This window comes from Triticum urartu, chromosome 6, assembly GCF_003073215.2.
Source record: "Triticum urartu cultivar G1812 chromosome 6, Tu2.1, whole genome shotgun sequence".
Lineage (NCBI taxonomy): Eukaryota > Viridiplantae > Streptophyta > Magnoliopsida > Poales > Poaceae > Triticum > Triticum urartu.
Window position 1 is genome coordinate 30,354,437 of NC_053027.1, and position 69,756 is coordinate 30,424,192.

At 46.3% G+C, this 69,756-nt stretch overlaps 7 protein-coding genes and 1 pseudogene across 8 annotated transcripts; 5 read left to right on the forward strand and 3 right to left on the reverse strand.

The window, feature by feature from the left end:
• Positions 1-1,782: 1,782 nt before the first annotated feature.
• Positions 1,783-3,740, reverse strand: LOC125512374 (DIMBOA UDP-glucosyltransferase BX8-like). The gene has a single exon (XM_048677464.1). The coding sequence runs from the start codon at positions 3,367-3,369 to the stop codon at positions 1,966-1,968; it is 1,404 nt and encodes a 467-aa protein (XP_048533421.1). The 5' UTR covers positions 3,370-3,740; the 3' UTR covers positions 1,783-1,965.
• Positions 3,741-13,438: 9,698 nt separating this feature from the next.
• On the forward strand, positions 13,439-13,586 carry LOC125517817 (annotated as a pseudogene).
• A 1,921-nt stretch (positions 13,587-15,507) lies between these two features.
• On the reverse strand, positions 15,508-17,649 carry LOC125512375 (glutathionyl-hydroquinone reductase YqjG-like). The gene is made up of 5 exons (XM_048677466.1): positions 17,460-17,649; positions 17,158-17,370; positions 16,893-17,069; positions 16,440-16,793; positions 15,508-15,842 (listed from the first exon to the last, which is right to left on the reverse strand). The coding sequence occupies exons 1-5, from the start codon at positions 17,571-17,573 to the stop codon at positions 15,609-15,611; spliced, it is 1,092 nt and encodes a 363-aa protein (XP_048533423.1). The 5' UTR covers positions 17,574-17,649; the 3' UTR covers positions 15,508-15,608.
• A 5,787-nt stretch (positions 17,650-23,436) lies between these two features.
• On the forward strand, positions 23,437-27,527 carry LOC125512377 (AUGMIN subunit 4). The gene is made up of 13 exons (XM_048677468.1): positions 23,437-23,666; positions 23,735-23,782; positions 23,860-23,958; positions 24,222-24,575; positions 24,801-24,900; positions 25,003-25,048; positions 25,345-25,438; positions 25,559-25,630; positions 25,726-25,784; positions 26,024-26,092; positions 26,230-26,281; positions 27,073-27,150; positions 27,266-27,527. Exons 1-13 carry the CDS (start codon positions 23,517-23,519, stop codon positions 27,329-27,331), a joined length of 1,287 nt encoding a protein of 428 aa, XP_048533425.1. The 5' UTR covers positions 23,437-23,516; the 3' UTR covers positions 27,332-27,527.
• Positions 27,528-27,628: 101 nt separating this feature from the next.
• On the forward strand, positions 27,629-30,377 carry LOC125512376 (butanoate--CoA ligase AAE1-like). Its single transcript, XM_048677467.1, has 2 exons — positions 27,629-28,435; positions 28,699-30,377. The coding sequence occupies exons 1-2, from the start codon at positions 27,875-27,877 to the stop codon at positions 30,184-30,186; spliced, it is 2,049 nt and encodes a 682-aa protein (XP_048533424.1). The 5' UTR covers positions 27,629-27,874; the 3' UTR covers positions 30,187-30,377.
• Positions 30,378-36,788: 6,411 nt separating this feature from the next.
• LOC125516317 (DIMBOA UDP-glucosyltransferase BX8-like) lies at positions 36,789-38,622 on the forward strand. The gene has a single exon (XM_048681797.1). It carries the CDS (start codon positions 37,039-37,041, stop codon positions 38,428-38,430), a length of 1,392 nt encoding a protein of 463 aa, XP_048537754.1. The 5' UTR covers positions 36,789-37,038; the 3' UTR covers positions 38,431-38,622.
• A 2,504-nt stretch (positions 38,623-41,126) lies between these two features.
• On the forward strand, positions 41,127-47,902 carry LOC125517484 (zinc carboxypeptidase). 2 transcript variants are annotated; one of them, XM_048682686.1, is made up of 12 exons: positions 41,128-41,426; positions 42,055-42,112; positions 42,207-42,317; positions 44,673-44,810; positions 45,441-45,510; positions 45,590-45,645; positions 46,249-46,374; positions 46,577-46,716; positions 46,826-46,898; positions 46,980-47,054; positions 47,139-47,433; positions 47,525-47,902. In XM_048682686.1, the coding sequence occupies exons 1-12, from the start codon at positions 41,272-41,274 to the stop codon at positions 47,542-47,544; spliced, it is 1,317 nt and encodes a 438-aa protein (XP_048538643.1). In that variant the 5' UTR covers positions 41,128-41,271; the 3' UTR covers positions 47,545-47,902. The 2 variants fall into 2 exon arrangements, with proteins under 2 accessions (XP_048538644.1, XP_048538643.1); XM_048682687.1 differs by lacking the exons at positions 42,055-42,112; positions 42,207-42,317 and having other exon boundaries at positions 41,127-41,426; positions 44,654-44,810.
• A 418-nt stretch (positions 47,903-48,320) lies between these two features.
• On the reverse strand, positions 48,321-51,076 carry LOC125517485 (syntaxin-51-like). The gene is made up of 6 exons (XM_048682689.1): positions 50,635-51,076; positions 49,814-49,915; positions 49,559-49,662; positions 48,865-48,965; positions 48,742-48,786; positions 48,321-48,603 (listed from the first exon to the last, which is right to left on the reverse strand). Exons 1-6 carry the CDS (start codon positions 50,847-50,849, stop codon positions 48,472-48,474), a joined length of 699 nt encoding a protein of 232 aa, XP_048538646.1. The 5' UTR covers positions 50,850-51,076; the 3' UTR covers positions 48,321-48,471.
• Positions 51,077-69,756: the final 18,680 nt, after the last annotated feature.

Consider the following 69,756-nt stretch of genomic DNA (forward strand, 5'->3'; position numbering starts at 1 on the left):
GCATCCTCGTCGCTCTTCTCCCTACCCATACACCGCTCGCCCCACCACCACCACCTCCTTCCTTCGCCTCCACTTCCCCAGCCAGCCCAGTTCGCCGTCGCCGCAGGCAACCTCGAGCTCGTCTCCGGCCCCCGTCCGGCCTCTCGTGCGCCTCTGTGTCTCGCCGCGTCCGGGCTCCCTCCCTTTCCTCGGTGCCTCGCCTGGCCTCGCCGCGCCCGACCCCGGCAGCACCCGGCGACGCGCCGGCAGCGCCTGGCCTCGCCGTGTCCGCCCCGGCAGCGCTCGGCCTCGCCGCGCCCGACCACGCGCCGGCAGCGCCTGGCCTCGCCGCGGCCGACCCCGACAGCGCTCGGCCTCGCCGCGCCCGGCCACGCGCCGGCAGCACCTGGCCTCGCCGCGCCCGGCCACGCGCCACGCTCGGCCTCGCCCCAACCCGCCAGGCCTCGCCGCGCCATGCTTGTGGCGCTCGCCGTGCCGCCCCTGCCGTGGGGTTCGAGCTTGCCCAGCGGCCTCCTCGCGCGCTGTGAGCTCCCTTGCCCTGCCTGCAATGTGTTTGAGGAAATGTCAGGACGGACATGTCAAATGGGTCTAGCTACCGTTGGGCGCACTCGCAGACCCAAATGAAAAAACGGGCACGGATGCGCGGACGGGCAACCCAAACGGACAAAAAGCAGACAAAACCGGTGTCCGTTTGGGTCGCCCCGTTGGAGTTGCCCTAAATTCATTATATTTTTGGCATATTTCAACTAATAAGCAGATGGCATTTTTTAACCCGGTCCAGATCTAAATATTCGCACGCCGTCTGCGTTTCACGTGATTCATCCGGGAGCTGATCGCGCAATTGTGTACACTTTATATGAAATTTGAATAAACAGGACAACTCTTGCAAACCAGATGATTTTTATTTAAATCGGATCAAATTTATTATATTCGACATATTTCAATTTTGAGAAAAGCAGATGACATATTTATATCTAGTCTAAATCTTCGTCGACCATGTAGGCGTCGTGTATGTGCAGCTGTGCACAGTGATACTGATCATGCAACTGCATACCTCAAACGTGCGCATACATTTCAAATGAAATTACCTCATCTCTAATTACCTCAAATCTCTCAAATAAAATTACAAACAGAACAAGCGTGAACGTCCTCATATATTTCAAATGAAATTACAAACAGAACAACTTTTATGCAAATCTAATGATTTTTATTTAAACAAGATGAAATTCATTACATTTTTAACATATTTAACTAAACAAAAAGCATATCACATTTTTTATCTAGTCTAAATCTTCGTCCGTGGTGTAGGTGTCAGTGTTTTACGTCCTTTCTTCGCCCGCCAAAAGTTGGAGATTGTGGCGTTGGTCCTTCTACGTTTGCCAGAACATCGGCACTAGCGGCGTCTTCCTCCATGACCTACATGAATGTGCGGCAACCACTTCAACAAAAGAGGGTATCTTCACCACTGGCCCAGGGTGCAGTCGAGCGCACACAAGCATGGCGCGTCTCCCGCCTATAGTGGATTCACTCTGCCCGGGGAAAAAAGGCGGAACAGGGAGAGACCAACAAGCCAAGGCTTAGCTTGAAATAAAAAAGACAAGGCTTACTATGTATGACACGTGGGGCAGACTAATGCCACGTCAGTTTTAACATGGCAAACATGATTCGGCCGTCTCCAGTCAACTGCCACATCAGCACTGACAACGGCCCCACCGGTCAGGTTTTGCGTCAAACACGCTTAACTGAGCATGTTTTCGGCAAAAAAAATCCCAGAAAACGGTGTTTTTCATGAACTTTCATGAAGACGATGGTTTTTGGCATTGTCGGAGGCAATTGTGATGATCTTTGACAACTTATTGTAGACTACATAGACGCAGATCCGGACAAACAAAACACGTGTGGGCTCGTGGCCCAGAAACAGACTACAGAGTACGGACTACTACCTACGGGGTCTGACACGGGACTTCACAGCGACAGGATGTGGTTCACCAGCTTGTCGACGCTGAGCCGGGACGACCCGCCATCGGCGACGGCCGCGGCCGCCCTGCTCCGGAGCTCCCGGGCACGGCCCCTCATCCCCTCCCCCTCCTCGCCCCGCATCAGCCGCCGGACGGCCGCCTCCACCGCGCCCCGCTCGAGCACGCCGCCGCCGTCCAGCGCGATGCCCGCGCGCCACACGTGCTCCACGTGCCTCGCGTTGCCCATCTGGTCGCCGAAGCAGGGCCGGCAGAGCATCGGCACGCCCCCGCACGCGCCCTCCAGCGCCGAGTTCCACCCGCCGTGCGTCCAGAACCCGCCCACGGCGCGGTGCGCCAGCACCTCCTCCTGCGGCGCCCAGCCCACCACCAGTCCACGGTCTCCGGTCGCCGCGGCGAACCCGTCGGGCAGGGCGGCGCCGCGGGCGAGGCCCGGCCGGAGCGCCCACAGGAACGGCTGGCCGCTGTCGGCCACGCCCCACGCCGCCTCGGCCAGGTCCTCGCCGCTCATGCTCGCCAGGCTGCCGAAGCTGATGTAGAGCACGGACGCCGGGGCCTGCGCGTCCAGCCAGTCGAGGCAGGAGAGGTCCTGCTGCAGGAGGCTGCTGGACGACGCCGGGGAGAGCTTGTGGAGCGGGCCGACGTCGAACACCGGCACGCCGGCGAGGTCTCGCCGGATCGTCGCCAGGTCGGCGGCCTCCAGCGCGTCGAAGGTGTTGAGGATGAACCCGGCGGAGCTCCGCACCGCCTCGACCGCCCGGGACAGTAGCTTGCACATCAGATCATGCCCATGACTGCTTCTGCTGTCGGCGCCCATCAGGTCCCGGACGCGGTACGGCGGCAGCTCCTTCACCGGCGCGTCCAGCTGCGACTCCGCGCTCACCGGGAGGTAGCCCCTGTCGCAGAGCATGGGGTTGGCCACGAAGTTGCGGAAGCAGGCGGCGCTGCCGGTGCGCAGCACCAGCCCCGGCACGGCCAGCCGCCGCGCCACGTCCACGAGGGTCAGCAGGTGCGCGTCGGCGACCAGGCACGCGACCTCGTCCCGGGCGCCGGGAGGCTCCAGCAGGGCGGCCAGGCGCTCCCGGAACGGCGCCTCGAGGGAGCCGTTGAGGGCGAGGATGTGTTCGAGGGTCTCCACGATCGTGCCGGGGCCGGCCGCCGGCAGGCCCTCGGGGACGGGGACGAAGTCGTAGGCCGGGTGGCGGACCGGGTCGGGCGCGTTGAAGCGGGCGTGGAAGACGGTGACCGCGAAGCCCCGCGCGTGGAGGAGGCCCGCGAGCTGGAACATGGGGTTGATGTGGCCCTGGTACGGGAGCGGGAAGAGCAGCACGCGGCGGCGGCGGCGGCGGGACGGGCCGCCGGCGGTGGCCGCGTTTGCTTCTCCCGGCGCCATGGTGGAGTCGATGGGTGTCGTGGCGTCCCGGGTTCCACTTCCACGGCACTGGCACTTCACACGGTGAGTGAGCGGGCGGGAGGTGCGTGCTGCGTGCGTATATGACGATCGTACGTGCTACGATGGGGTTGGAGGAGAAGCACAAGTTGGATTCCAAGACAGATGCTCGTTTTGAACGAGAGAGTGAGAATCTGGGGAACGGGACAAACGAGATGCGGCATGCCAACTGCAGTTATTTTGGAGTATTTGCTCAGGCTGACCGGCACGCTGGACCAGAGATCGAAGACAAGTTCCCGTTTCCATCCTTGTTCGATTCAAAGGCACCGATCTAGAGGGTACAGGTCTATGTGTATCGGAAAACCAATGTAAAGAAAAATGAAGAAAGAAGTAAAACATATCTGTTCATTGTTAAAGAAAACATTTGACCTGTGTAAAAATAATATTGAATGCCAAATGGTGTACTTATTAACGAAGAAGCACTGCTATTCTGTTTCGCATGAAAATTGCCAATCATTATTGTTACACTAATAAGAAAATATACAATAAGAGCAACTTCAACGGGCCGATCCAAACGAACGTTGTTTTTGTTCGTTTGGGTCGGCCGCCCGCCCGCCGTCCGCCCTTTTTTAGTTTTGGGTCGGCAATGCGCCTAACAGGCCGGTCCATTTCATGACCGCGCGCGTTTAAGATCATGACGTCGTCCTGGTTTTGGTGCTCCAGCGCGCGGGGGGAAAGCGGCCTAGCGCACGCTGGTTTTGGCGCTCCAGCGCGCGGGAAAGGTTCGCGCGCGTCGCGACCGGCGCTCGTTATAAAGAAGACGCTTCCTCCACACTCTGTCCGCCACCCACTCTCGCCGTCTCTGCGCCACCATGTCGATCCGCCGCCTGGGCGCTTCGGATTTTCGCGGAGTCCGCGAGCGCCGCTCCGGCACCTTCTCCTCCGAGATCTGGTTTCACGAGAAACATCTCATCCTCGGCACCTTCGGCACCGCAGAGGAGGCGTCCCGCGCGCACACCGCGGCGGCGTGGCGCCTCCTGAGGCCTCGTCGGGATATGAATTTTCCCAACGTGTCGAGCCAGCGGGCGCAGAATCTGGCGCCTCTCCCGCGGCTTTTCACCGACGAGGATCGTCGTGTCCACCGGAGGCGGCAACGTCGCCTCGCCATCAAAGAGAAGGACGTGGAAGCTTTGGTGGTGTGGCGCAGAGGCTTCCCGCAGGACATCGTCGACGAGCGCCAGTTCTACAAGTAATTGAGGTTGGAGAGGGACGCGAGGAGGAGGGAGCGAGCCGCCTATTGGGAGGACAAGCGTTCGCGGAAGCAGGCAGCTCAATTGAAACTGAAGTTACGAGAAACGTCGGGTTGGGACTTTGAAGACAAGCAGCTTGCTGACGCCTACACTCAGACGTCGAAGGAGGACATTACCGAGTCGGAGTCGAAAAGCGACGAGTGGTGTTCTTTTTCTTTTATCTGTGTACGCTAAAACTATCTATGTATCCATTTTAATCTGAAAATATGGCCGGCGGCGTCGGCGACGTAGCAGGCGGGCGAGGGTGTGAATCCAATGTGCCACCAACCAATGGGCCCGGTGAGGAAAGAGGGCGAGCGCGCGCGCATCCGTCTTGTATCCGCACCGACGCAAATCAGGCTCAAAAATGGGCCGGAAATAGGTCGACGGACGAACGAAAGCGGACGCACGTCCGTTTGGGTCGGCGCGTTGGGCTGGCTTTTTTGTCCGCGCCGATACAAACGGACGGCCGCGGACGAAATGGGTCGCCCCATTAAAGTTGCTCTAAAAATCCAAATTTTTAAAATTTATTTATTATTTATTTTGAATTAGTATTCATCAGGGAACATATGCACCCCGAGAACCACAACGGCCATCTCTCTGTATAGGTACTTCTGTTACGGGCATGAGGGCATGAGTAGATCCACACACAACACAACCTACTTGGCCTCTTGGGTCACCCCAAGCGACTCCGAAGGCATCTGCGCCCCCACACCCCAACCCCCCCCCCCCCCCCCCCCCCCCCCCCCCCCCCCCCCCCCCCCCAACCCCTCACCACCGTCGAAGAAAGCCATTGATCCTTTCGTCCCTCTGCCACTCCATCCTCATGGGACCCCTACGTCCCGATTTGCAGCATCTGGGAGCTCGCCAAATTCTTCACACCGGAGTGGGAATGGATGTGCAGGGCGCTCTCCGCCATGGCTAGGGGCGCGTCCTTAATTGCGGTGGCAGCTCTGTGTGCGGGCTAGTCTTGCTGGAATTTGGTCTATTTTGAGCCAGCCTAATAACCATTTTCAGAACTCCTAATAAATTCTAGAGGCCCACTTAGCCCATTCATGCAAGGCAAGAGGTGGGACTAAATTGGAGAGCTCCTGCTCGGCACTTCAAGCGCCAAGGAGATTCCCTGGCGTTCACACGCCGGCGCTGGTGGGCCGGCCCATGTACACGTTCACATTTGAGAAAAAAACAAAAAACAGGAAAAAAATCGCAAAAAAAGTAAATTAAAAAAGTTCATGGATTTTAAAAACAATCATGAACTTGAAAAAGTTTATCAAATTGAAAAAAAGTTCATCAAATTCAAAAAGTGCATCTATTTTGAAAAAAATCATCATTTTTTAAAAAGATCATTGAATTTGAAAAAAAGTTCAACAAGTTTGAAAAAAGTTCTCCAATTTTGAAAAAGAGTTCATCATTTTGCATAACATTAAAATCATTGACTTTGAAAAAATTTCACCAGTTCTGAAAAAGTTCACAAAATTGAAAATTTTCATCTTTTTTTAAAACTTCACTAATTTTGTACAAAAATCACGAAATTAAGTAAAGAAAAAATAGCCAAACGGGCCAGCCCAGCTTGGAGGGCTACACGCGCCCTTTTGCGAAATCCACAATAACGGACGCCTGAAGCGCTAAACAGGATCTGCCCTAAAGTTAGTCTTATACTACTAGTTTAGTAGGAGTCAGACCTCCTTATAAGGGAGGTTAATTTTCCACATGTATGAACATGAGAAAAAGAGAGACGTATACACGCGCTCCTCCTTCGTCGCCCGCCTCGTCATGCCTCATCACGACGCGCGCGTGCCGCAGGTTGCGGGAATGAGTTGAGTCGTTATCTAAACTTTTGCGATGCATGAATGGTATATGAAAGGTCACACGGGAGCTGAAACATTTTTGCTTTAGTGGAGATTGAATACAGACATTGCACCCTTCGACTGTTGCCTGTTCGTTTCATCTCCCATCTCTTTGGTTCATCTCCTGTCACTGCCAGTTCGTCTCTTCCTCACGTGCCTATAAAAGAGAGGTCGCTCCTCTCCATAAAGACACACTAGAACATCATCTGCCTCAAGCCACTGAGTTCCAACCACTGAGCTACCGCCATATTCTTTCCCAGCCCGGCTTGCAACATGCACCGCAGGTCAAGACAATAGGCCTCTGAAACCCCACCACGAGTCTTGTATGGGAGAAGGGTGATAAGATTTTTAGGAAGCACTTTGCGCGACTACTGAACTCTTCATCACAGACATCACGGACGCCGACGATCACTTCCCCAACATCGACAACCTCTTCGACGACATGGGTGACAACAACGTCAATGCTACCGCCACTGCTCAATATCTGTTCATGTCTTTTCTCTTCGAGTTCATGCTAGAGTTTCTTGTGCTAGCATCTGTTCCAGATATGTTCTGATCAAGTTCACAAATTTAGATGTTGTTGTCCTACTCTTTGTTAGATTGCATGACTTGTCTCGTCTCCGTTATTGTGGTCATGTTTTATCCTCTGTTGGAAAAGGCAGTGCCTAGGAGGCGCTTAGGCACGCCTAGGCGCTAGGCAATGGCCAAACGCCTCGCCTAGGGCATAAATGGAGGTCTAGGCAGGGCAAGCAAGGAATTGCCTACCCAAGCAAGAAATTATGCCACATACTGCACTGATATGCCAAATGGGTTATATTCCAATGACAGTAGATGGTAATTAACTTATTTATATGCCCTAAACTAATATCAACATTCATATAATAATCACAAATACACTATGAGTAAAAACTATATTACCGCCTAGGCCGCGCCTAGGGCGCTTAAGCACCGCCTAGGCACTAGGCGAAGGCCAACCGCCTCGCTTACGCCTACTGCCTTTTCCAACCTTGGTTTTATCTGCTGTTCATTTCATTTAAATCATATGGTAAATTGCTCATATCTTCAACAGGTCTTCGGTCAGATCTTATCGGATTTAGCACCAGGGGCCCGGTGGACCGCAGTGGCGAGGTGCTGGCCTTTGGTACGTGCAGTGGCTGAACGACGGCGCTATGGTCCACAGCTTGGTGGTGGCGATCCAGATCTGATTAGACGGATGGTGGTGACTGCAAATTGTACTGCGGTGATTTCCTACTGCTCAACGACAATGGTAGTCATTGAAAGGTCTTTGGGAGTGGTCATCTTTCCTGATCTGGTGACCGACTTAGGTGGTGCGTTACAAATTATGGACGACGGCTTCACACATAGGTACGGTTGTGCAGTGGCGGCGGTTGTATCGCATGTAGCTGTTCGGGTCGCGAAAAATTAATGGTGATAATACATGGGTAAGATGCCGGTGCTACTCGAGCACTCTGTCTCGAGCTCCGAGCAAAAATCTAGGTTAGACCTGAATGGTTATACCTGGCAATGACGATGTTTTTCTTATGTCATTACTTTGTTGAAGACATTGCTCAGATGTGCTCGAACTGTTTTTTCATGGTGAAAACCTAGATTTTGGCCTTGTGGTTGTATTCCGTAACAGTGACGCTTGAGTGTCGCTCCTTTATTAAAGGCATTATTGTTGAAGAATCTTGTTGTCCATATGGTGTCATGAGATGGTTGATGCGGATAAGATCATTGTTGTAGTTTCGGATCGCAGATCTGACCGCTTTAAGACTTTTTTCTTTTTTCTCCGCTCCTATTCATGATTTTTTTGAAGCTATGATGATTTTTATAGCGAATTTGGAAATATACATCCTAATGGAGAAAAATCAAAAGTATCACCCCGTCGGCCTCTTTTTCGGCCAACAGTTGGCCAAAAAAGACTTTTCGGCCAACGGTTGGCAAAAAAGTACTTTTCAGCCAACAGTTGGCCAAAGAGTCCCTCTTCGGCCAACACCTGCTCTACTTTTTAGAAAATTCATATCAAATAGGATTTTTAGTATTTTAATTTGATTCTTTTTGCATTAGATTAGAAATTTAACGAAGTTTCTGTAGATATCAAGTTTGACTAGATTTGGAAGTTTGAATTTGAATTTTCATAAATTTTCTCAAAACACTAGATTGCCTATAATTTGAGTTAGGAGTATTCTTTTTAGATGATTCTTTTTGCTACTGGTTCTTTGTGACTTTGTTTATCAGTAGTAATTAATTGGTGAATTTTAGGATTATTTAAAATTAGGTTTTTACGTCATTCCCTCCCTCCATTTTCTCCCGCCATTTTATTTCTCGCCACACTCTCCCTCCATTTTCTTTCCCGCCATTCTCTCCCGCCATCTTCTTTCCCACCATCTTCTTTCTCGCCATCTTCACTTCTCAACTTATAAAACGAGCCTCATGGTGTCCACGATCGTAGATAACATCGTCTGACACGGTCTATGTCTCCTGCGTCGGTGCTGCTGGTGGAGTGTGAAACACTGTCTGAGAGAAGTCATAAGTGTTTGCAGCTTCGTCATCATCATCGGAGAGTGTTTCACACTTATGACTTCTCTCACACAGTGTTTCACAGTCCACATGAAGGCATCATCGTCATCCTCCGTCGATGCAGCACTCCTTAGTGTGACGGGAGAGAATGGCGGGAAATAAAATGGCGGCAAAGAAAATGGAGGGAAAAAAGATTGCGGGAAAGTATTTTTTTTGTCATGTATAAAACGGCAATGGTTGTACAGGATTTACAAGGCACTTTTAAATATAAACTCCTATGAAGCTCAAAACAAGTTTTCTAGTAGGATAAAAGAAATAAAATACAAAAAAATACTACAAATAAAATAGCTACTGATAACTAAACAGAAACAAAAAGAATAAGTTAAAAAACTAAAGAAAAAAATTTAAAGCAATTAAAATTAAAAGAAATAGCATAAAACCTAACAAACACTAAAACAGAACTGTCTTCATAAAAACCTAATTTTAAATAATTATAAAATTCGCCAATTAATTACTATTGATAAACAAATTCACAAAGAACCAGTAGCAAAAAGAATCATCTTAAAAATACTCCTAACTCAAATTATAGGCAATCTAGTTATTTGAGCAAATTCATGAAAAAATTAAATTCAAACTTTCAAATCTAGTCAAACATGATATCTACAGAAACTTCATAAAATTTCTAATCTAATGCAAAAAGAATCAAATTAAAATACTAAAAATCCTATTTGATATGAATTTTTTTAAACAGTAGAGCAGGTGTTGGCCGAAGAGGGACTCTTTGGCCAACTGTTGGCCGAAAAGTCCTTTTTGGCCAACGGTTGGCTGAAAAGTCCCTCTTCGGCCAACAGAAGGCCGAAAAGTCCCTTTTCGGCCAACAGGAGGCCGACGGGGTGATACTTTTGATTTTTCTCCATTAGGATGTATAGTTTCCGAATTTGCTATAAAAATCATCATAGTTTCAAAAACAATCCCTATTCATAACCTTTGTCTTATATGATTTTGCTAGTTGCCTTGCTGGCGTATTTTTACGTGTGTGCGAGTTAGTATTGAACGTGTGTATGATTATCATTGTATTATATATATCTTCTTGATGCTTCATTTTAAACAAATGGAATCCATCCTTTATCAGAAAAATGAGCATGGGCGTGAAGCTATTTTTTACGACCTCATGAAAAAGATGAACATCTTTCTCTTTGCCGACCACTATGTAAGTTCCACAACGTCCCGGGTCTACGCACTTGTTTTGTTTTGAAACGTCAAACTGCATGAGTGATAGAGATCTAAAAATAAATGAAAATTATTTTCTGTTACAAATGTTTTGTTTCGATAAAACATTTGAACCTCGTCCATCAAAGAAACGGCCTCGACACGAAAATAAAACACAAAAAATGAAACCGGCCGTCTCCAGGAACTCGCCTCTACGATATCGCGCGGATCAAAAGAAAAGAAGAAAATAGGGCATACGAAAAGCACGAAAAAAACAGAGGATGAAAGAAAGCCACCACCATCTCTGTGGACAAAATATCATGAGCACACCAAACAGAAGGCAGCAGATCGAATACAATCAAGTCTCACATGCGACTATCAGGTCATTGACAATAACCAAAATTGTCAACAAAATAGTCAGGTCATCGAGAAATCTTTTTTTAACGGAGGTCATTGAGAAATTTTAGCTAAGTAGTACTACTAAACATGCTCAAATAGATTATACGATCAGACGGTGCGCAGAGGACATCCACCTCCAAGGGTAGATATCACCACCATCTTCTCGCCGCCCTGCTATGTTTCAAAAAAAAAAAGAAACTTCTCGCCGCCCTGCTTTCTGAGTAATAGAATAAGGCCTCATGGCATGTATTGTCCAGGCGGATGATGCACACGCTGTGACATTTCCTAAGTCATGCTCGTAGCGGCAAATAGATGTTGCGGCGCATGGGGGTGACCGTTGTGCGACCGATACGGGTCGGCTCGACGACGACGTTTTTTTTCTTCTCAAATACATACGAGTGTGCGTATCATATGTTATAGAAAAACGACGACATTTTATTAGTGCTACAAGCCTTCCAATTATTCTTGATTTTTGGTTTCAATTTTTGTTTTGCTACTGGTTTTCGTCTGGTTTTTTGTTTTGTCAGTTATCATTGTTATTCGCCTTTTCTTATTTTATTTTTATTTTTTTATCCTTCTTAGTGTTTACTTACAATCTTTCTTTATTTTCCTCCGGTTTAAGTTTCCTTTCTCCTTTTCATTTTTAATTTGTCTTTTCCATAAATATTTTTACTACAAACATTTTCCAAATATACAATGAGTGATTTATAAATATGTGTTGAACATTTTTAGTATGAAATAAGTATTTTTATTTTAATATATGATGAACATTTTTCCAAGTACGCAACAAATTTTTAAGATGCACGCTAAACATTTTTAATACACAATGAACATTAACATATGATGTTCTCCAAATAAATGTTTAGAAGAAGCGAACCAAACTATTGTTGGATGGTTTGAAGGATAATGGTATCCGCATCAGACTTCAAGTCTCAGACTTGACATTGGTGCTCGCATTTTTTTGGATTTATCTCAGGCCTTTCGGCGATGTGGGTTCAATGGGAGGAGATGTTTTCGTCGACTACAAAGGTGTATATGGCGACTTCGTTAATCTAAAGGTTGTGTCGGCTCGGTGTCTCGAAGGTACTCATAAAGTCATAGCGGTAGGGTGTGTGCGCGCGCGTTCATAGAATGGGTGTATTTACGTATGTCTGAGCGTTTGCGGATGCACTATGTTAAAAAAATGTTTAGAAGAAGTCACGGTACCATTACCAATATTTGATTTACTTTTAACAATACTTTTATAAACATATTTTAAACTTATATAACCCAGTTTAAACCTGTTAATTAATGAATATCACTTTTCCAAATAAAAAAACGAATATTTTTAGGTCTAATAAAAAGGCTAAATAATAAACTAAAAGGACCGCTCCCCTTTCAGCCCATATTTTTTTGAGGGGTCCCTTCCAGCCCATTTAGGCGGGTACTGGTGTTTCCCCAACTATTTGACGCATAAAGCGTCGGCGAATCCTAAACGGCGCCCGTAACAGGGTTAACGGTACACGGCGCACACCCCTCCTCCGCGATGGGCCAGCCCATGTTCATTTTTTTTCTTCCGTAAAAAACAGCAAAAATTGGTTCAAGCAGGACTCGAACACGCGCACCAGGGTTTCGACGCAACACGTGATAAACACCACAGCCAGTCAACTTATCTGACCAGGAACAGCTTCTTCCTTCTTTTAATCTTTTTGTTTTTCCTTTTCTTTCTTTTCTTTTTGTTTCTTGTTTCTTCTTTTTATTTGTTCTTTTCCTTTTTTGTTTTCTTTCTTCATTTTCTTTTTCTAATTCAATACAAAACGTTAAGCAGATTTTACGAACGTTTTTTCAAATTCGATGAACTTTTTTTAAAGCCGATTTACTCTTTTCAAAATCGATGAACATTTTCAAAATCGATGAACTCTTTTTCAAAATCGATGAACCTTTTTCCGAAAATTGATGAACTTTTTCAAAATCGATGAACTCTTGTTCAAAACCGATGACTTTTTTTCAAAATTGATGAACTTTTTTTAAAGCCGATGAACTCTTTTTCAACATCGATGAACCTTTTTCCCAAATTGATGAATTTTTTCAAAATCGAGGAACTCTTTTTCAAAACCGATGAACTTTTTTTCAAAATTGATGAACTTTTTTTAAAATTGATGAACTTTTTCTAAAATTGATGAACTCTTTTCAAAGTTGATGAACTTTTTTTTAAAATCGATGAACTGTTTTTTAAATTCACTAAAAAAATTCATGAACTTTTTCGAAACTTGATGAACCCTTTTTCATTAAAAAATGTAACTTTTCCAAAAAAATCAAATAACTCAAAAATCAAATAAATAGCGCGTATAAAATGGTTCTTAAAGTTTTCGCGTTGTTATTGATCACAACTGCTAAGCAGGTGTGGTGGTTAGCCAAACAGTCCGTCAGTTTCTAGTTGCGCGGCGAGAGTTCGACTCCTCATAGCAACACATTTTTTTGTGTGTTTTTCGCGAGACAATTAATGGTGTCGCGCGCGATGGGCCGGCCCATATGTCCACGCGCGTGGGCGCCGGAAGCTCTAACCGGCGCAGAAGGCGCCGATTAGGAGGTCCCTAAAGCGTCAATAGGACTCGGGCCGTCTGGTCTGCAGCCGAACAACCAGGCTGGTTGGCCCATGTCAGTGTATCGGCCCATGCGAAGTGTCCAGTTCGAATTAGCCCACATCTTTGAAGCCAAGGCCGCAGGACAGATGCGCTAATTACCCGTTATTAGTACCACCTCGCTTGCTACAGGTTGATGGAGGGAGTACCCTCACTATATAATCAGCGCCTACTGTTCCTTTGAAACATACTTACCTGGACGGGGTCTATGGCCGATCAAGAAGGGTCATGGCCTAGGCTAGTGGCCAACATTGCACTTGGTTGGTGTGCTGGCCTATCATCTTCCCAAGTGGGATAATTTGTGATAGAGGGGGTACGCGATCGCGCGGCCCTTGCTAATGTTTAAATTAAAAATCTTTTTATGAATGTTCTATAAACTTGTACTAGTTTTTGGACACTGCATATGTATATGATGACAGGGGACAGCTGAAAAAACAACCACAGCGGACTTATCCCTCCCCTCCCCCCGCGTCGCTCCCGCGAGCGACGGGGGGAAACCCTAGCCGCCGCCGCTCCTAGTCCCCTCCCCTCCCCTCGCCGCCGCCGCGCCCGCTGGCGGGCAAAGCCCGGCCAGCGGCGGCGGCGGGGCCTCTTCTCCCCCTCGAGCGGTGGTGGGCGACGCGGGGCGGCCTCGTCGATTGGGGGCGCAGCGCTTCGTGGGGCGCGGCGGCGCTGGTGGCTGTTGTCTCGGCGTGGTGGGCTACGTGGTGTGCCCGGCGGGATGTGCCCCTGGTGGTGGCGGTGGCGCGAGCCTGGCGGCGGCGGCCCAAATCGGCTGGATCTGGTGGCTCTCCCTCGACAGGCGGCGCGGGGGCTGGCTTCGACCCAGCGTGGTCGTGGCGTTGGGAGTGGACCGCGGCAGCGCGTGGCGAGCTGCTACAGCGGCGGCTGCCGGTGGTGCGGTGGTCCCTCGGTGGATGGGCGCTCTGGAGGCCCTCTTTGGCGGCTGGGTGCGGACGGGCCGGCGGCCCTCGATGGTGGACGGATGGCTGATGTTGCCCCGCGTGGGGCTGCGGGAGGCCGTGGTGGGGCGTCAGGGGTGACGTGTGGGGAGGTTGCAGGGGGATGGGTGGTCTCTCTACCCGTCACCGGCGCAGGGGGCGCTGGTCCGGACATGCTCCGCTCCTCTTCTCCCCATTTCCCCTACCTAGCGCTTCTGAGCTCCAGATCACTGTTCGGGGCAGTCCAGTCATCGGCGGCTCTGCTATGATAGGGTTTTGCCGGTCGGTTCCAAGTCCGTCCCTTTGTTGGTGTCTGGAGCGTCGGGATGCAAGGCGGCGGCCTTGGTGGCGGGAGCGGCGTGCTCATGGGCGGAGCTCGCGGCTCAGGTGCGGGCTAGTCTCCATGGTCGTGTGGGCGGCATGGCGGCTGGTGCTTGTCGATTGGTGGCTGTGATGCGGCGTCTGTCCCCAGGACTGGCCGCAACCTGTTCGGAGCCGGAGTGTGTCTACCTGGGTGAATACCCTGCCTGGCATTCCCAGGCCGACGGAGGCGTCGTCCGTGGACGTCGTGATCTTCTTGAAGGCTCCGTCGTGGTTACTCCATGTCCTCCAAGGTGCCCCAGATGAAAATCGTGATCCTCTGGATCAGGTGGTGGCGGCACTCCGATGGCGTATCCTTTTTGAAGGCATCACCTTGGGGCTCATAAATCGATAGCGGGTAGCTTGGTCTCTTCTCGGTGGCTTGTTCCCGGTTGAGTGCTCCCTCGACTTCCTAGTGAGGCTTAGTGTCTATCTATTGTTTCCTTGGATTTGTTGTGGGAGTGTTAGCTGCTTCTTAGCATCTTTGTACCTTGCCTTGGGTGCGTGTGGTGTTGTATCACTCGTTGTATGTTGGTTGTGGCTTTATATATAAAGCGGGGCGAAAGCCTTTTTTGGTATATGATGACAGGGAAGACATGGTGAAGGCGCGTTTTTTTTAAATTCGTCTCTTTTCTTGTACGTATTTGTGAAAGCCTCTGTATGTATGGTGTGATTTTCTCATTAATATAGTTCAGTAATTTCTAAATTTGATTTGATATTTTCGGTGAAATACGATCATGGATATCTTTTGTTTTGATTTACATCTGTGTTGTCATCTAGAACGGGATCAGATGGCGAATCTTTGCTTTCTTCTGCACTCATCTGATTGCATTTCTTCGCTCCATCTTTCATTTAAGGTTTGTAATTCTCATGCAATTAGAATTTTAGATAATGGACGAAAAAGACATGGATGCAGAGAACCTTATGACACGCATACTGCTCCCAGCGCACAGCAGAGACAGAAACCATTATTTGAGAGAAGACTTTCACCTTCGAACACAAGCAAAGTAAATCACAGCACCCTCAAGTACACACAAGCAAACGGTGTTTTTTTTTTTACAGGAACAGCCTTTCTCTGTCGTGTGGGGCATTGTAATCGATGTTGGGGCCTTGGGGGATGATCCCGTAGGGGTTGATGGAGGGGTGGCTCCCGTAGTAGTGCTTCCTGATGTGCTCCATGTTCACCGTGCTGCTGATCCCGGGGATCTGGTACATGTCTTTGGTGTAGTTGAACAGGTTCGGGTACTCCCTCAGCAGCTTCTTGTTGCACTTGAAGTGAACCGCGTAAACCTGAAAAGAGGAACGAACCGCGGGTCAAGAATCAAAATGTATGTTTCTACATGGAAAGCCGTAGCATTTGATTTCTTAGCGCGTGGTATGGTTTTCGCTGATACAAGTTTGCGAGAATAGCTTGTGATATATACATGAACCTCAAATTTTAGTAGATATTCTGAATATAATGTGCACATTCTGAACTTCATTGTTAAAATTATCACCTTTCCTGATTCTTTCCGTAAAAAGCCAGACAGTTCCCTGATTTTTAGCGTGGTAGTAAATTCTCACCAAATTTGATGACTTTGCAGCTAACAGCTGACCATTCTCCAAAATCTGGATATATATACTTCTCTTATGGTGTTTTGGCCAGTCTATTCTACTAGAAAGGGACCATCCACTCCACTAGATTCATAGCACAACTCTTTTGGATCCACTGATAAGACAGAGTGGACCAGCTCAGCAGACTATTCCACATTTGCATAACGATAGATAGGCACAAATCTTAGCATCATCATATAGGACAATGGTGTGAGATTCTGATCTGTTGTTCTTCACATTTGTTTCATAAATAATGCTTAAAAGAGCAGAAGAAAGGAACGCATGTATATATACCTCGTCAAATCTGATGAGCGTGACGAAGAGGCGGACGTCGGCCTCGGTGAGCTGGTTGCCGCACATGTAGCGCTGCTTGCCCAGGATCTCCTCGCACTTGTCCAGAGCCTCGTACAGCCTCGTCACGGCCTCGTCGTACGGCCCCTGCTTCTTGGCGAAGCCGCACTTGTAGACGCCGTTGTTGATGGCGTCGTAGACGAGGCCGTTGACCTCGTCGATGGAGCCCTGAAGGTGCGCCGGGTTGAGGTCCAGCCCGGGGTTCTCGGCGATGTCGTTGAACTCGGCGTTGAGCATCCGGATGATCTCGCTGCTCTCGTTGTTCACCACCGTCTTCAGCTCCTTGTCCCACAGCACCTGCCATGGCGACCAAAGATCCATTTCCTGCTCGATCAGATCATGTGTCCAGTCGAGTGGGGATGAGGATTGAGGAGAAGAGCCCAGATTCAGACTCACGGGGACAGTCGGTTTGCCGGTGTAGTTGGTGCTCGCGATCTCGTACAGATCCCTGACGCTCTTGGCGCCGTTGAAGGGGTCGGGGCTGGCGCCGGGCACCTCGTCGGCGGTGGCCGGGAACACCCACCCCAGGTGGTCGTCGGACTCCCTGGTCCGCTCGAAGATGGGCTTCACCGACTGGGATTCGCAGGCAGGCAATCTATCAGCGGATGCTCAAATCAATTCTATCATCGGATGTTTGGTCTGGGTCCGCAGGTGTGCTCACCGAGAAGCTGATGGCGTGGTCGAGGCCCTTGAGCTTGAGGTAGGCGAGGCAGCGGGACGCCCAGGGGCAGGCGTAGGAGACGTAGAGGTGGTACCTGCCCGCCACCGCGGGGAAGCGGGCGGAGGCGTCCCTGGACACGAAGCTCCGGAAGGTGGACGGCGTCCGGTCGAAGGCGCCGGTGTCGGTCACCTCGTCCAGCGCCGAGCGCGCCATCTGACAGAAAAGCAGAGCACCAACTAACCACTGAGCACAACCGACTCCGTCGACCGAGCACCGAGCAGCCGAGCGGGGCCGTGAGTTACCTTGACGGAAGAGGAGGAGGAGGAGTAACCGGCGGCGGCGGAGAGCGTCCTGGCGGCGGCGAGGCTGCGGGAGAGGAGGTGGGCGGATGAGGAGGAGGGGACAAGACCCGGCATGGTCAAGCGATGGAGGGAGGAGGGTGTTATAGGTGGCACCGTGATGAACCTTTTTGTTGTTTATTGCCGGATGTAGGCTCGGCACCGGGGCCGGAAAGCGGCCAGGTGAGTGAGTTGGTCGGGCGGGGAAGCTGCGCGGTGGGGGGTGGGAAGGCGCCGCTGGCGGCTTCTTCACGTGATGGGAGCAGTGACGACGTGGTTGGACCTCGGACGGATGGTGGTTTGCGGGAGGAAGCTGGCGTGGCGTGGTTGGAAGCGCCGTGGCGACGACGGAGGAAAGGTCGCAACGTAGTAGGACAGCGGCGGCTATGGCCGGGCTTCGTGGTCGTTGACTTGGCACTGTGGGGGCAGGATGTTGCTCCACACAAATTGAGTTTTTTTTTTCTCTGAATACGCAAAGCTTACGTAATCATTTTATTGATAGAAGGAATAGAGTGGGTATAGTGAGGAATACAACACATGACACAAAAGCAGGCAGACATGAATTCACATGGTCCCGAAGGCAGATAGAGATGCTCGGCCGAACAGAGGAAACAACACACCTAAAACCATCCAAGCTCGAACCAAGAGCGGCAATGCCAAACCAGCGATATGTCCTGACATTGCCAAAGCCAACATTGCGAGCGAGTGATCAAGCTTCAAGAAAGAAGACAGCGCTGGAACGCCTTTGAGAAGGAAGCAACCACCCCCACAACCTGACGCAAGTCCCACGCCCAACCGCGCCCGGTAGCAACATCAGTGGATGGCTGGGCCATGCCGTCGAGGGGGAGGAAGGGCTGCATGGATGGGTGCCCATGGCTGCGGCCAAGGCACGACGCATTCATGTATGGAGCTCAGTGATGGGGGGTGGGGGGTCGACAAGGAGAGACCGGATCCGCAACTCAGCACGGCCAGGGCACACCGACAGCCCAACCGGACCAGTAGGAAACAGCCGCCGGGGTGTGGGTCGTCTTGGCGCCGATAGTGGAGGAGCGCCCGAGGTGCCATATCCGCCCCACCGCCACCTTCTCGGGGCTCGGTGTGGCTTCACCGACCAGCCCTCCGGTGGTGGCAATGCGGGGGAGGTGCCTGCTAGCGGCGGTAACCTGGGTTCCCCCGTGTCGCCAGAGGAGGGCGACACGGAGGAGGGGGGGAGGGATATGTTATGACGAATTGAATTCTCATTTATTAAGTTAAACTTTGTCGACCGACCCCGTAGGTTGGCGCATAGCAACATGTCGCTTGACCTCATCTGCTACGTACACTTGGCCGACCCAACTAGCCCTCATTTCCTGTTTTGGGAAGGTTAGATCGGGGTATTTTGCTTTTCTTTTGGTGTTTTTGCTTTTTTCATTTTCATTTTCATTTTCAAAGATGTCGAACATTTTTTTCAAAATCAGGAATATTTTTTAAATTTGTGAACATTTTTTGAAATTCGTGAAAATTGCTTGAACTTTGGGAATATTTTTTGGGGATTTTAAGAACAATTTTTTAAATTCTTGAACATTTTTTGAATTTGTGAAAAAAACAACTTCGAATTTTTTTTTGACATTTGTGGACATTCATTTAATTCATCACCAAATTTTAAAATTCATGGACATCTTCTAAAATCCGTGAACTTTTTTTTAAATCCTGGAGCAATTTTCTAATTCATGAACATATTTTTAATCAGGAACTTTTTAAAGTGTATGGTTTTAGAAAGCCAAAACATTATTAGAAATTCAAACCATTTTTAAAATTAATGAGCACAAATAAAAAAGAAAAATGCATTTCCTAGTATTTTTAAAGACATAAATAAAAAAGGAAATAAAAAAATGTGAAAGCTAGGGCCACCCACCCTGCAGATGGGTCGGTCTAAAAAGCCCGCGTGGGAGCGGGTTGTCTCGTGTCGCCCTACGCAGGGAATAAGAGGTCTCGTGGACATCGGGCACGATGGCCCGCCACACAGCCTTAGGACCATGTTGGCACGATGGCCCGCGACACAGCCTTAGGACCATGTTGGCACGGGGCAGTCTCCACTTAAATAATATCAACCATTAGATGTGTCGGTGGTGATTTTTGCATTGGGGGAGGGAGGCGTCTTGTGTCGCCCTATGCGGGGAATAGGAGGTCTCGTGGACGTTGGGCGCAATAGCCCGCCACACGGCCTTAGGACAATGTTGGCACGGGCAGTGTCCATGAACCATCAGAGATGTCGGTGGGGTGATTTGGGGTGAGGGGGCGGGGGTTGTGATCTACCTTGTGGCATGATATCGGCGACACATTTGAGCTAAGTGGATTTGAGAAAAATGGGAGGCCTCTATGTGCATTTGTCATGATGCCTTACTCAGGTGGCGGTAGGAGCACGGTCATGCAGTAGAGCATGAAGTCCCCGCAGTTCACCCGGATGCATCATGACCGCTGGAGGAAACTTTTTAAAAATGTTAGTCTGATAATATACTTTTTGTGACCGTCACTATATTTTGTTGGTAACGTCCAAAAATACATGAGTGGTTTCTAAAGCACCCAGATAGAGTATAGTATAGCAATGATGCATACATGACATGATTACATCGCACACTATGAACCATACATGACATCATGATTACTCCCTCTGTCCTTTAAAGAGTGTACTTCCAATTTTATTGGAGGGTCAAACTATCTCAAAGTTTGACCAAGTTTGTGCAAAAATATATCAATGTTTGTGAAATCAAATAGGTATATGATGAAAGTATATTTTATCACGAATCTAATGCTACTAATTTGATGGCATAAATGTTGATGTATTATTATATAAACATGGTCAAATATAAAAAAGTTTGACTTTCTAAAAAAAGTTGGAGGTACACTCTTTAAAGAACGGAGGGAGTACATCCTAAGGCAACTATGAACATAAGGGGTGGGGACACTCATTCCAAACCAGAAATTCAAACTCAAAGAGCTCCAAATTGACCGATTTGTCGATAAATTGTCTCATAAACCTATGCAATGTCTTGATGTTTTTCACATGATTTTATCCTTCAGTTATCTTAAAAGACCAATTTAGCCCTACGTATTCTATCTTTGAGTGCCATTTTCAAATGGTTTTTCAACTATCAGAGAAAACTAAGGATTTAGTCTACACAACAACCTTGCTTGATTCATTATTGCTAGTGTGCATCTAGTTATTGTCACTCCTAAAATCAAGACCGGCGATGGATAACATGGAACCTAAAAAATCATACAACGATTAATTCGGCTTCGATGTGAGGTTGGGCCTCCTTGTCCGAGGTTCGTCTTGTTCTCCAAATCGACAAATCATGCTTCGGATCATCAACGCATGCATCTTCAGATAACGTTTGTTGACTTGCTAGACACAATTAAAGTGACTTGGGCATTGAGCTAGGCCAACGGTGTGTCACCATCTTGTGCAGGTTGAAGATGAGGATATATTTTCCTTGGGCTTATTTGTAACTTCTTTATTTTTATTACGAATGTTGTTATAAGGCTTAGATTTAGTCTAGTATTCAGACTTCCTGCCTACGCAAAAATAAACAAATAAGTATACATAGAGTTCTTGTGTTAGGGCATATACACCGGTGTTCCTTGTCCAACTCTTATTCGAAGAATAATGATTGATGAGAAAGAAAGTGAACACAGGAGATAGTAAAACTCAGGCTCTTAACCAAAGAGTCGGCTGAGTCGACCAAGTTACCTTTGTTAATAATTCATGTAAAGTCGAAGTAAGACACGACTTATTTTTGTCGACTTCAAGTGAGAGTATGAAAAATCAAGGACGTCATCGACGTGACATCGCTGTCGAGTGATGCTGCCAAGTGTTTACATGATAACACGATGATGTCACTCTTTCATCGCACCATGCACGCGGTGACCAGAAGCTGAAATCCAACTGCTCACAAGCAATCACGTTGGAAGTCCTCGCAACGAACGTGCGCTCTAGAATTACTGAAAATCAATGTCTAGAATTGTCTCCATAAATGCCTTTAGGGCATTTTCAATGTTGACCCTCAAACCTCCCGTATATGTCCAAACCGTGCTGTTTGAATTATGGAAGTCATCCACATAGGTCTGTATCGATCCGTGGTGTGGTCCGGATGTACTTTCTTCAGCAAATCGGAGACAAACGTGGAGAAGCTTTACAGACGTCCGGACCGCTTCCAAGCCCACTTTTGACCACATTGGCCCACCCCCTCCCGCGTTTTTCCTTCTGATGCACATGCAACTTACCACGCCGCAATGCTGCCCCAAAGCACAGAGCGCATGACATTGATGTCAAGCGATGTGACCGGACGGAGAGTGGTGCTGACCGATGCGACCTCCCGGCAGCCGCCGCTTCAATGCGGACGCAACTTCCCGAGGAACCAACTACGGGCCGCTGCGCCGCATTGATCGGGTTTGGATCGACTAGAACAATATCAAATCCATATCCATAACTATGAAGACAATCTTTGCCCGTCCATGAAGAACCCATGGGTGAAATATTGTGTCTATATGCAAACCCGTTGGATATCCATTCCCACAGGATATCCGTTGGGTCCTCTCAAGACATATAAATAAGACATAACATATTGTTAGCACTAGACGACATCCGCACGTTGTTGCGGGAATATTTTGCAACATATTTCAATGTGACTCATTGTATGAAACATGAATATTTGAAGTAATAATATAGTAAGCTAACAACAAAAATACATATAATTTATTGTGCTTGATTACTATATAGTCATAAAATGTTTATTAAATGTACATAGCATAATAGAATGAAAACCCTCATGTACGTTACATGTTGAGATAGGTCTTTGTTCCATGCATGTCATGATGAAGTGGCACGCTTGCATGTTGAGAGACATATGATAGTGGGGGTGGGCCTTTTCTCATGCATGTTGTGTGATGATGTGGCATGCTTGCATGTTGAGAGAAATAGTTAGTGGGGGCTAGCTATTTAGATATAGAAGATAAGCTCTTCCATTCTTCACCTCGTGACAAGATAGGCTTCATTTATTATGGTAAATCAACATCCACTAACAACCAAATATCATTTAGTATTTTTCTAAAAGATGAGATTGATGAAGCATTTAACGAGGAGATAAAAATAAGGGAAGGGGCGCTAGAGTATGTTATGGTGGGGATTGAATGTCATCTAATAAAGGTTACGACGGGCATTTTGCAATTTCTTTTGCATGTTTTAGATAACAAAGTGTAAAATTATAGTAGGACATGTTACTGTGGGGTAGGGATAACATATTTTTGCCCATTAAGTCATACTATCTTGTCGGGTTTGGGTGTAACCACGGATACAAAATTATATCCAGCCCTACCCACGAGCAATCAGGTCGGGTTTGGGCCCCGCCCATGGGCACAAAAGCGTATCCAACCCGTATCCATGCGGGTCGGATATCCATGGGTATCCATGTCCATGGATAAATTTGTCATCCTTAATTATGTACGATTTTTAATGAAATCCGTCGTGTTTGAACGAATTTCGTCCCTTTGGTTTGGATTGTTGTTGAAATGTATGCGGACAACGCTGAATGGCGGGTTCCCGCGTTAATGTCTGCTGACTGGTCCCCCTGTCCATGCACGGATGCGGGAGTAAATTTGCCGGTCGCCGTTGTAGATGCACTTAGTAAGTTATTATCGCAAACACATCCACGCAAACACACATAATTTTCTTTGATGGTTTAGAAGATATATCGTGATATTTGAGTTCCATGTTTTCTCTCAATCAATTGTTTTCGTTTCTAGTGCTAGCATTCCTGCCTCCATAGACATCTCGCATCAGCGGCCCCGAAATTCAAATTCGAATTCATCTCGTGATAAGCCGGCCGGCCGGCCGGCCACAGCTGCGGTCGATCTCGCCCGTCCCTGTCCGATCCAACGGCTGTGGGCTTCCTCGACCTGACGAATCCACCACCCATTTCCCACCAGTTCGAACGCCAACTTGGAACCAACTCGTCGAAGCCTCCGCCGGAGCCGCCGCCCGCGATGTCCAAGGCCGCCGCAGCCGCCGCCGCCGCGGCGTCCCTGCCGCCACCGCCTCCGGAGGTGGCTCACCTGGTGGAGCAGCTCCAGCGCCACCACCTCGCTCCGGACGCCTCCCTCCTCTCCAGCTCCGCCCACTCCGACCTCCTCCAGGTACGTCGCGCGCGCGCCACCCAACCTCCCCTCTCTCTCACCACTGATCCGGTGTTGTGCCCCCGCAGGCGCGCGAGGAGGTCGCGGCGGAGCGCGCGCGCTACCTCGAGGCCCTGGTGAGTTTTGCCCCCGCCCGCTCGCCCGATCTAGAATTCGCGCGGTTCTGATCAGATCTGATGCTACGATTCGGTAGGCGGTGTACGCGGAGGCGATGGCCATGGTGGAGGAGTACCAGCACGTGACCGCCGCGGGCAGCGCCGGTGCCGCCAAGAAGCTCAACTGCTCCCCAGAGGTAGGTTCAGCTTCTCCCAATCTCTGAAATGTTAGCACCTGTCCGGTGATTTTCCTTGCAGATGGGCTAGAAAATGGGGATCGAACTGGTTAAATAAGTACTCCCTCCGTCCCAAAATATAACAAAATATAAGAACGTTTTCCGTGCAGAGGGAGTAGGAAACATTTACTGCCAATTTGATCAATTTGGGTGGTGATCCAGAAATTACCTGACAAAAAATGGAACCTGGTGGGAGCTTACTTACTTTGCTGGGAATGGTTCAGGTGTACGAGTCTCTGGAGCACCATTTGGCGGTAGCGGAGGCGGCCCAGAGGTTGAGGCTCCCACTGCTATCGCAGGACGGGGAGGTGCATGAGGAGGAGATTGAAAAGCTGAGCACCTTGTCAAGGGTTTCATTTGACAGTACCGGAACAAGTGCCACGCCCAGCTCAACCTCAATCTCGACTGGCTACAATAACTATGGCAGCACCGGTAGTGCGTTGACTGTTGGTGCTGCCGCTGGTGGTGGTGGTTCGGAGCTGGTTGAGCCCGGCGCAGGTGGTGTTCCTGATCGTTTTCTTGGGATAACATCGGATTATCTCTATCAGGTGCAGCAACAGCAGCCAGCCATGACTGTGGTATGTAAAATCCTTGAAGCTCTCGCAGTCTTAAGTTATTTTCTGAACTATCACCAAGTGATTTCACAATTTGTTTAAGTGTTGTGTAATTCATGTATGTTCTTTGTGGAATTGTGAAACTGTTTATTGCTTAGTTCTTAATTGCAGTGATGGATTGGTTTTAGTCAAAGTGAAAAAAAAGTGGTTTTATGTTTGAAAGCATCCACCCGTTATCTGACATTGCAGGACATGGTCGAGTATCAGAGATCTGTGGCCAGAGAGATTGAGGCTCGGTTAGAAGCTAAGTGTGACGCTTTAGCTGATCTTTTTGCAATGGATGAAAGGGGTTCGTTACTGAAATACTGAATCTCATGGACTTTCAGATATAATTTTTTAATGATCTATAAGCTTTGACCTTCTCTCATCATAACGTTTGAATATGTTGCAGATTCGTCATCCATCAATCAGATTTCAAGTGCCAGGCTTCCAGAAAGGTGATTATCTTCCCATCTTATTCTCTCTTATGATTGTTGTTTTACACAACCAAGTTTTCTTTGGCCAGGTGTAATTTCTGAAGAAACTATCATCATTTTTCTTGTAACATCTTACATCGATTTTTAGAGCTTTTTTATAGTACTGATGTCATCTCTTCTCTTTGGACAGCCCCATCATTTATATAGTTAACTTCTTGTTGACAATGCCCAGTTGTTCACCTTTCTTGTTTGGAATTAAAGATTAACTGGGAGTTCCTTATACACACTTATCTTAGTTCCCTTTTCTCCTTGGGCAGGGTGAAATTAATTATCGAAGGAATAGAAAAGGAAGAGTCCCTTCTACTGGAGGATCTTGCTTCGATGGACAGGAAATTTGCTGAGCACTATAATGTGAGTCTTCATAGGCGGACAAATTTCTTAAACATAACTTTGGTGGCTAGTCCACTTTATTTAATGCAAATTCATTCGCTGAAATCTGTCAAAATATTTGTGGCTGTTCAAACTTCCAAGGTCCTGGAGCAAATTCTTGCTGTACTTATACAGTTTGTTAAAGACAAGAAGTTAGAACACCAGCACCAATATGTAAGGCTTTTTCATGCTCCTTTTATACTGGTACTTATTAATGGGGTTAGTACTATTTCTTGACGTCTGTTGGCTTTCTATGTGTGGCCTAACAGGATGATGTGAAGAAGACCTGGCTTATTAAAAGATGCCGTACTATGAATGCTAAACTAAGGTTGGCACCTGACTTGTCGGCACCTTAATGTTGGACTAGTGTGTAACTTTTCAGTTTTCAGTAAGCTGATATTAATCTGTATCGCGTTAAGCATAATTGAACAGCATTATATAAGCTCTTGCTAGAAAAAAACCATTGAGCTTTGAATCTCTCTGCCTTTTATGTATTTTTTTTCTATAATCAGTGATAGGATCAGAAGACTGAATGAACTGTATTTTTTTCTTTCCTTTTTATTCTAGCTACCTGGAGCACCATCTCTTGCGTGACACCTACACGAAGGAAACAGTACCTGCATTGCATAGAATCAGGTACATCCAACTTAATGTACCTTGAAACCGATCTTATCATTGAGGGAAGCAGCACTTATTATTTCCAAACAAGAAACATGTGTAGGTGTTTTCTCTGTAGTAAGCAACCACCTTACCAGATTTATTGTTTATTGCAGGAAATATCTTGTGGAGGCAACGAAAGAAGCATCCAATTCCTATAATGAAGCGGTATGATACGACATCTTCCTTGCTCTGTGTTAGTCTTTCAAATGTTTGGTCACTGGTAGCAAACGTAATTCGCCAGTTAAGGCCCTTTCATATTCACCCAATGTTGTTAGAAACATTTAACTATGATTGTTTTCCATTTAGACTTATGGACGGTTAGCTTATCGGTTCTTAAGATAATGGTGTAGGGCGGTCGTTGGCACTGATATACCACTGGTCGAAATTAAGCAAGTCCCACGTGCTTTCTGTTATATGAGTAAACTCGTTCAGTCATGTGAGTGAGACCTTTATCATGGAGCATGGTGTTCACACCTTCAGTAAATTTTGACATAAGCTCACAAAGAGTATGAGAGTTACCAGAGGCAACAATAGCAACTGCTTTTGACAATGTCAGAGAAGCTAGTGGCCAAGGAACACTGATGAGGGTCCATCCTGCTGAAAACTGAATGCTGTGTGTCCTTGGAAGTTATGTGAAGGTAGTTCTGTAGTAGTACCAGTCAGTTAGTTGATGTTGAGTTTCTTAGGGTGCATTGAGAATCTGGCAAGTTCAGTTCACCTTACCTTTTTTTTTGCCGGTGTTCAGTTCACCTTACCTAATATCCAGGGATGTCAAATGCTTACAAGATGTATAATATATTGTACAGTCATCAATTTTAGCTGCATTTTTAGACTTGAGAGAAACAAAGTATGTCATCTTGTATAATTCAGGACCCACCTAATCCGATAAGAAGACCATCCAGTGTCCACTTCATTCATCTAACGGTCATGTTTGTTGTTCTGATCCCCCATGTCAGGTCTCACGGCTCCGCGAGTACCAAGGCGTAGACCCGCACTTTGACGTGATCGCGAGGCAGTACCATGAGATCGTGAAGGTAATGCTGTTTCATTTCCATCGCCGTTAACTACCGTACGCAGCACGCTCTACGTGTCTCTGTGCTAACCTGATGATCCTGAACCGCGTGCTGACCTGATGATCCTGAACCGCAGAAACTGGAGGGCATGCAGTGGACGATCCACCAGGTGGAGATGGATCTGAAGCCGGCCTCGTCATGATCACGCGCGCGGGTCTCCGATCCCCGTTTCTCCCGGTGAAGTAGACGTCCGCCCAACTCAAGTTTTGTGGAATGTGCTGTTTGCTGCTCGCAATCGAGCGGAGCTTCGCTCGCCGTATATGCTTGTCGTTTTTTTTTGTCTTCCAGTTCCAGATATTGGGGAAAACTGATGCATGAATCAACCACATTGATCTTGATGTGTCCTTGGCCTACGCTTGTAGTGCAGTCCGCTGGATTCAGAAGGCTGCTTCTTTTGTAGTTTGTCGCCGGTGTGCAGCGCGGGTTCGGGCAGGGAAGCGGTTTGCATCGAGCAAAACGCGGAAAGAGTGGAGAGTAGATACCAGAGCACGCGTTACGTTCTTTTGCTGGTTGGTTGGAAGTTGCAGCGACGACGGCTGGTCCGTCTGACTGACCGGATGATCGGCGACGGTTCTGCTTGTCCTATTTAAGCTCGCGTGTCGCCGAGCACCTTCGGCGGCGATGGATGGAAATAAGTACTCCTAGGAAGCGGTGACATGTTCCTTTTTAGAGCTGCGTCTGACAAATGGCGGTGCCATTTGGAGGTCGCCTGCTGTCGCAGCTCTTCCGTTTCAGGCTCTTGTTTTCGTCATTGCTCCGTCGATCTCTGTCCCGTTGGGGAGCGGGACCCACGCGCTGCGGATACGCCGTCGGGCTCGACAGGATGACGCTGACGGTGAGTGCGTCGTGCGTGCGCCCCTCGCGCACGCACGCTCGCTCTGCTCCACTCGATATCGGCATCAGCGGCAGTATTGTATTCGCCTCACCGAAGCCGAAAACCAGAAACAATCCCACCACGAGCCCCACGAGCCTCGCTCCCGCTCCGCCGTGTCTTCAGCCTGCTAGCAGCTCGCCGCCTACGGGCCGGGGGATGAAGATGATGGAGGGCGCCGTGCTCTGCGCCGCCAACCACGCGCCGCTCACGCCCCTCTCTTTTCTGGAGCGCTCCGCGCTCGTCTACCCGGACCGCCCCGCCGTCGTCGCCGCCGCCGGCGACGCGCCGCCCCGGACGTGGCGGGAGACCCGGGCCCGCTGCCTCCGCCTCGCCGCCGCGCTCGCCGGCCTCGGCGTCCGGCGCCGCCACGTGGTACGTAAGATCCACACAGGAGCCCCAACTCTCTGTTGCTTGCTTGTTTGCTCCTCTTCCTTTCTTTTAGAGAGTCACAGTCACAGGGCAACTCTGTTCCATAGCATCAGCTCCTCTACTCTCCGTCGTCATCGCAGCAGTCAGCTGCACTTTGATTTTCCTCCAAAAATCGCCATCTTTCGTGTCCCGGATTGGTTCTGACTCGCTGCGATCGTCGAGTGGGTCTCTTCTGACCGGCTGTGCCTTGCGCCGTTTGATGGCAGGTCGCCGTGTTCGCGCAGAACGTCCCGGCGATGTGCGAGCTGCACTTCGCCGTGCCCATGGCGGGCGCCGTCATCTGCGCGCTCAACTCGCGCCTCGACGCCGCCATGGCCTCCGTCCTGCTGCGCCACTCGGAGGCCAGGGTCATCTTCGTCGACGCCGCGCTGCTCGGCGTCGCGCGGGAGGCCCTCCGCCTCCTGTCCGACGCCGGCGCCACGCCCCCCGTCGTCGTCCTCGTCAGAGAGCTCCTCCACGGCTGCGACGACGACGGATCAACACCTTCTTTATCCGGCACGACGGGCACCGAGCACGAGTACGAGGCTCTGGTGAGCGGGGGCGGGTCGCCGGAGTTCGCGGCCCGGTGGCCGGCGGACGAGAACGAGCCGATCGCGCTCAACTACACGTCGGGCACGACGTCGCGGCCCAAGGGCGTGATCTACACCCACCGCGGCGCGTACCTCAACAGCCTCGCCGCCGTGCTGCTCAACGACATGGCGTCCATGCCGGTGTACCTCTGGACGGTGCCCATGTTCCACTGCAACGGCTGGTGCATGGCGTGGGGCGTGGCGGCGCAGGGCGGCACCAACGTCTGCCTCCGCAAGGTCACCGGCGCGGCCATCTTCGACGCCGTGGCCCGCCACGGGGTCACCCACATGGGCGGCGCGCCCACGGTGCTGGGCATGATCGTGCACGCCGCGCCGGAGGAGAGGCGGCCGCTGCCGCCGGGGAGGAAGGTGGCCGTGATGACCGGCGGCGCGCCCCCGCCGCCGGCGGTGCTGTTCCGGATGGAGGAGCTCGGGTTCCTGGTGATCCACTCGTACGGGCTGACGGAGACGTACGGCCCGGCCACGGTGTGCACGTGGAAGCCCGAGTGGGACGCGCTGCCGGCGGGCGAGCGGGCGGCGATCAAGGCGCGGCAGGGGCTCCACCACCTGGGCCTGGAGGTGGACGTCAAGGACCCCGCCACCATGCGCAGCGTCCCCGCCGACGGGGCCACGATGGGGGAGGTGATGTTCCGGGGCAACACGGTGATGAGCGGGTACTACAAGGACGCGGCCGCCACGGCGGAGGCGCTCGCCGGCGGGTGGTTCCGGTCGGGCGACCTGGCGGTGCGGGTCCCCGGGGACGGGTACGTGAAGATCAGGGACCGGTCCAAGGACATCATCATCTCCGGCGGCGAGAACATCAGCACCATCGAGGTGGAGGCGGCGCTGTTCGCGCACCCGGCGGTGGCGGAGGCGGCCGTCGTGGGGCGGCCGGACGAGCACTGGGGGGAGACGCCGTGCGCGTTCGTGGTGGCCAAGAATGGGGAGAGGGTGGAGCCGGAGGAGGTGGTGGCGTTCTGCCGGGGCAGGCTGCCGCGGTACATGGCGCCGAGGACGGTGGTGGTCCTGGAGGAGCTGCCCAAGACGGCGACCGGCAAGGTGCAGAAGTTCGCGCTCCGGGACAAGGCCAAGGCCATGGGCAGCCTCTCCACCAGCAAGCTCTGAATTACTCTGCTCCTCCCCTAATCTGTTCTACGGTGATTGCAATCCATGTTTGGTTTGAAATGAATAATTGGAGTGAATCACAAAACGAATAATGATTCACAAATCTGTAAATATGGTGCCGGTAGCTTTTGTTCGGGCTTCATATTCGTATGTTATACCCGTGTTTCATTATCTTCATGATGATTTTTCTAGGCTTTTGGTTCGATATCCAGCCATCATTGTTTCTCTTTTTGATTTTTTTTAGGGAAAGCCATCATTGTTTCTGAAATGAGCCCTTCACCCAATGTCAAATGTTTTGGACTGACTACGTTCAGTCGATTGAAAATTTAATGATAAAAAAAAGGCATGTAGTACCATAACTAGTTACTGTAACATCACGTACATCAAAACAAAATGAGTCTACAATCTAATAAATAAAGTATTGCATGACATCATATATATGTTACTCTTTACTGTAGAGGTAGTGACATAGACCAATAACATATGCATGTCACTGGTCTAAGTTACTATCCATTGTGACTAGTCTAACTCGATCGCACGTGAAAAGAATCAAGGCGAGCAGGCCGGCCACTGTCACGCGCGATATTAATTCGCTACCGAGGAATTTGTACCCGCAGCGTTGAGCAGTGCACGGACACAACGTACGTACATATGTATCTGCACCAACACTGCTAGTTTTTTTTTTTTGAGATAAACAAACACTGCTAGCTAGCTTACCTTCCTCTTCCTCATTTCTTTTTTATCTTGGATCGGAGGACGGAGCCTTCAAACACATGCATGGATGCATTTCACGTACTCCACTGTACATGACTAGCTGCAAAAAAGTATCGCACATCACTTATCTGTACGCACATGCACTTCCTCCCATCGATCGATGGTAGCTAAATTAATGCATTTCAATCTAATAACAACCCATGCATGTTAGTCGATTGAAAATTAAATTTGGCTTAGTTGACTAACGCAAATTAAAAAAATAGTGAAAAAACCTCATACAATTTACACATAAATTGTACTTTTTTAACATGCAACAAAGCACACATAATAATTGAAAGAAAATAAAATATAACTAAAACTAAACCAAAATTTGCACACAATTTACAAAGAAATTGCACTTTTTAAATATGCAAGAGTAAGCACATAATAGTGTAATTTCTAAAAAATAAGTTTTCTAATAGAAAACAAATCAGTGGCTTTGATATTGCCCTTATAGAAATAATAATAAATAAAATAAAATAAATAACAAATTTTTCTAAGGAAGAATGAATTAGTGACATTGGTATTACCATTTAAGAAGAAGAAAAGAAAATAAAAAGTAATGACAAAATTTGCACAAAATTTATAAAAAAATTGCGTGTTTTATAATATGTAAGAATAAGTGTATAATAGTGCAATTTCCATGAAAAGGAAGTTTCCTTAGAAGAAATAGATTAATGGCTCTGTATTACCCTTAAAGAATAAACAAAATAAAATGAAAAGTAAAATAAATTCAAAATAATGAAGTTTTTGTAAGGAAGAATGAATTAGTGGCATTGTTATTACCCTTCCAGAAGAAAGAAAATGAAAATAATTGCACATAATTTACACATAAATTGCACTTTTCGTAATATGCGAGAATAAAACTTATTATAGTGAAATTTTTGCCAAAAGTAAATTTTCTAAGAAAGAATTAAAGAAGACAATAAACCAAAAACTATAAACTAAAACTAAATAAGAATGATGTTTTTTCACTATTTATTATAGTTTACACTCATTTGCGTAATACTTGTGTCTATACATTCATATAAAAACAACCCGACCAAAAAATAAATAAAAAGCAAAATAAAAAACACACACAAATGTCAAAAATTAATTTGAACCATATCTCATATCAATGGTACATCCCAACCTCACACATATGCACGACACACAACACACGTGCGCGCATAGAAAACTAACATGCAGAAAAAGAAAAGATAAAAAGAGGTGCAGCATGAAGGCATGGCACCGCATGTAGCCATGCATACAGCTAGTCAAAGGCAATCTTGCATGCATGCATGTTCGGAGTAAAAAGAAAATCGACTGAACCAAAACGAAAAAGTCAGGCGACTGTTATGTAGCTAAGCTGTTAGCCTTGTGCCTAACCTCAAGCAAGTTGCACCCCTACACCATCAACGAACCCCACAACCACCACCCCCTCAGAAACAAAATGAATAATGATAAAACTTGCACACAATATGTACAGAAATTATGTTTTTTTATAATATGCAAGAATAAACATATGTGAGTGGAACTTTTAAAAAAAGACGTTTTCTCAGAAGAAATGAATTAGTGGAGTTGACAATGCCCTTAAAGAAGAAAGAGAAAAATAGAAACAAAAAAATTAATAATAATGAAGTTTTCTATGCTAAAATGAATCACTGGCATTTAATATTACCCTTCAGGAAGAAAGAAAATAAGAAAAATCTGAACGTTGACAGTACCCTTTAAGAAGAAAGACAATAAAAAACAAGTAATGGCAATATTTGCACACAATTTACACAAAAATTGCACTTTGTTATAATATGCAAAAAATAAATGTATTATTGTTAAAGAAATAAAATGAAATTCAATTAAAATTAAAATGAAAACAAAATTATAAAATTTTCTAGGCAAGAATAAAACCATTTAAGAAGAAAGAAAATAAATCAAACACAAAATAATGAAATTTTTTAGGGAAGATTGAAACCTTTAAGAAGAAAGAAAATAAAAAAAAGAACAACAAAATGAAATAATGATGTTTTCTAGGGCAGAATGAAACCCTTTAAGAAGAAATAAAATAAAAAACAAAAACAAAATAATGAAGTTTTCTATGGAAGAATGAAACCCTTTAAGAAAACAAAATACTAAAGCTAAAACTAAAACAAAACAATAAAGTTTTCTATGTAAGAATGAATCCCTTTAAGAAGAAAGAAAATACAAAAAAAATGAAATAATGAATAGGGGAAAATGAAACCCCTTAAGAAGAAAGAAAATTAAAAAATAACTTGCACACAAGTATGCCTTGAAATTGCACTTCTGTAATATGCCAGAAATAAGCATATACGGTGCAATTTTTGCTCTCACTATAATATACACACATGGTGTATCATACTTGCGTGTATACTTACTTACAAACACAAAAATAAAAGTAATATTTTCTAAGAAGAAATGAAGTATAGTGAGATTGGTACCACCCTTTAAGAAGAAAGGAATTCAAAAATAATAATGATGCAATTTGCACACAAATTACTCATAAATTACAGTTTTTTAGTTATCTAAGAATAAACATATAATACTGAATTTTACATAAAAACAAAGTTTTTAAACAAGGAACGAATAAGTGGCATTGGTATTGTTCTTGAAAACATGAAATGAATTAAAAACTAAACATGGTAAAACAAATAAAGTTTTCTAAGAGGGAATAAATTAGCGACATTGGTATTACTCTTAAGAAGAAAGAAAATAAAGAAAAAACTTGCACACAACTTTGCAGTGAAATTGCACTTTTTGTAATATGCAATGAATACACATATAATAATGCAACTTTAGCAGTCTAGTATAATTTACACTCATATTGTATAGTTCTTTCGTGCATACATACATACAATAATAGAAAAATGTATTTAATTAGGAAAAAAATAGCACACAACAATTAGCATTGGTATTACCCTTAAAGAATAAAGGAAATAAAAAATAAAAAATCAAAAAATTAGCATAAAATGCACTTTTTATAATATGTAGAATAAATATATAAGAGTGGAGTTTCTGTGCTGTAATTTAATTTGTACATGTAGTACTTGCATGTATACATTCTCACGCACTCAACATCCGAAAATACACGTAAAGAAAAAAAACTCAACTGAAAAATAAAAAATCTGCACATGCAAAAAACAAAATCAAACACATGGAAAAACAGCATGCACGCATGAAATTCAGCCCAAGAACGAAATCGACTGACCAAAATAGGTGTCAATCAAATCCAAACAGCCCAATACCCCCAGCAAAACATGACAGAAAAAAGAAAAAGTACACAAATCTTAAAGCACAATCCAAGGGCCAGAAAGTTGATTGACCACAAGACAAAAATTTACCTGACTGAAATCTAGCTAAATTGCAAATGTTTGAATGCAAGTTTGCCATGCATGAAACACAATTTAGTCAAAGAAAAACAAGAAAAACTTAACAAGTAGGAGTATGTTTGTACAATTGACATGGTACGAAGAAAAATAAAAATTAAAGGCCATGCTACCTACATTTTTAAAAAAAAAAAACAAGCTAAGGAATTTTGTTATCCAGACAATCATGGTAACCTTTTTGGATTGGTGATGGGCGCATGGCAAAAGCAAGGGATTTTTGGTATTTGAAAAAAAAGTCAAATGTTGTTATATAAAAGAACACGGTACATTTTATAAAAATGTAAGTTTTGTCGTGATACATGTAGTGAATTTGCCATGGTACATTAAAAAGGAAGTTTGCCAATGTCCAATTTTTTTCCATGGTCCTGGAAAAAAACAAGTTTGTCATGGTTTGTTCGTGAATTAAAAATTCCCAGGGTCCATAAAAGTGTATCTGCCATGGCTCAATAACTATGATTAACATGCTCCATAAACTAATTTGTCATGGGTTCATAGAAAACAAAATTTGCCATGTTGCAAAAAATGAAGTCGCCACGTTATAATTAATAAAATTACCATAGTATAAATAATAAAATTACCATGGTATAAATAATAAAAATTGCCATGATACCCGCAAACAAAATATCATGGTCTAAAAAAAATTGCCATGCCTAATTAATGTATTTTTCCCATGGTCCTAAACTCTTAATAGTGAAATTGTCATTCTGCCTACAAAAACTACATTTGCTATGGTGCACAAAGTAAAAAAGATTGACATGATCCATATACAAATTGAATTTGTCATGATAAAAAGACTAATTTTTTCATGGTCCATATGAAACAAAATTTTCAAACATGCTTGTTACACTAACAAAAATATCTGCAGAAAAAAAAATCAGAACTTTTAAAGTTTATTTACCATTTATTTTTAAATTTACTGATCATTCGGAGAGCATATGCACCCAGAGCCGAAATAGCCACCCCGTTGTGTTCAATCTTTGTCAAGCATTGTAACCAAAATGAGTGAATTTACACTCTAAAATATATTTATATACATCCATATGTTGTAGTTCATTTGAAATGTCTAAAAAGACTTATATTTAGAAACGGAGGGAGTATGTTTGTACAATTAACATGGTACGAAGAAAAATAAAAAATAAATGCCATGCTACCTACAAATAAAATTAAAAATAACAAGTTAACGAATTTCGTTATCCAAACATTCATGGCAACTTTTTTGGATTGGTGATGGGTGCATGGCAAAAGCGAGGGATTTTTGGTATTTTAAAAAATGACAAATTTTGTTATATAAAAGAACACGGAACATTTTAGAAAAATATAAGTTTTGCCATGATACATTAAAAAAGAAGTTTGCCAATGTTCAATTTTTTTCATGGTCGTGGAAAAAAGAAGCGCCACCATGTGATATTGTAGCACCAATATAGTATATGCGATCGCCGACACAGAAATTTCTCCACATAAATATATTTTGGTTAGCGGGTAGCACGGAATGACACCACATAAATATATTTCTTCTTTGAGTAAAATACCGGCAATTTGCCTTGCAAAGCTTGAACAATTTTGAGAAAGAGGGATCGGCGCATTCGGTACCTTCTCCGGAAGAGGTGCGGTGGATACGTTGGATTCTCTGCGAAGTAGTCTTGCATCAACATCTCGTTTCCAAGATGACGATTCCGGGGAATGCAAAGACGCTCGACGGTCGATCCTCTCCTCCTCTTTCGGTTCTCGTCTTCGTGCTCCTTCGCGGCAAGTGCCATGACCAATGTTTGCTGCCGAAAGTTCCCAAGCATGGTCTCAACATCCGAGTTGTCCGAATCGGACGAATTGGAGAGCAAGAATTTCTCGCACGGGCTCAATTCCATCTACATGCGCACCGGCGCGTCAAATTAACTAAACCTAGATTGCAAAAATCACAACAAAACGCACTAACCGGTGGCGGACGCGGCGGGTGATCTCGGGAGGCGACGAGGAGGCGGGCACGACGGTGGTCGATCCCCGGCTGCGGCAGCGACGAGGGCGGCTCTTCTCGCCGGATCCGCGGGAGAGGGGGTGGGGGGCAGCGTCTCGGGGCGGGAGGGTGTGGGCGGCCCCGTGGACCGATTCTGCCTGCAGATTTTGCCGAAAATCGCCGGCGGGGGGCGGGCGGAAGCAAGGGCGGTCGGCGGCGGAAGGAGGGAGAAAACGCGCGGGCTGAAATGTCCCTCCCGCCAACTGCTTCTCTGTGATGCAGGGCACCGCCGCCGCGAAGGAAAAAACCCGCGTATTCCTGGATTGGGGTCAGGATTTTGCCGCGCCCCTCAAATTTTTTTGCGGACCGGAGCAAGATGCGGGGTCTGATCCGGCAGGTTTTTCTGCCCCTACCCGCATTTTGACGATTATTTTGCAGGTCAGGAAATGCAGGGTGTGCTAGAGTTGCTCTAAAGCACATACTTCTACTTCTACAGAGAGCATATGCTCCAGCCAAAATAGCCACACCGTTGTGTTCAATCTTTGTCAAGCATAGTAACCAAATGGTCCCCGATAATTGCAGTTGCTTTGCCAGGTTCCATCTCATTTGTCCTGTCTCCCTAGATTCCGAGTGTCTCGCTACTCCTTCCCATATATGCACGCACCTCGCGCGTGGTCACCGTGCGAAGTGCCGCTGCCAGAGTGCCGGCTACCAACCCCGTTGGCCCCGGCCGGAAGTGGAACCTAGGATACCGCGGCAGCCATCGATTTCATGGCGCCGGGAGAAGCAAACACGGCCACCACCGGCGGCCCGCGCCGCCGCCGCGTGCTGGTCTTCCCTATCCCGTACCAGGGCCACATCAACCCCATGTTCCAGCTCGCCGGCCTCCTCCACGAGCGCGGCTTTGCCGTCACCGTCTTCCACACCCACTTCAACGCCCCCGACCCGTCCCGCCACCCGACCTACGACTTCGTGCCCGTCCTCGACGGCTTGCCGGCGGGCAGCCCCGGCACGGTGGCGGCGACCGTCGAGCACATCTTCGCCATCAACAGCTCCTGCGAGGCGCCGTTCCGGGAGCGCCTGGCCGCCCTGCTGGAGGCTCCTGGCGGCAGGGACGAGGTCGCGTGCCTGGTCGCCGACGCGCACCTGCTGACCCTCATGGACGTGGCGCGGCAGCAGGGCGTGCCGGCGCTGGCGCTGCGCACCGGCAGCGCCGCCTGCTTCCGCAACTTCATGGCCACCCCGATGCTCTGCGACAAGGGCTACCTCCCGGCGAGCGCGGAGTCGCAGCTGGACGCGCTGGTGAGGGAGCTGCCGCCGTACCGCGTCCGGGACCTGATGGCCGTCACCGGCAGCCGCCACGAGCACGATCTGGTGTGCAAGCTGCTGGCCCGCGCCGTCGAGGCGGTGAGGACCTCGGCGGGGTTCATCCTCAACACCTTCGACGCGCTGGAGGCCGCCGACCTGGCGGCGACCCGGCGAGACCTCGCCGGCGTGCCGGTGTTCGACGTCGGCCCGCTCCACAAGCTCTCCCCGGCGTCGTCCAGCAGCCTCCTGCAGCAGGACCGCTCCTGCCTCGACTGGCTGGACGCGCAGGCCCCGGCGTCCGTGCTGTACATCAGCTTCGGCAGCCTGGCGAGCATGAGCGGCGAGGACCTGGCCGAGGCGGCGTGGGGCGTGGCCAACAGCGGCCAGCCGTTCCTGTGGGCGCTCCGGCCGGGGCTCGCCCGCGGGGCCGCCCTGCCCGACGGGTTCGCGGCGGCGACCGAAGGCCGTGGACTGGTGGTGGGCTGGGCGCCGCAGGAGGAGGTGCTGGCGCACGCGGGCGTGGGCGGGTTCTGGACGCACGGCGGGTGGAACTCGGCGCTGGAGGGCGCGTGCGGGGGCGTGCCCATGCTCTGCCGGCCCTGCTTCGGGGACCAGATGGGCAACGCGAGGTACGTGGAGCACGTGTGGCGCGCGGGCATCGCGCTGGACTGTGGCGGCGTGCTCGAGCGGGGCGCCGTGGAGGCGGCCGTCCGGCGGCTCATGCGGAGCGAGGAGGGGGATGAGATGAGGGGGCGAGCCCGGGAGCTCCGGAGCAGAGCGGCGGAGGCCATCGCCGAGGGTGGGTCGTCTCGCCGCAGCGTCGACAAGCTGGTGAACCACATCCTGTCGCTCTAGTAGAACTGTAGAAATGAGTTCAGAGTACTACCACGACTGCTTGTTTGTCTTGTATCCCCATCTGCAGTCCATGACTGACGGAAAACCGGGGATTCAGTGATTCAGTCACGAGCTGCAGCACTTAAAACTCAGAATCCTGTCGTGATCTCACCTACTGCAACATATAAGAAACTTATATATGCAACTTGGTGGTTCGTTGCAGGACAAACATTTCATTTTTCCATGATTACAAATACATACTCCCTCCGTTCCAAAATAGATGACCCAACTTTGTATTAACTTTGTACTAAAGTCGAGTCATCTATTTTGGAACGGATGGAGTAACAATTAGTGCTGATCCACAGGATTCAATGGTGAATTCTGATTTCCCCACAAACTGAACCAAAGAAAAAGAATAGAATAATTCACTGGTGCAGGCGAAGCAGCAAACCTTCGTAGAAAAGGGAGAGGGTATACCTAGAAATGATGAAATCAACCAGCACTGCCTTGCTAATTGAATAAAGGAAGATGCCGACTACTTTCTGAACAGAACAATGAGAGTCCCGAACAATGGGAGAATGGAGCTTCCCGTCTATGAACTAATCGCTAGACTATATCGTATCGAGCTCAAAGGTTTGTGCAACTTATCTATCAAGCCACACTTCTTTACTTCGAGATAGCGCATTCCAAGGCCTCTTTTGGTTCATAGGATAGGATTATCGCAGGAATAGGAATTTTATAGGAAATGAGATGGCATGTATGTCAAATCCTATGAGTACGAATAGGAAACGAGATGTCATTTGGTTGACATCAAAGGAATTTTTCCATTGAGTCTAGGTTTTTTTTAATTTTCCTATGAAATGTGGAGGATAGGAACCAATCCTATGTAGGAATAGGAATCTATTCCTATGAACCAAAGGGCTCTAAAGGAAAAAAATCCTATAAGAATCCTATCATATGAAATTCCTGCAAACCAAAGGAGGCTTTAAGCGAACTCAACATATGGTTAGATTTCTTGTGGTGAAACTAGCCCATTAGGTTTAAGTTCTACACTTGGCATTGGTGCTTGCATTTTTCCGGGTTTATTGCAGACTACGAGACGTCTACTAAATTTTGACTAAATATTTAATTGACAAAATATTAGTGCATGTCAACAAAAATTATATCGTTGGATTCGTATTTGAACATAGTTTTCAATGATTTAGTTTTCGTGACATGCATAAATATTTTGTTAGTTAAATTTATGGTTAAAATTTGACACAGATTATAATGAGGACCAATAAATAAGGACGGAGATAGTATGTGTGTACGTTCATAAGGGTGTATGTGTGCATGTAGTGGACATACTGTGTTCAAAAAAGTTGAGTAGTGCATCATATGTGTTAATCTACAATTCTTCTTGTCATGGAAAATTGGGATAACAAAAATCCTCTCCTCGGCTTCCATCAAATTTCGTTAGTCCTTTAGGGCATCCCCGCTCCATCCCTCATATCTTAATTCCCCCATCATATCCTTCATCTTTTAATTTTCTATTTTTTTCAAGAATTAAATTTTTGTTTGTCTACTCCGTCCTTTAGAACTTTTTTTTTTCAAATTCATCGAAACGTGTGCGCAAACCCAAACAAATGCACCACAACAACACCACATCATAATTCAACTATGAACATTGATAAACTTCATCCAATCCAACAAACAACTAAACCATGGGTTCTTCATTTGACCGGCCCCGACCATAGCATCAAGAGATATGTTCATCCATGCGTCGCACAAAGCAAATTCTTCTTCCGGCTGGTAGTTGCACGACCATTGAGCCCTTTTTTTTCTTTCATTTTTTGGGTCTACGGCTCCTCGTCCTCTCGACCTCTCCAACTTCATCCTCCACCACTACCTCGGCATTCCTTCTCATTTCTTGGCTATAGGGTATGGACGTGGCAATGCCGTCAAGGCCGAGGGTGTGGCTTGCGTCCAATTGCGACATCAACTGGCGAACCTCATCTGGTTTCATTCCTTCCATACAAAAGAAAAATAAAAGCCCACCAAGTTAAACATCACATCATTCATCATGCAATTGAGGAAAGTAAAAGCCTACCAAAATGAAAGCGTTCAATTTTTTTTGAAAAAAAGTCTCGAAAGAATTCCTTGTTTAACACACCGTTTTAAGTTTTGTTTCCTTGTTTGACACCAACAAACTTTTTCTTCCCTATCTACTACTCCCTCCGTCCCATAATGTAAGACGTTTTTTTTACACTAGTGTAGTGTCAAAAAAACGTCTTACATTATGGTACGGAGGGAGCAGCTTTAAGTCTAAATTTTATTTAACACCGCTAAGGCTTAAAACGAACGGAAGTGTTATAAATGCATAAAAATTAGGTGATGTGCTATACAAGGAAGAAAAGTATTTTCAGTGTTTTTTTTTTCTCGCGGAGGTCGATCCGGGCGTGCATTGGACCACCATTATCACCAAGGCCATTATCAAACTCGCAAAAAAGATTGCATGATGGCATCAAACCCAACCCAAATCCAAACCAACCCACATTGGATTTGAACTAACCTCGAAAAAAGGTTTAAAAAAAATTCCAGTGCGTGAGCTCTGGTGCGCACGAGCCCAACACGCTAACAGATTAGAAAAAGAACCGAAAGCCACTGCTAATGACCCCCCACTAATCCAAATACTAGTATAAATTTGACAAATTAATCCCCGCGAGTTAATCAAATTAATCCCCGCGACACAAGCGAGCGAGACAGAGACAGAGAGAGGCGGGCGCGAGGCAGAGCGGGGAGCGAGTCGGAGCGCGCGCGCGCGGGCGGATCGCCGGCGAGGGAGAAAGCTCAGCTCCGGCCGGCCGTGCGGAGGCAGCGGCGATGGCGCCCTCCGCGCCCCCGCCCCCGCCCCCCGCCCGCCGGCTCGTGGCCCTGGCCCTGGCCCTCGCCCTCGCCGCCCTCGTTTCCCCCGCCTCCGCCGCCAGGAAGATCCCGGCCTCCGTCACCCCGATCTCGCGGGACCTCTACCGCCCCAGGTACGCCGCGCGTCTCGTGGCTTCTTCCCCGCCTCGCGGGTTCCGGTAGCTCCTCTTTCCGTCTAGGCCGGCCTACACGGACGCGCCACCCGGCGGCCGGCGTCCGGCGCCTGGTCTGTCTCAGCTGGTAGCCCCTGGAATTGAGCATCTTCTTGTCGCTGTAGTCTAACGCGCCGGCTGCTGGTTGCAATGGGCGCGGGGTTCCGCTCTCCAACATCGGCTGCTAGTTGATTAGGGATCGACGCAGTATGGCAATTTTTTGTTAGTCCACCTTCAACAAGACACGTCTATCAGACTGTCACTGTCTGCAATCGCAACCCCTGACTGTCATTTTAGCTAGCCGACGGGAGCTACTGGCTATGGCTGGCTGTGCACAGCACCAGAGGTCACATGCCTCAACCTACTATGTCTATTGTATCAGTGCCAAGTTTAGTTCTTGCAGTTCTTACTTCATTGATCGATTTGGGGAAAAAAATGCCCTTTGTCCAGAAAAAAGAGAAGGCCGGGGGGGGGGGGGGGGGGGGTCTGTTTTGTTTGCCGCATTGACTTTTGCCAATTTTGCGTGCATTTATCTTTCTGTGCAACGCTTAGTGTTGGGTTAACTGGGTCTGTTTCTTTTTCTCCACAGTGATACCCTTCTGAGTGAGATCAAGGCCCTCGTTGCTCGGAATCCGGATAGGTTGACCGTGAGTGGCTTAACTGTCATTGTTCAGCTGTTGTTGGCCGGTTTGGTTCGGGATTAAGTGGCATTTTTACGCCGTCTTTTATTAACTGTTGCAGATGGATACAGTAAGAGCTAGTAACAAAGGGTATTCTGCGGAGATGCTCGTTGTTACTTTTAATCATGTGAAGAAAACCGTACATGATGGCTCGAAGATTAAAATCCTTCTGGTTAGTTCCCAACACCAACAGATATCTCTCAGCATTTCCCCCCAAACATAAGCTTCATTCTGCCCCAGTTAGTTAGCTTTAGCCTCTTGTATCATCCAACCAACGTCACGAGATCAAGCATGCTCAGTTCATCTGTTATGACCAGCATATTAGGGGCTTAGCCAAGTGGGTTATGGCCCAAGTATCTTAATCATTATTAGGGGCTTAGCCCAATTATCTTATCGTATTAGGATCGTTTGCTTAGGAGTCAAGTAAACCTCTCTATATAAGGAGAGGAGATGTATTAATCTAATCAAGCAAGAAGCAATCAATATTTGCTCGGCTTCCCTTAGGGAGCCGGGAGACCTAAACCCTAGCCGCCTCTTGCGTCCGCCGCCGTCGCACCAGCCGCAAGGACGGCGCCCAGCCGCCGGCCGTCGCGCAATCTCCTCCTCCCTCCTCCCTCCTTCCCTTACAGGCTACGCCCTAGACCGGGTAGAACCCTAGTTTCTACCAATTTGGTATCCAGAGACTCAGGTTCGATCATGTCGTCATCCCACCCACGCCGCCGCTGCCCATCATCACCACCGCCCCGATGACCATGGCCGGGTCCCCAACGCCGCCGGCCCCGATCACCTCCGCGCCGCCGTCAACGATCCCCGTCTTCACGCCGGAGGAGATGTCCAGCACCTTGCGGGACCTCGTGACGGCCGTCCAGGGCATCACCCTGTACCTGGCCGGCCCGCACGCCACCCCGCCGGCTGCGCTCCCCGCCTACAGCCATCCGGCGCTGCACTGGCCGATCCAGAACGCGTCTGGCCCGAGCAGGACGCCCCTGCTGCCGTTCCAGGCGGGACACACCAGCGGGCCCCCATCGCTGCTGCACCTACAGCCGCCCTCAGCCGCGGCCCAGCTCTGGCTGTCGTGGCCGTCCCAGGGCGCGCCTGCAATTGGCGGGACACCGCTGCTGCCGTTCCAGGCGGGGCACCACAGCGGGCTGCCACCGCCGCTGCTGCACCTGCAGCCACCCCCAGCCGCGGCTCCCCTCTGGCCGCAATGGCCCCCTACTGCCACCGCGACTACCGCCGCGTCCGCCCACTCTCCACAGCAGCCGCTGCAACTCCAGGCACCACCTCTGCCCAGCTCCGGACTGCCGTCACCGGCCGGCCTGCCGATACACCAGGTCCGGTTCCCGCCCTCCCCGTCGCCACTACCAGCTTGGGCAGCTGGGTCTTCGCCATCGCCAGTCTACACCACGGCTCCAGAGCAGCCGACCCCGTTTCCGCAGTTCGGCGGGCCATCCGGCTCCGCGGGTCCCTACCCGGAGTACTCCGACCAGGCGCCACCCGCCTCGCTGCTCCGCACCTCCGAGCCAGCTCAACACGGCACTCCGACCCAGACACCGCCGCGGTTCGCCAAGATCGACTTCGCCACCTATGACGGCACGAAGGACCCCCTCAACTGGCTCAACCAGTGCGACCAGTTCTTTCGCGGGCAGCGCACCCTCGCCTCGGAGCGCACCTGGCTCGCCTCTTACCACCTCCGTGGCGCGGCACAGACCTGGTACTACGCCCTTGAGCAGGACAAGGGCAGCATGCCCCCTTGGGAGCGCTTCCGCGAGCTCTGCCTCCTTCGTTTTGGGCCCCCGATCCGCGGGAGCCGCCTGGCAGAGCTAGGCCGCCTTCCCTTCACCTCCACGGTGTAGGACTTCGCCGACCGTTTCCAGGCCCTGGCATGCCACGCGTCGGGCGTGACGGCGCAGCAGCGGGCCGACCCTTTTGTCGGTGGACTTCCGGATCACATTCGCGTGGACGTGGAGCTTCGGGGACCCCAGGATCTCCAGACGGCCATGTACTACGCCCGCATATTATGGGCTTAGCCAAGTGGGTTATGGCCCAAGTATCTTAATCATTATTAGGGGCTTAGCCCAATTATCTTATCGTATTAGGATCGTTTGCTTAGGAGTCAAGTAAACCTCTCTATATAAGGAGAGGAGATGTATCAATCTAATCAAGCAAGAAGCAATCAATATTTGCTCGGCTTCCCTTAGGGAGCCGGGAGACCTAAACCCTAGCCGCCTCTTGCGTCCGCCGCCGTCGCACCAGCCGCAAGGACGGCGCCCAGCCGCCGGCCGCCGCGCAATCTCCTCCTCCCTCCTCCCTCCTTCCTTACAGGCTACGCCCTAGACCGAGTAGAACCCTAGTTTCTACCATCATCCATCTTGTTCGCAACTCCCTCGCCTTGGTGGTGTAGTGGGCAGTGGCCTCACAACATAACGAAAACACAATTATGTCTTTCAATACGTTTTGGCACGTTATTTTGCAAATTAGATTATTGATGCCTTGTGGTTTTGACAGAAGGTTCATTGTCTTCCAGAGCTTTGGGCAGCATGGCAGAGAACTTATTACCTCTGAACTTGCATTAAGTCTGCTCTACATTTTGACGGAGAAGCGCAAAATTGCCGGTGTGGATCTATCATCCTTTGAGAAGATTCTGGAGCACCTTGTGATCAAAGTTAGTACGTCTGCAACTTATTTTATATCTTCAGTCCTTGGCATGCATAATTAGTAAGAGATTTATGGGAAGCAATTCTGCTCGCTGTTCTGCTATTCACTGCACCGAATTAGTATAGTTTTGAGGGTGATCTGCTCTTTGAAAAAGTACTCTAGATATTGAAATATCAGGTTCATTTCTTTTCGAAGTTGTTCTTATAGATGCTCTCTGAAATCAAACTATACTTTGATCTACTCGCATTGTTCAAATGTTAGTGCACTAGGGATCTTTTACATATGTTATTCCTGCACTCTGTAAGCATTATTATTCACTCAAAGTTATACCCATGACAAATTCACAGTATTATTTAATATGTTTATGAAGTATGTTTCCCTCAAGTGCTTTTGTATGGATTACAAATTCAAAATCATGGTTTTCTTAGTAGAAATAATCATGATTATTGCGGATCCTGTTATCCTAGTTTAAAGAAGGAAAAATGTGGTCACATGCTGTTCTTTACCTTCATTCATATTTGTCTGCCTTCTCCCCCATCCACCTCTTTCCCGTGTTATTACTTCTGTTCACATTAGTAATAGGTCTCTCGAACTCAGGAGGTATAGTGGTTTCTAAAGTTGCCTTTAATCTTTTTAGGTGGTGCCAATTGAAAATTTTAATGGCCGTAAGCGCGTTGAAGCAGGGGAGATTTGTGATAGGAGAAATGGTGATTGTCTTTTTCTTAAAAATCCATCACGTGAAGCAGTTTATGCGCCAACTATTTAATCTCTTATTTCTTCACACAGGAAGAGGAGTTGATCTTAACAGAAATTGGAGCGTTGATTGGGGAAAGAAGGAAAAGGTTTGTGTCTCAGTGGTTTATCATCGTGCACCAGGAAAACTTGACTCTTTTTGAGTTCAACTATATATTGATTCTATTGAAATGCATCTTACTCCGTCCGTTCGGAAATACTTGTCTTAGAAATGGTTGTATCTAGAACTAAAACAAGTCTAGATACAACCATTTCTAGGACAAGTATTTCCGAACGGAGGGAGTAGTAAGCTTGAACGATTGAAGTCTTTTATGTTAACTTCCACAGTTTATGGTTTCTTTTTGTGTGATATTACTTAGCGAACCTGTGTAATTTATAGCCAATAATATAGCATTGCCCTAAAAGAGTTAGGTTGATTAACATCCAGGAACAACTGAAGTTGAATTAAAGGTCAGATTTTTGCAGATCTGGAGTGGATAGACCAAGTATAGCTATGGTCCTTTATTGTTACCATGTATGTTCTTATTGTCATGTTGGGCAACCAGAATTTTCTAAACTTGTGTACACTTTGAGCAAGTGCACCTTTATCTTTTTACCATGCATGTTCTTTGTTGGTTGATTGATCAGAGTTTACTTTAGTGGACAGCATCAATCTTATGCACTACATTTATACATTTTTGCTTGTATTACAGGATTATAACCCATTTGAGGAGGATCCTGGTACTGCTCCTTTCAGTGAACCTGAGGCCCAGATCATGCAAGAACTATCCAAGTCATTTAAACCGCATATCTGGGTGAATGTGCATTCTGGAATGGAGGTAATGCAGCTCTTGCGTTCTGCAGCTATAACATAAAGTTTGATCAATTGTTCATCAAGCGGAGGGAGGGGCCTAACATATAACTGTCTTTAGTAGCAATCTCATGTGTAGTTCCACACAGTGGTATTGAAACCTAGAGAAATAAGTTTTGGTCAATGCCTATTGCTTTTACACATTCTCTCATTCTTCTGTTCAACTACAGGCATTATTTATGCCATATGACCACAAGAATACTACACCAGATGGAGCGCCTTCTCACTTGATGAGGTCAGTTTTAGAGAATGTGAACCATCGCAATTTCCAAGACAGCTGCCTAGTTGGATCAGGTGGTGGAGCTGTAGGGTATGTAACATCTGACAAGTTGCTCAAGTTATGTGAATCGAAGAGGGTTATTATTCTAGCCTTCAACGAAGGAAATGTACTAATGCTTTTTTATCCCATCACTTGCTAGGTACCTTGCACATGGGACTACAACTGATTATCTGTATGACATTGCGAAGGTGCCAATGCCTTTCACATTTGAGGTAAGTTCATCTGTTGTCTCTGTTGCGACTATTATGAACTTGTATTGACATAACATGACTCATCACTTTGCTGGTATTCAGATATATGGAGACGAGAAAGCATCCACCGATGACTGCTTCAAAATGTTCAACCCTGTTGACAAGATAACATTTGATGTACGCAAATCTAGGATCTGCACATCTAGTCATGTACATAGTTTTTTTTGGCCATATGTCTGACAGCACAGTTTTCCTTTCCAGAGAGTCATTAACAAGTGGTGCATGGCGTTTCTCATACTTTTCGAGGAAGGGCTGCGAACCCTACCCGACGATCAAGTAGTATCCCAAGGAGCACTGGATAACTGGGTCCCTATGGGAGGAGAGATTTTGGAGAGAAATATGGACCAAAAGAGCGGCGGTGAAAATGGGAAACTTGAAGGCCTTGACCTCGGAATGCAGGAGCTAAAAACCTACTTTAGGTTATTTATGCTATCGACTTTCCTGCTGATGTTCATGTTCTGCTCGAGGATATCAAAAAACAGGAGCAGAGACTCAGGTAACATTTGAATCCCACGGGCGAATCAATTGGAGCTAGGCTATTCAGCTCAGTATGGGTTGGCAATGGTGCTCATGGTTTATTGCCGCAGATGAACAAAGTACAGCATGAATCATTCCAACAAAAGTCCGTTTTCGGGGGCAACTTTGGAGGCACGGCGACAGGAGATGACAAGGATGGTAGAATCAGAATGGTGTTTTGCAGCCTCTGCTTAGATGCTAGATGTATGTCAAGAGTGATCTGTTTGTCTTCGACGAGTCATAAATGTAAGTTGTAGAGCTGTTGATATCTGTTCGTGGTGATGAATAGGTAGAATCAGAATGGTATGTGCGCCTTTCGTAGGTTGCTGGTTTTTTGACACAATTGTGAATCTAACATTCAATCGTCGACTTATTGTGATATGACTGAAAGTAGCATTTCACTGTGGACTTACTTTGACACGATTGAATGTGATATTCCATTACCAACATATCATGAGTTTCTTCACTGAAATGTTGAACTGCGGTCTAATTCTTATTTATTATGAGTTTTTTTTTGGTTAATATGCACTAAACTGTTTAGAATGTGATATTCCATTACCAACATATCATGAGTTTCTTCACTGAAATGTTGAACTGCGGTCTAATTCTTATTTATTATGAGTTTTTTTTTGTTAATATGCACTAAACTGTTTAGACTGATCATATGAAAATAGTATTGTTATGAAATGCCATTTTTTATGGTTTTAGTTAATATGTACTGCATTTGAGATCACTCAAAATTTCTTACTTATATTGACCGCGTCTCATCCAATCGTAACATGTATTCCTAAGCAGAGGGTGTACGTTATTGACTGTAATACAGCACAGCAAAGTAAAGGAGAAGTATGAACTCATATACTGCAGACATACAAAAGTCTGAACTTTTTCATTTCAACCCGATAAGGGCACATGTGGCATACATATTTCCCATTTCTCGCCGAAGTGATGGCGAAGCGGAAGTAACCATACTATCTTTGAAAGAACTGCACACTTGAAACTGATTTGAGTTGGGCAGAGGTTACAGATACTTGATGAGGAGCCAGACAATAACCACAAGCATCACTATACCGACGGTGGACAGCAGCATGGACATGCAGGAGCAGCCGCCCTTGGCGCGCTTGTTCAGGACCGCAAGCCTCTTTTGCACTCGCTGCATGAGAAAGGGTTTTGAGTCAAAATTCAATTCGTGCAAAGCATGAAATGTATTACTACCTCCGTGGAGGAGGTAGCATCAATCAGCGTTGAAAATTCCTTCGAGGTCATCCACATGATGGGTCTGAAATACAACCTGAAGACGCGAGTTTGTACCATCCACATGATCATCTAGGTCATCCTGCAATCATGAAGATAGGCCAGTGAGCACAGAGTCTAGAGAGCAAAGAAACAAGTGGCATTGCAGTAAGAAACTAACAATCAGTCTTGCGTGCAGGTCAAGTTCCTCATTGACTGCTAACGCAATATGTTTTGTGCTCAGCACCGTCTGTTCCAGCTTCTCAAGACCCTCATCTTGTTCTGCAAATTGCAAATTGTCGTAGCAGACAGTATCAATGAATTAGGCAACTGTCAATTGTTCATCACTCTTGTGAATTGCTAATATTTTTAGCCAACTGTAGATATACAGCCACGTGGAATATGGAATGCGTTTTTCGTCACAAATAGTTCTTCATATATTTTGAGTAGAAATGCAACATTTTAAGAAGTTCGCCATTTTCTTTCGAAACAAAGCAACTGAATGAATCCTAATAGAGAAATCAGAATATATGCAAGGGCCACTGGTAACTTCTGAGTTTGTATGTTTGACACCAGAAACTCAAGCCAATGAAATGGAGAGGAGAGGAATGGATTTGGCATGTCCACTGTGAGGCAAAGGAGGAACAGCAATGTCTTGTTTGACTGTTTGACCAGTCATAAAGACAACACTTCAAACTAAACATCACCCTAAACACCTCCCCACATGTCACGACCACATTGACGTATCTGCCTGAGGGTGGTCGAAATGGAAGGCGACAGGCCAGCCATCACATCGAGTAACCAACCACTCTGACATCAGCACAACACTTCATTGTCACAGCGGCGTGAATAGTAAGTCATACATACATCAATACCTTTCATGATTTGCCTCTGAAGGCCAACAATCCCTTGGTTATCCAACCCGGCTACTCTGCTCATGTCATCAGCAGCTTTCTTACTCTGACCAAGCAAATCCTCCCTGAATTGTGAGAAATCACATGTGTAATACATATAAGAAATTTAATCAATATGCACCTGAAAAGATTTTAACAACGATAAAGCATTGACGAGCCTTCTTTTAAAAAGATTAATCACATCGGTGGCAATGGTTACCAAAATGCAGAACACACCTGTTGGCAAAGGTCGACATGTTGAAACTCTCTGCCATCTGTTTTGCTCTAGATTTCAAATTTGAAAGCGTGTCTCGGCGCTTATTCAGCTCCTTGTCCGTGCTGCACAACATGGAAGATCCCTTATAAGTGGATATTTCTTTTAAATAACAGATATACATTTTGAAATGTATCAAGAGAAGTTATTGTGTAGCAGCATACACAGGAAAGATATCTCGATGCCATGAAGAAGTGATTGTGACAATTGATAAATTGGTGCTGGTGTCTGTACAAAAGCAACCAGCACACACCATATATCACGCATACCATCACAGAGAACATGCATATTAACAGGGCAAAACTACTCCAAACGTTATCTCGTGAGAAATGAATCAGCACACATGTATGAAGGTACTTCGTACCACTGTGAACAAGAGATAAGATGATCTCAACTTCTCAAGGCATTTCCACTTTCTCTCTGTAACTACCCTCTGACCCACGCAGGCGAAGCACAATTGGTGTAAAGCGTACACGGCATCGCCAATTGTGAAACGGTGGGAAACTAGCTGAATTTTGATCCTAGGGTTACGCTGAAATGGTATCGACAGCATTTATACAAGTTCACTAGGTTCCTACATCATCACAGTATCTTTTCTTGTTAACGCGTGTTGAATTCTCAGACAAAAAGCTGAATGGATCTGCAGGGGGTGGCTAGCTAGGTCAAACGACGCCGCAATCGACCACCAATCAATTAAATCATCCCTCCTCCATGCATTTCGGAGCTGGCAATCAGGAAAAAAGAAAGATGCGCTAGGGTGAGCGAGCGAGGGAGCGAAACGTACATGGATTTGGGGGGAAGCCTGGCCAGCATCCCCTCGAGGCTGTCCAGCCTGGTCCCGAGGATGGTGATCTTGCGGCGGATGGCGGAGGTGTGGCGCATGACCTCGGGCCCGGACTGCGGGAGCGCCGCACGGTCGGCGACCATGGAGGCGACGTCGTCGGCCAGCCGCGCCGCCTCGCCGTACTCCCGCACCCACGGATCCGCGGACGACGCCATCGCCGGGAGGGAGATGGACCCTATCGGCTCGTCGGGGGCGGCGGAGCGGGGCCGAGCAGGGGAGCTCGATGGATGGGACGGCCGGCGAGACTGCTCCGGTTCGGCCGCGTCGCCGGCTGGTTGCTCGATTTGCTCCGCGGCGGCGATGCTTTCTTTCTTTTCTCTTCCCCACTTTTGGCTTTTGGCGTGTGATTTGTGGTTGGTGGTTTTCTTCGCCGTGCCTTTGACGGAGCGTAGCTGCGGGGAAGAAGGGATTAGACGCCGGGTCTCCGTTCGGAATTACTTCTCTTGAAAATAGATATATTTAGAACTAAAATATATCTAGATATATTCATTTATGCGACAAGTAATTCCGAATGAAGGGAGTATAGTTTAATTAATTGTGACTTTTTTATTATTTTCTGTGGATGAGGCATTGCCCTCTCCTGGGGTGGGCACTAGGTGCAAGCTACCAACGGCCCACCCACACTTTCTTTTTCAAATAAGCCTCTCCCAATTCCGCTCCAACACTAACACTATGATGGAGCGGTGAGGTCGGCAACATAAGGGCATCTCCAAAGCGGACCCATAAACCTCCCGCAACCGTCTGAATCGGGTTGTTCAGACCGCGGAAACCATCCAACACCGACATGTATCGGTCCACGGAGCGGTCTGGACGTGATTTCTCCCGCAAACCAACGTGGGAAAGGTTTGTGGGAGTCCGCACCGCTCCAAACCCGCTTCTAACCACCTGGCCCACCAACAACCCGTCACCTGCCCCTCCCGCGCTTTCCTTCCGATGCACGCGTCGCTTATCGCGCCGCATTCATATCGGCCGAGGCGGCATTAATGTCGCGATGTGACCGGAGAGAGGGAAGGCGGCGCTGACCGACGCGACCTCTCGGCAGCCGCCGCTTCAATGGGGACGTAGGTTCCCGAGGAACCAACTTCGATCGCTGCGCCACATCGAAGCGGCTGACGGGCCCTTCGCCTGGTCCTCGTCGCGGCTATTTAAGACGTGCGCCGAATTTGTCAAGTTAGTTTTCATCATGCTTATATGATCGCGTTCGTTACTTTGATAATTTGATATGTGGGTGGACCGGTGCTCGAGTATTGTCCTTCCATGGACAAGCCTCCCATTTATGATTAACCCCTCTCGCAAGCATCCGCAACTACGAAAGAAGATTAAGATAAATCTAACCATAGCCTGAAACATGTGGATCCAAATTAGCCCCTTAGAAGCAACGCATAAACTAGGATTTAAACTTCTGTCACTCTAGCAACCCATCATGTACTTATTACTTCTCAATGCCTTCCCCTAGACCCAAATCATGGTGAAGTGGCATGTAGTCGACGTTCACATAACACCACTAGAGGAAAGACAACATACATCTCATCAAAATATCGAACGAATACCAAATTCACATGATTTCTTATAACAAGACTTCTCCCATGTCCTCAGGAACAAACGTAACTACTCACAAAGCATGTTCATGTTCATAATCAGAGAAGTATTAATTATCATTCAGGATCTGAGCATATATTTCACTGAACAAACCAACTAGCATCAATTACAAGGAGTAATCAACACTACTAGCAACCCACAAATACCAATCTAAGGTTTTGAGACAAAGATCGGATACAAGAGATGAAATAGGGTTTGAGAAGAGATGGTGTTGGTGAAGATGTTGATGGATATTGACCCCCTCTCGATGAGAGGATCGTTGGTGATGATGGTGGCTTCGATTTCCCCCTCCGGGAGAGAAGTTTCCCGGACAGAACAGTTCCACCGGAGCCCTAGATTAGTTCTGCCCAAGTTCCGCCTCGAGACGGCGGCGCTTCCTCCCGAAAGCTTCCTTCTGATTTTTTTCAGGTCAAGACACAACATATAGCAGAAGATGAGCACCGGGGGCCTGCCAGGTGGCCCACAAGGCAAGGGGCGCGCCCAGGGGGTGATAGCCCACAAGTATAGGGGATCGCAATAGTTTTCGAGGGTAGAGTATTCAACCCAAATTTATAGATTCGACACAAGGGGAGCCAAAGAATATTTGAAGGTATTAGCAGCTGAGTTGTCAATTCAACCACGCCTGGAGATTAATTATTTGCAGCAACATGACCAGTAGCAGAGTAATATGATAGTTTGATAGTAATGACAGTAGCAATGGTAACAGTAACAGTGATAGCAATAGTTTTGTAGCAAGTGCAATACTAATGATAGCAATGGTAACTTAGCAAGAACAATATAAGATAAATTCGTAGGCATTGGATCGGTGACTTGTTGGACGGTATTCATCATGAGATAGTTATAATCTAGGACGATACGACACTAGCTCTAGTTCATCAATATAATGTAGACATGTATTCCGTAAATAGTCATACATGCTTATGAAAGAACTTGCATGACATCTTTTGTCCTACCCTCCCATGGCAGCGGGGTCCAATTGGAAAGTAAGGGATATTATGGCCTCCTTTTAATAGAGAACAGGAACAAAGCATTAACACATGGTGAATACATGAACTCCTCAAACTAAGGTCATCACCGGGAGTGGTCCCGACTATTGTCACTCCAGGGTTGCCGGATCATAACACGTAGTAGGGTGATGACCCACAAGTATAGGGGATCTATCGTAGTCCTTTCGATAAGTAAGATGTCAAACCCAACGAGGAGCAGAAGGAAATGATAAGCGGTTTTCAGCAAGGTATTCTCTGCAAGTACTGAAATAAGTGGTAACAGATAGTTTTGTGATAAGATAGATTGTAACGAGCAACAAGTAACAAAAGTAAATAAAGTGCAGCAAGGTGGCCCAATCCTTTTGTAGCAAAGGACAAGCCGGAACAAACTCTTATAATAGGAAAAGCGCTCCCGAGGACCACATGGGAATATCGTCAAGCTAGTTTTCATCACGTTCATATGATTCGTGTTCGATACTTTGATAATTTGGTACGTGGGTGGACCGATGCTTGGGTGTTGTTCTTACTTGAACAAGCATCCCACTTATGATTAACCTCTATTGCAAGCATCCGCAACTACAACAAAAGTATTAAGGTAAACCTAACCATAGCATGAAACATATGGATCCAAATCAGCCCCTTATGAAGCAACGCATAAACTAGGGTTTAAGCTTCTGTCACTCTAGCAACCCATCATCTATTTATTACTTCCCAATGCCTTCCTCTAGGCCCAAATAATGGTGAAGTGTTATGTAGTCGACGTTCACATAACACCACTAGAGGCTAGACAACATACATCTTATCAAAATATCAAACGAATACCAAATTCACATGACTACTAATAGCAAGACTTCTCCCTTGTCCTCAGGAACGAACGTAATTACTCACAAAACATATTCATGTTCATAATCAGAGGGGTAATAATATGCATATAGGATCTGAACATACGATCTTCCACCAAATAAACCAATTAGCATCAACTACAAGGAGTAATCAACACTACTAGCAACCTACTAGCACCAATCCCGGACTTTGAGACAAGAATTGGATACAAGAGATGAACTAGGGTTTGGAGATGAGATGGTGTTGGTGAAGATGTTGATGGAGATTGCCCTCTCCCGATGAGAGGAGTGTTGGTGATGATGATGGTAATGATTTCCCCCTCCCGGAGGGAAGTATCCCCGGCAGAACAGCTCTGCCAGAGCTCTAGATTGGATCCGCCAAGGTTCCGCCTCGTGGCGGCGGAGTCTCATCCCGAAAAGTTCCTTCTCATTTTTTTCTCATCGAAAGACCTCATATAGGAGAAGATGGATGTCAGAGAGCCACCAGGGGCCCACGAGGTAGGGGGCGCGCCCTAGGGGGGGGCACCCCCACCCTCGTGAGTAGGGTGTGGGCCCGCCGGCCTTCATCTTTGGCGAGGATTTTTCTTTATTTATTTTAAGACGTTCCGTGGAGTTTCAGGACTTTTGGAGTTGCACAGAATAGGTCTCTAATATTTGCTCCTTTTCCAGCCCAGAATTCCAGCTGCCGGCATTCTCCCTCCTTATGTAAACCTTGTAAAATAAGAGAGAATAGCCATAAGTATTGTGACATAAAGTGAAATAACAGCCCATAATGCAATAAATATCGATATAAAAGCATGATGCAAAATGGACATATCAACTCCCCCAAGCTTAGACCTCGCTTGTCCTCAAGCGAAAAGCCGATAACAATAAATATGTCCTCATGTTTAGAAGTAGAGGCGTCGATAAAAATAAAATACGTACATGAAGGCATCATGATTATTCTCATAACAACAACATTTATAGATTTTGTCATATGATTACTTATATTCAAGTGATGATCTATTCACAATGCAAAAGTATAAATCATAAACCTTATTGGGCTCCAACAAACTATAATCTCAGTCATTGGAGCAATTGCAATTTATCATAACATCGGAAAGAGTCTATGTCAGAGCTAAAAAGCAAGTCCACATACTCAACTATCATTTAGTCCTCCATAATTGCTAACACTCACGCGATACTTGTGGTTACGAAGTTTTGATCGGACACAGAGAAAGATAGGGGCTTATAGTTTTGCCCCACAACCTTTTACCTCAGGGGTAATGTCAACAATAATGGTTCATGCTCCCCTACATCCAATTAGATATATATATATATATATATCATGTTCTTTCCAACATGCTGAGCTTGCCAAAGGATAAAATGAAAAAGAAAAGGTGAAGATCACCATGACTCTTGCATAAGGTAGAAGATAAAAATAAAGGATAGGCCCTTCGCAGAGGGAAGCAGAGGTTGCCATGCGCTTTTATGGTTGGATATATAAAATCTCAATGCGAAAGAACGTCACTTTATATTGCCCCTTGTGATATGAACCTTTATTATGCAGTCCGTCGCTTTAATTACTTCCACATCACAAGATCGTATAAAGCTTATTTCTCCCACACCAATCAATCATACATATTTAGAGCATTTTTTATTGCTTTGCACCGATGACAACTTACTTGAAGGATCTTACTCAATCCATAGGTAGATATGGTGGACTCTCATGGCAAAACTGGTTTAAGGGTATTTGGAAGCACAAGTAGTATTTCTACTTGGTGCTGAGAATTTGGCTAGCATGAGGGGGAAAGGCAAGCTCAACAAGTTAGAGGATCCATGACAACATACTTTATCTCAGATATAAGAAAGACATGACTCATTACGTTGTTGTCCAACATCAACCCTTTAGCATGTCATATTTTAATGAGTGCTCCCAATCATAAAAGATGTCAATGATAATATATCTATATGTGAAAACCTCTCTTTCCTTATTACTTCCTATTAATTGCAACAATGACCAAAGCTATGTCTGCCAACTCCCAACAACTTTTAATCATCATACTCTTTCTATGTGAAGTCGTTACTCTCAATAAGATCAATATGAACTCTTTGTTTCTTTTTATTCTTTTCTCTTTTCTTTTATTCACCCAAGATCATGGCAAAATAATCAAGCCCTTGACTCAACACTAATCTTTATTATATATAGCTCACGGACTCGATTACATAGAGAGATCATAAAGCAAACTCAAAACTAGATCATGCCATAAACTTTATTCTACTAGATCAAGATACTACTAATAGGATCGAACTAAGAAAAACGGTAAAGATAGGAGTTGTGATTGTGATACGATACCGGGGCACCTCCCCCAAGCTTGGCAGTTGCCAAGGGGAGTGCCCTTACCCATGTGATTATGTCTCCTTGGTTGGTGAAGAAGGTGGCGGTGACGGATAATCGCACATCGAGCGTAAGAGGTCCTCCAGCTTGCGAATAATGCCCTTGAGTGCAACAATATGCTCCTTCAACAAAAAAAATTCTTGTGTGAGATACTTGTTTCGTATACGAGCTAACTCAATCATCTTGAAAGCTTCGATCTCAGTTGGGGTGAGAAGATTATGATCAAGTTGGAGGGTGTCTTTTGCTACTGGAGCTTGATCCTCCGTGGCCTTCTTGATCCTTTCATCCTTGTTGACCCTCGTGGGTTCTTCCCTCTTCAGATCTATCTTCATTAGCCAAGCATCGTTGTCACCATTGTTGGAGGAGGGAGACGACATGATGCCTAGCCTGTAAAACCCTGACAGAAAACAACTCGAAACAAGAGCAGAGGAGGTTTGCGTGATACGGGAGTCAAAACCTTCGGGAGGTTATATAATGAATTTTTACCGATCAAAATACGTAACGTGCAAGAAAACGGAGTCCGGAGGGCACACGAGGTAGGGGGCGCGCCCAGGGGGGTAGGGCGCGCCCACCACCCTCGTGGGGCCCTCGTGTCCTTCCCGGACTGCTACTTATTTTTCTATTTTTCTAAATATTCCAAAACGGAGAAATATTGTCTTAAAATTTGTTTTGGAGTCGGTTTACTTACCGTACCACATACCTATTCCTTTTCGAAGTCTGGAACATTCCGGAAAGTGTCCCTTATGTATTCCTCCGGGGTTACGGTTTCAATAATATTGGTTTCAACATTGATGGGATTACCTGAGATATAATGTTTAATTCTTTGACCGTTTACCACCTTCGGATTTGTGCCTTCGAAGTTGTTGATCTTTATGGCACCGGAACGATAGACCTCTTCGATAACATAGGGGCCTTCCCATTTAGAGAGAAGTTTTCCTGCAAAATATCTTAAACGAGAGAATACATAATCACCTACATTAAACTCACGCTTTTGTATCCTTTTGTCATGCCATCTTTTAACTTTTTCTTTAAACAACTTGGCATTTTCATAAGCTTGGGTTCTCCATTCATCAAGTGAGCTAATATCAAATAACCTGTTCTCACCGGCAAGTTTAAAATCATAGTTAAGCTCTTTAATAGCCCAATATGCCTTATGTTCTAGTTCGAGAGGTAAGTGACATGCTTTTCCATAAACCATTTTATATGGAGACATACCCATAGGATTTTTATATGCAGTTCTATAAGCCCATAATGCATCATCAAGTTTTCTGGACCAATTCTTTCTAGACCTATTAACAGTCTTTTGCAAAATTAATTTGAGCTATGTATTGCTCAACTCTACTTGACCACTAGACTGTGGGTGATAAGGAAATGCAATTCTATGATTAACATCATATTTAGCAAGCATTTTATAGAAAGCACCATGAATAAAGTGTGAACCACCATCAGTCATTAAATATCTAGGGACTCCAAACCTCGGGAAAATAACTTCCTTAAGCATTTTAATATAAGTGTTATGATCAGCACTACTAGTTGGAATAGCTTCTACCCACTTAGTAACGTAATCAACAGCAACTAAAATATGTGTGTATCCATTAGAGGCAGGAAAAGGTCCCATATAATCAAAGCCCCAAACATCAAATGGTTCAATAACAAGAGAATAATTCATAGGCATTTCTTGACGTCTACTAATATTACCAATTCTTTGACATTCATCACAAGACAAGACAAATTTACAGGCATCCTTGAAGAGAGTAGGCCAATAAAAACCAGATTGCAATACCTTATGTGCAGTTCTCTCTCCAGCGTGGTGTCCTCCATAAGACTCGGAGTGACACTTGCGTAGGATCTATTCCTGTTCATGCTCAGGTACACAACGTCTAATAACACCATCTACTCCTTCTTTATAAAGATGTGGGTCATCCCAAAAGTAATGTCTTAAATCATAGAAAAACCTTTTCTTTTGTTGGTATGTGAAGCTAGGTGGTATAAATTTAGCAACAATATAATTAGCATAATCAGCATACCATGGAGTACTACGAGAAGTACTTATAACATTTATTTGTTCATCAGGAAAGCTATCAGTAATAGGTAGTGGGTCATCAAGAATATTTTCTAACCTAGACAAGTTGTCCGCAACGGGGTTCTCAGCTCCCTTTCTATCAACAATATGCAAATCAAATTCTTGTAGCAAGAGAACCCATCTAATAAGTCTAGGTTTAGCATCTTTCTTTTCCATAAGATATTTAATAACAGCATGATCAGTTTGAATAGGTACTTTAGAATCAACAATATAAGATCTAAACTTATCACAAGCAAATACAACTGCTAAAAGCTCTTTTTCAGTAGTAGCATAATTTCTTTGAGCATTATCTAGAGTCTTACTAGCATAATGAATAACATTTAATTTCTTATCAACTCTTTGCCCTAGAACAGCACCTACAGCATAATCACTAGCATCACACATAAATTCAAAGGGTAAATTCCAATCAGGTGGCTGAACAACAGGTGCAGTGACTAATGCTTTCTTAAGTATTTCAAATGCTTCTACACAATCATCATCAAAGACAAATGGTATATCTTTTTGCAATAAATTAGTCAGAGGCCGAGAAATTTTTGAGAAGTCCTTAATGAACCTCCTGTAAAATCCGGCGTGACCAAGGAAACTTCTTATACCTTTGATGTCCTTGGGACATGGCATCTTTTCAATAGCATCAACCTTGGCTTTATCAACTTCAATACCTCTTTCAGAAACTTTATGCCCCAAGACAATACCTTCATTAACCATAAAGTGGCACTTTTCCCAATTCAAGACAAGATTAGTTTCTTCACATATCTGCAAAACTCGATCAAGATTGCTCAAGAAATCATCAAAAGAGGAACCATAGACGGAAAAGTCGTCCATGAAAACCTCACAAATCTTTTCACAAAAGTCAGAGAATATAGCCATCATGCATCTTTGAAAGGTAGCAGGTGCATTACATAAACCAAAAGGCATACGTCTATAAGCAAGAGTACCAAAAGGGCATGTAAAAGTAGTCTTTGATTGATCTCTAGCCGACACAGGTATTTGAGAGAAACCAGAATAACCATCTAGAAAGCAATAATGTGTATGTTTGCATAATCTTTCTAGCATTTGATCAATAAAAGTTAAGGGGTAATGATCTTTCTTAGTAGCTTTATTTAATTTGCGGAAATCAATTACCATCCTATAACCTGTGATAATTCTTTGTGGAATCAATTCATCTTTATCATTAGGAACAACAGTAATACCTCCCTTCTTAGGGACACAATGGACAGGACTTACCCACTGACTATCAGCAACGGGATAGATTATACCTGCCTCCAGAAGCTTGAGTATTTCTTTTCTTACCACTTCTTTCATTTTAGGATTCAGACGTCGTTGAGGATCACGAACTGGTTTGGCATCTGCTTCCAAATTTATTTTGTGTTGACATAGAGTGGGACTAATACCCTTAAGATCATCAAGAGTATATCCAATAGCAGCATGATGCTTCTTCAGAGTTTTCAATAATCTTTCTTCTTCATGCTCTAAAAGGTTAGCACTAATAATAACAGGATATATCTTCTTTTCATCAAGATAAGCATATTTAAGATTATCACGCAATGGTTTAAGCTCAAACATGGGATCACCCTTGGGTGGAGGAGGATCCGCTAAAATTTCAATAGGCAAATTATGTTGCAGAAATAGGTTCCTGTTTAAAGAATAATTCATCTATTTCCCTTCTTTCATTCATGAACATATCATTTTCATGGTCTAGCAAATAGTGTTCTAAAGGATCACTAGGAGGTACGGCAATAGAAGCAAGACCAATAATTTCATCCTTACTAGGTAATTCTTCCTCACGATGTTGTTTACTAAATTTAGAGAAATTAAACTCATGAACCATATCATCCAAGCCATTAGTAACAACATTCTTTGTGCAATCTATGGTAGCATTGACAATATTTAAGAAGGGTCTACCAAATATAATGGGACAAAAGCTATCTTGTGGGGAACCAAGAACAAGAAAATCAGCAGGATATTTAGTCTTCCCACACAAGACTTCAACATCTCTAACAATTCCAATTGTGCAATAGTATCTCTATTAGCAAGTTTAATAGTAACATCAATATCTTCTAACACAACAGGTGCAATTTCATTCTTAATTTCTTCGTATAAGTCAATAGGTATTACACTAGCACTAGCACCCATATCACATAAGCCATGATAACAATGATCTCCTATTTTAACAGAAATAACAGGCACGCCTACCACAGGTCTATGTTTATCTTTATCACAAGGTTTAGCAATTCTAGCAGTTTCACCTTCGAACTGAATAACATTCCCATCAATATTATCAGACAAGAGATCTTTAACAATAGCAATATTAGGTTCTACTTTAACTTGCTCAGGAGGTGTATAAGTTTTAATATTGCTTTTACGAACAATAGTTGAAGCTTTAGCATGATCCTTTATTCTAACAGGGAAAGTGTTGGAAATATGCCCTAGAGGCAATAATAAAAGCATTATTATTATATTTCTTTGTTCATGATAATTATCTTTATTCATGCTATAACTGTATTATCCGGAAATCGTAATACACGTGTGAATACATAGACCATAATATGTCCCTAGTAAGCCTCTAGTTGACTAGCTCGTTGATCAACAGATAGTCATGATTTCCTGGCTATGGACATTGGATGTCATTGATAACGGGATCACATCATTAGGAGAACGATGTGATGGACAAGACCCAATCCTAAGCATAGCACAAAGATTGTGTAGTTCGTTTGCTAGAGCTTTTCCAATGTCAAGTATCTTTTCCTTTGACCATGAGATCGTGTAACTCCCGGATACCGTAGGAGTGCTTTGGGTGTATCAAACGTCACAACGTAACTGGGTGACTATAAAGGTGCACTACAGGTATCTCCGAAAGTGTCTGTTGGGTTGACACGGATCGAGACTGGGATTTGTCACTCCATATAACGGAGAGGTATCACTGGGCCCACTCGGTAATGCATCATCATTATGAGCTCAAGGTGACCAAGTGGTTGATCACGGGATCATGCATTACGGTAGGAGTAAAGTGACTTGCCGGTAACGAGATTGAACAAGGTATTGGGATACCGACGATCGAGTCTCGGGCAAGTAACATACCGATTGACAAAGGGAATTGTATACGGGGTTGATTAATCCTCGACATCGTGGTTCATCCGATGAGATCATCGTGGAGCATGTGGGAGCCAACATGGGTATCCAGATCCCGCTGTTGGTTATTGACTAGACAGTCGTCTCGGTCATGTCTGCTTGTCTCCCGAACCCGTAGGGTCTACACACTTAAGGTTCGGTGACGCTAGGGTTATGAAGATATGTATATACAGTAAACCCGAATGTTGTTCAGAGTCCCGGATGAGATCCCGGACGTCACGAGGAGTTCCGGAATGGTCCGGAGGTAAAGAATTATATATAGGAAGCACTGTTTCGGCCATCGGGACAAGTTTCGGGGTTATCGGTATTGTACCGGGACCATCGGAGGGGTCCCGGGGCCCACCGGGTGGGGCCACCTATCCCGAGGGGCCACATGGGCTGTAGGGGGTGCGCCTTGGCCTATATGGGCCAAGGGCACCAGCCCCTATAGGCCCATGCGCCTAGGGTTTCCACAGGGAGGAGTCCCACTAGTGGAAGGCACCCCTAAGTGCCTTGGGGGGGAGGGAAACCTCCCCTGGCCGCCGCACCTAGGAGATTAGATCTCCTAGGCTGCGCACCCCCCCTTGGACCTCCTATATATAGTTGAGGAGAGTGAGGACTTCATACCTCAGCCTTTGGTGCTTCCCTCTCTCCCTGTTACGTCTCTCTCTCGTAGTATAGGCGAAGCCCTGCTACTGTGACGCCCTGCATCCACCACCACGCCGTCGTGCTGCTGGATCTTCATCAACCTCTCCTCCCCCTTGCTGGATCAAGAAAGGAGGAGACGTCATCCGCTCCGTACGTGTGTTGAACGCGGAGGCACCGTCCGTTCGGTGCTTGATCATCGGTGATTTGAATCACGTCGTGTTCGACTACATCATCCCCGTTCTTTGAACGCTTCCGCTCGCCATCTACAAGGTACGTAGATGCATCTAATCACTCGTTGCTAGATGAACTCCTAGATGGATCTTGGTGAAACCGTAGGAAAATTTTTGTTTTCTGCTACGTTCCCCAACAGTGGCATCATGAGCTAGGTCTATGTGTAGTTCTCTTGCACGAGTAGAACACAAAGTAGTTGTGGGCGTTGATTTTGTTCAATATGCTTGCCGTTACTAGTCTTATCTTGATTCGGCGGCATCGTGGGATGAAGCGGCCCAGACCGACCTTACACGTACTCTTACGTGAGACAGGTTCCACCGACTGACATGCACTAGTTGCATAAGGTGGCTAGCGGGTGTCTGTCTCTCCTACTTTAGTCGGATCGGATTCGATGAAAAGGGTCCTTATGAAGGGTAAATAGCAATTGGCATATCACGTTGTGGTCTTTGCGTAGGTAAGAAACGTTCTTGCTAGAAACCCATAGCAGCCACGTAAAACATGCAAACAACAATTAGAGGACGTCTAACTTGTTTTTGCAGGGTATGCTATGTGATGTGATATGGCCAAAAGGATGTGATGAATGATATATGTGATGTATGAGATTGATCATGTTCTTGTAATAGGAATCACGACTTACATGTCGATGAGTATGACGGTGACAGGATGATCATGGAGCCCCAAGATGGAGATCAAAGGAGCTATGTGATATTGGCCATATCATGTCACTATTATTATTTGATTGCATGTGATGTTTATCATGTTTTGCATCTTGTTTACTTAAAATGACGGTAGTAAATAAGATGATCCCTTACAACAATTTCAAGAAGTGTTCTCCCCTAACTGTGCACCGTTGCTACAGTTCGTCGTTTCGAAGCACGCCGTGATGATCGGGTGCGATAGATCCTTACGTTCACATACAACGGGTGTAAGACAGTTTTACACATGCAAAAAATTCTTAGGGTTAACTTGACGAGCCTAGCATGTACAGACATGGCCTCGGAACACAGAAGACCGAAAGGTCGAGCATGAGTCGTATAGAAGATACGATCAACATGAAGATGTTCACCGACGTTGACTAGCCCGTCTCACGTGATGATCGGACACGGTCTAGTTCACTCGGATCATGTAATACTTAGATGACTAGAGGGATGTCTAATCTGAGTGGGAGTTCATTAATAATTTGATTAGATGAACTTAATTATCATGAACTTAGTCTAAAATCTTTACAATATGTCATGTAGATCAAATGGCCAACGTTGTATTCAATTTCAACGCGTTCCTAGAGAAAACCAAGCTGAAAGACGATGGCGGCAACTATACGGACTGGGTCCGGAACCTGAGGATCATCCTCATAGCTGCCAAGAAAGATTATGTCCTACAAGCACCGCTAGGTGATCCACCCGTCCCACAGAACCAAGACGCTATGAACGCTTGGCAGACACGTACTGATGACTACTCCCTCGTTCAGTGCGGCATGCTTTACAGTTTAGAGCCGGGGCTCCAAAAGCGTTTTGAGAGACATGGAGCATATGAGATGTTCGAAGAGCTGAAAATGGTTTTTCAAGCTCATGCCCGGATCGAGAGATATGAAGTCTCCGATAAGTTCTTCAGCTGTAAGATGGAGGGAAATAGTTCTGTCAGTGAGCACATACTCACTATGTCTGGGTTACATAACCGCTTGACTCAGCTGGGAGTTAATCTCCCGGATGACGCGGTCATTGACAGAATCCTCCAGTCGCTTCCACCAAGCTACAAGAGTTTTGTGATGAACTTCAATATGCAGGGGATGGTAAAGACCATTCCTGAAGTATTTGCTATGCTGAAATCAGCAGAGGTAGAAGTCAAGAAGGAACATCAAGTGTTGATGATGAATAAAACCACTAAGTTCAAGAAGGGCAAGGGTAAAAAGAACTTCAAGAAGGACGGCAAGGAAGTTGCTGCGCCCGGCAAGCAAGCTGTCGGGAAGAAGTCAAAGAATGGACCCAAGCCTGAGACAGAGTGCTTTTATTGCAAAGGGAAGGGTCACTGGAAGCGGAACTGCCCCAAATACTTAGCGGACAAGAAGGCCGGCAACACCAAAGGTATATTTGATATACATGTAATTGATGTGTACCTTACCAGTACTCGTAATAACTCCTGGGTATTTGATACCGGTGCCGTTGCTCATATTTGTAACTCACCGCAGGAGCTGCGGAATAAACGAAAACTGGAGAAGGACGAGGTGACGATGCGCGTCGGGAATGGTTCCAAGGTCGATGTGATCACCGTCGGCACACTACCTCTACATTTACCTACGGGATTAGTTATAAACCTCAATAATTGTTATTTAGTGCCATGTTTGAGCATGAACATTGTATCAGGATCTCGTTTAATACGAGATGGCTACTCATTTAAATCCGAGAATAATGGTTGTTCTATTTATATGAGAGATATGTTTTATGGTCATGCTCCGATAGTCAATGGTTTATTCTTAATGAATCTCGAGCGTATTACTACACATGTTCATAGTGTGAGTACCAAAAGATGTAAGGTTGATAATGATAGTCCCACATACTTGTGGCACTGCCGCCTTGGTCACATAGGTGTCAAACGCATGAAGAAGCTCCATGCAGATGGACTTTTAGAGTCTCTTGATTATGAATCATTTGACACGTGCGAACCATGCCTCATGGGAAAAATGACCAAGACTCCGTTCTCAGGAACAATGGAGCGAGCAACCAACTTATTGGAAATCATACATACTGATGTGTGCGGTCCAATGAGTGTTGAGGCTCGCGGTGGCTATCGTTATGTTCTCACCCTCACTGATGACTTGAGTAGATATGGGTATGTCTACTTAATGAAACACAAGTCTGAAACCTTTGAAAAGTTCAAGGAATTTCAGAGTGAGGTTGAGAATCAACGTGACAGGAAAATCAAGTTTCTACGATCAGATCGTGGAGGAGAATACTTGAGTCACGAATTTGGCACACACTTAAGAAAATGTGGAATAGTTTCACAACTCACGCCGCCTGGAACACCTCAGCGTAACGGTGTGTCCGAACGTCGTAATCGCACTCTATTAGATATGGTGCGATCTATGATGTCTCTTACCGATTTACCGCTATCTTTTTGGGGCTATGCTTTAGAGACTGCCGCATTCACTTTAAATAGGGCTCCGTCGAAATCCGTTGAGACGACACCGTATGAATTATGGTTTGGGAAGAAACCTAAGCTGTCGTTTCTAAAAGTTTGGGGATGCGATGCTTATGTCAAGAAACTTCAACCTGAAAAGCTCGAACCCAAGTCGGAAAAATGCGTCTTCATAGGATACCCTAAAGAAACTATTGGGTATACCTTCTACCTAAGATCCGAAGGCAAGATCTTTGTTGCCAAAGACGGACTCTTTCTGGAGAAAGAGTTTCTCTTGAAAGAAGTAAGTGGGAGGAAAGTAGAACTTGATGAAGTATTGCCTCTTGAACCGGAAAATGGCGCAACTCAAGAAAATGTTCCTGAGGTGCCTGCACCGACTAGAGAGGAAGTTAATGATAATGATCAAGATACTTCTGATCAAGCTCCTACTGAAATTCGAAGGTCCACAAGGACACGTTCCGCACCAGAGTGGTACGGCAACCCTGTCTTGGAAATCATGTTGTTAGACAACGGTGAACCTTCGAACTATGAAGAGGCGATGGCGGGCCCGGATTCCAACAAATGGCTAGAAGCCATGAAATCCGAGATAGGATCCATGTATGAAAACAAAGTATGGACTTTGACTGACTTGCCCGTTGAACGGCGAGCCATAGAAAATAAATGGATCTTTAAGAAGAAGACAGACGCGGATGGTAATGTGACCATCTATAAAGCTCGGCTTGTCGCTAAGGGTTATCGACAAGTTCAAGGGGTTGACTACGATGAGACTTTCTCACCAGTAGCGACGCTGAAGTCCGTCCGAATCATGTTAGCAATTGCCGCATTCTACGATTATGAGATATGGCAAATGGACGTCAAAACGGCATTCCTTAATGGTTTCCTTAAGGAAGAATTGTATATGATGCAGCCGGAAGGTTTTGTCGATCCTAAGAATGCTGACAAAGTGTGCAAGCTCCAACGCTCGATTTATGGGCTGGTGCAAGGATCTCGGAGTTGGAACATTCGCTTTGATGAGATGATCAAAGCGTTTGGGTTTACGCAGACTTATGGAGAAGCCTGCGTTTACAAGAAAGTGAGTGGGAGCTCTGTAGCATTTCTCATATTATATGTAGATGACATACTTTTGATGGGAAATGATATAGAACTCTTGGACAGCATCAAGGCCTACTTGAATAAGAGTTTTTCAATGAAGGACCTTGGAGAAGCTGCTTATATATTAGGCATCAAGATCTATAGGGATAGATCGAGACGCCTCATAGGTCTTTCACAAAGCACATACCTTGATAAGATTTTGAAGAAGTTCAAAATGGATCAGTCCAAGAAAGGGTTCTTGCCTGTTTTGCAAGGTGTGAAATTGAGCTCAGCTCAATGTCCGACCACGGCAGAAGAAATAGAAGAGATGAGTGTCATCCCCTATGCCTCAGCCATAGGTTCTATTATGTATGCCATGCTGTGTACCAGACCTGATGTAAACCTTGCCGTAAGTTTGGTAGGAAGGTACCAAAGTAATCCCGGCAAGGAACACTGGACAGCGGTCAAGAATATCCTGAAGTACCTGAAAAGGACTAAGGAAATGTTTCTCGTTTATGGAGGTGACGAAGAGCTGGTCGTAAAGGGTTACGTCGACGCTAGCTTCGACACAGATCTGGATGACTCTAAGTCACAAACCGGATACGTGTATATGTCGAATGGTGGAGCAGTGAGCTGGTGCAGCTGCAAGCAGAGCGTCGTGGCGGGATCTACATGTGAAGCGGAGTACATGGCAGCCTCGGAGGCAGCACATGAAGCAATATGGGTGAAGGAGTTCATCACCGACCTAGGAGTCATATCCAATGCGTCGGGGCCAATCAAACTCTTTTGTGACAACACTGGAGCTATTGCACTTGCCAAGGAGCCCAGGTTTCACAAGAAGACAAGGCACATAAAGCGTCGCTTCAACTCCATTCGTGAAAATGTTCAAAATGGAGACATAGAGATTTGTAAAGTACATACGGACCTGAATATAGCAGATCCGTTGACTAAACCTCTCCCTAGGGCAAAACATGATCAACACCAGAATTCCATGGGTGTTCGATTCATCACAATGTAACTAGATTATTGACTCTAGTGCAAGTGGGAGACTGTTGGAAATATGCCCTAGAGGTAATAATAAAAGCATTATTATTATATTTCTTTGTTCATGATAATTGTCTTTATTCATGCTATAACTGTATTATCTGGAAATCGTAATACAGTGTGAATACATAGACCATAATATGTCCCTAGTAAGCCTCTAGTTGACTAGCTCGTTGATCAACAGATAGTCATGATTTCCTGGCTATGGACATTGGATGTCATTGATAACGGGATCACATCATTAGGAGAACGATGTGATGGACAAGACCCAATCCTAAGCATAGCACAAAGATCGTGTAGTTCGTTTGCTAGAGCTTTTCCAACGTCAAGTATCTTTTCCTTTGACCATGAGATCGTGTAACTCCCGGATACCGTAGGAGTGCTTTGGGTGTATCAAACGTCACAACGTAACTAGGTGACTATAAAGGTGCACTACAGGTATCTCCAAAAGTGTCTGTTGGGTTGACACGGATCGAGACTGGGATTTGTCACTCCATATAACGGAGAGGTATCACTGGGCCCACTCGGTAATGCATCATCATTATGAGCTCAAGGTGACCAAGTGGTTGATCACGGGATCATGCATTACGGTACGAGTAAAGTGACTTGCCGGTAACGAGATTGAACAAGGTATTGGGATACCGACGATCGAGTCTCGGGCAAGTAACATACCGATATAAAGGGAATTGTATACGGGGTTGATTAATCCTCGACGTCGTGGTTCATCCGATGAGATCATCGTGGAGCATGTGGGAGCCAACATGGGTATCCAGATCCCGCTGTTGGTTATTGACTGGAGAGTCGTCTCGGTCATGTCTGCTTGTCTCCCGAACCCGTAGGGTCTACACACTTAAGGTTCGGTGACGCTAGGGTTATGAAGATATGTATATGCAGTAAACCCGAATGTTGTTCGGAGTCCCGGATGAGATCCCAGACGTCACGAGGAGTTCCGGAATGGTCCGGAGGTAAAGAATTATATATAGGAAGTACTGTTTCGGCCATCGGGACAAGTTTCCGGGTTATCGGTATTGTACCGGGACCACCGGAGGGGTCCCGGGGCCCACCGGGTGGGGCCACCTATCCCGGGGGGCCACATGGGCTGTAGGGGGTGCGCCTTGGCCTATATGGGCCAAGGGCACCAGCCCCTATAGGCCCATGCGCCTAGGGTTTCCATATGGGAGGAGTCCCACTAGTGGAAGGCACCCCTAAGTGCCTTGGGGGGGAGGGAAACCTCCCCTGGCCGCCGCACCTAGGAGATTAGATCTCCTAGGCTGCGCACCCCCCCTTGGACCTCCTATATATAGTTGAGGATAGGGAGGACTTCATACCTCAGCCTTTGGTGCTTCCCTCTCTCCCTGTTACGTCTCTCTCTCGTAGTATAGGCGAAGCCCTGCTACTGTGACGCCCTGCATCCACCACCATGCCGTCGTGCTGCTGGATCTTCATCAACCTCTCCTCCCCCCTTGCTGGATCAAGAAAGGAGGAGACATCATCCGCTCCGTACGTGTGTTGAACGCGGAGGCACCGTCTATTCGGTGCTTGATCATCAGTGATTTGAATCACGTCGTGTTCGACTACATCATCCCCGTTCTTTGAACGCTTCCGCTCGCCATCTACAAGGTACGTAGATGCATCTAATCACTCGTTGCTAGATGAACTCCTAGATGGATCTTGGTGAAACCGTAGGAAAATTTTTGTTTTCTGCTACGTTCCCCAACAGAAAGGTGGTTTCTCAATATAAGAAGTAGGAACAATATGATCATTATAAGTGACAGTTTTTCTTCAACTTTAATAGGTGCAGCTACTTTTACTTCTATGGGAGGATGATATTTAAACCACTTCTCCTTAGGGAGATCAACATAAGTAGCAAAAGATTCACAGAAAGAAGCTACTATCTCAGAGTCAAGTCCATATTTAGTGCTAAACTTACGGAAAATATCG

Coding starts and splice junctions, on each gene's coding strand:
- LOC125516317 (XM_048681797.1), top strand. CDS start 37,039: ATGGCGCCGGGAGAAGCAAACACGGCCACCACCGGCGGCCCGCGCCGC.
- LOC125517484 (XM_048682686.1), top strand. CDS start 41,272: ATGGCGCCCTCCGCGCCCCCGCCCCCGCCCCCCGCCCGCCGGCTCGTG. Junction 45,646..46,248: donor ATTGGGGAAAGAAGGAAAAG/GTTTGTGTCTCA, acceptor CTTGTATTACAG/GATTATAACCCATTTGAGGA. Junction 46,899..46,979: donor CAATGCCTTTCACATTTGAG/GTAAGTTCATCT, acceptor GCTGGTATTCAG/ATATATGGAGACGAGAAAGC.
- LOC125517485 (XM_048682689.1), bottom strand. CDS start 50,849: ATGGCGTCGTCCGCGGATCCGTGGGTGCGGGAGTACGGCGAGGCGGCG. Junction 48,966..49,558: donor TCAGAGGCAAATCATGAAAG/GTATTGATGTAT, acceptor TGCAATTTGCAG/AACAAGATGAGGGTCTTGAG. Junction 48,604..48,741: donor GTACAAACTCGCGTCTTCAG/GTTGTATTTCAG, acceptor TTTCTCATGCAG/CGAGTGCAAAAGAGGCTTGC.
- LOC125512374 (XM_048677464.1), bottom strand. CDS start 3,369: ATGGCGCCGGGAGAAGCAAACGCGGCCACCGCCGGCGGCCCGTCCCGC.
- LOC125512376 (XM_048677467.1), top strand. CDS start 27,875: ATGGCGGTGCCATTTGGAGGTCGCCTGCTGTCGCAGCTCTTCCGTTTC. Junction 28,436..28,698: donor GCGTCCGGCGCCGCCACGTG/GTACGTAAGATC, acceptor GTTTGATGGCAG/GTCGCCGTGTTCGCGCAGAA.
- LOC125512377 (XM_048677468.1), top strand. CDS start 23,517: ATGTCCAAGGCCGCCGCAGCCGCCGCCGCCGCGGCGTCCCTGCCGCCA. Junction 26,093..26,229: donor CCTGCATTGCATAGAATCAG/GTACATCCAACT, acceptor TGTTTATTGCAG/GAAATATCTTGTGGAGGCAA. Junction 27,151..27,265: donor AGTACCATGAGATCGTGAAG/GTAATGCTGTTT, acceptor CCTGAACCGCAG/AAACTGGAGGGCATGCAGTG.
- LOC125512375 (XM_048677466.1), bottom strand. CDS start 17,573: ATGCCGGGTCTTGTCCCCTCCTCCTCATCCGCCCACCTCCTCTCCCGC. Junction 17,371..17,459: donor CCTCCTCCTCTTCCGTCAAG/GTAACTCACGGC, acceptor CTTTTCTGTCAG/ATGGCGCGCTCGGCGCTGGA. Junction 15,843..16,439: donor CGCTCATCAGATTTGACGAG/GTATATATACAT, acceptor TCCTCTTTTCAG/GTTTACGCGGTTCACTTCAA.